Source organism: Triturus cristatus, chromosome 2_1, assembly GCF_964204655.1.
Source record: "Triturus cristatus chromosome 2_1, aTriCri1.1, whole genome shotgun sequence".
Taxonomy (NCBI): Eukaryota; Metazoa; Chordata; class Amphibia; order Caudata; family Salamandridae; genus Triturus; species Triturus cristatus.
Window position 1 is genome coordinate 903,830,703 of NC_140581.1, and position 72,089 is coordinate 903,902,791.

Sequence of the window (72,089 nt, forward strand, 5' to 3'; positions counted from 1 at the left end):
TCGTGGATGCCCCAGTCTGCTGCCCGCTGGCGGAGTTTCCAGCTCAAGGGCTCCATGGCCAACCCAAAAATGGGAGGGGATAACAGGCAGCCCTATCTGGTACTCCTACAAATTTCAAACCTATCAGAAATCACTTACCCAGTCTTTACTTGCGCCCTAGAGCCAGCATAGAGGGTGCTCACACCCAGCCCTAGAATTCCTGTTTGACCTCTATGTTGGTGAGGGCAGAGAAAAGGAAATCCCTACTCAGGGTGTCAAATGCTTTTTCTATATCTAATGACACTACGACCTGAGCCAGAGCATCGGCAGGTGTGATATGCAGTAGGTACAGAAGACGGCGAATGTTCAAAAATGTACTGCGTCCTGGGAAAAAGGCAAATTGATCAGTGGGAACCAGCAACTAAATAAAAGGAAGGAGGCATTTTGCTGGTATCCAGCCCAGGATTTTGTTGAAGGGAAAATATCTCTGTAAGAATAACACAGGAGCAGGTTGACAATACAATATGGTTTCATGCATTAATCAGCTGGGGAGATCAGCAAGGCTCAGCAGAGACGGGAGTCTGATGTCCAACGAACAGTTCAAAAGCAGTGGCTTATATATGCTAAAACCACAAGAGAAAAAAGTTACAAGCATAGGATTTACGTCACAAAAGAGTAGATTAAAATCAGCAGATTACAAGAATTTCCTGACAACAAAATACATATAGATATGGGCCACATGGCCCTCGCATCTCATATTGGCGGAAACCTCCTCAGTGGTTTTCCTGTTCCCATACGTTATTAGCAACTTTTTACACACATCTGTTTTCCTGTGAAGCAAGTTTTTATATTTTTGCCTAACGCTTTTTGGCCATGCTTATCTGACCTCTGTCCTGTGGTTTTTAACAGAAGGGCCTTATGAGCAGGGGCAAGACTTGCACCTGGGCCAGTCCATCCTGTGTGCATGCTTAATCTATGCGTGCATGCATTAGTAACACAATTGCAAAAGACATGATTGACACCTTCCAGCTCAGTCTCTCTAACAGATGGGCTTGTGGTTTGTGGTTTTTATAGTTCCAACATTTAAAACACTACTGGTTTCCTAAGTCTGGAAGAAGATATGATCTACGCTTCATACAGTAGCTTATCTTTGTGACTGCAGGCCATTTCCCGGCCTTTCAACAAACTGTGTGACCTAATAAGTTCAGCTAAACTCATTGTCCCTGTAACATGCATTTTCTGACCTATTTCTCATGCAGAGGCCTAGGCCTGTATTTCCAATGAGGCGTAAAGCTGCTTTTAACTTTGAACTTCTGCATAGAAGTTGCAGGCCTTAACTCTGTGTGTGTTTGCACAAAATATACCCTATTTTTCCATATATTATTCCCCCCTCTAGTTGATTCTTCAACTACTTCTTCTCCTAATCTCCCATCCTCAAAGGGAATCTCCTCATATATAACACTCTGTTCTAAGACATCTGTGGTGCTTTTCCTGACCAAGAATGCTCCTCCCACGCTAGCTGTCATCTTTTTGCAACAGGCTAGTATCACCTGAATACAAGGCACATCGAAAACAATTCAACAATTAGAGGCAACAAGGCCTTGAACAACCCCGACATCCAGGATGGGACCCAATCGAACCAGCCCTTGAACCACTCATCCAGAGCACCCCCCTCTTCGACCATCTTCTTGTGGAGATCATGCATGTCCGAATGACCCGGTCAGTGCCCCGTTGTCTGCATCATTGGCTGACACGTACGTGCAGCAGGTGGATCCAATCTTCTTGCACACCCCCCCCTCCATGGCCGTCATTAAATCTAGAATGTATCTTTGCTGCATCATCATTAATCTAGGGGCACGTAGTTCTTCCTTTCTGGCATTGAAGCCATCTTCCGTGGCCTTCATTAGCTCCCATCTTGTGATCTGGAGCCAGCGGGCGGTTGCTTTCGCCTGAAAAAATTGTATAATGCTGCCAAAGAATAGCTGGGCATCATTAAAAAGTCTGTATTCTTGCAGAACATCTTTTCAGGTTGTGGTACTCAGCATATCGTTTCTTCACATGGTGATGCAGCAGGGTCGTTGGACGGCTCATGGGATGGTCATTCAATGTCTTAATAACCACTCCTGGTATCACCAGCAGGGGGTGTGCAGTGTGACCAGGGCACAGAGACCACTCCAGTTCGGGGGTAGCTGTAGGTGGAGCCGGGCCCCACACTGCCAAAAGTGGTCCATCAGGCTGGCGGTGCCCCCCTGCATGTTGGTGTTGTCCATGGTGGTATTGCATTTGAGGTTTCTTCCCACCTTTACTGTCCTATTTCCTCTAAAACAAAGAGAAAACTGTGTTAATTGTATTGCTGCCCTAGGGTGTGTGTTAGTTCCTGTCCAGGTATATCTCTATATGTGTGCATCCCATATTTGCTGACATTGTCCTACTACCCTATCAAACTTTAAAGGGTTATTTGTTTTCGTGCCATTCCACAATGATATAGATCTACATATGAATGTGGCACCAGTGTGCCATTTATCATTGACAAATACTGATCCTGTAATATTGAGTACTGGCCTCGCTGCGCAGTCAGGGGGCAGAGGTTTGGCTGAATAGTTACTACATTCGGATGATGTATTAGACTTTCCTAAAAAGCCCCGCTGTAATATCCATTTTTCCCAAACTGCATAGTTTCTTCTCTGCCCTGCTTTCTTCATTTTTGATACTTCCTTCACTATGTCTTCATTTTCTGTCAGAATTTGTAGGACCCTAGGGGGGGTGTCAAATAAGGTTGTATTGACTCGAGACATTGCCGGACTAACATTGGTTGTAGCTGTGCTTTTATTCTACATAAAAAGAGGTGCAAAAGACAGTGCGTAACATTCGTGGGTACCTTCTTGGGGTGATGCAATCAATCTACCGCGGTGGCATGGGGAATAAGGGAGCATACATAACAACTGGTATTAGTTGTAGATTGGCCTATACTATGCATGTGCTGGTACCAACTATTTTCAAGCAGAGAATTGTGGAGAGGGTGATGATCAGTATCATTTTCAACACTTCTACGCATTCACATGATATCTAATGTAGAGAGAAAATCGAAATAGACTAGGGCTATCATCATCAATATTAACGCACCGAGGAGGAAAAATAAAAGAAAAGTAAATATCTTAAAATAAGTGTCTGTTGAAGCTGAAGCTTTGGAGGGAGGCTTTACTCCGGTTGCTTCTCCTGTTCTCCCCCCTCCTTATCCTGCTCGGTGTCCGTAATGATAAATTGCAAGGTCGGCGCCAGGCGAATGTCCCTCAGATGGTACCATGGCTTATGTCCTTGTACTTTCACAGCATTAGCTGTGCTGTGAGTTACTGGGAAGGGTCCGTTGAATTTGCTGTCCTTCCAGGTACGTATAAAGTTCTTTGTGTACACTAGAGTTCCAACTGGCAAAGGTGGTCTTTGGTCATCTGCTGGAAGTGCGTTGGTGTGCTTATCTGCAGCCTGGGTGACCTGTTTAGAGAAGAACTTTGCGGCTTTTGTTAGCTGTGCAATATAGTTAGACATTTCAGTTTGAACAACTTCAGGCGCGCTTTCAGTTTGCAACTTGTGTCTAGTTGGGGGCACAAATGTACTCATATGCCTCCCAGTCACTATTTGGTGTGGGGTCAAATGGTGATCTGACCCTGGGGTATTTCTGAGAGCAGAGAATGCTAATGGGAGACAGTTCAACCAGTTCTTTTTCAAGGTGACACACAGTTTACTCAATTTGTTCTTGAGGAGGCCATTAAGGCGCTCCACAATACCATTACTTTGAGGGTCATAAGCTGATGAGAGCCTGTGTGTTATTCCTAGCAAGGTGGTAAGATGGGAAAAGATGTTATTCAGAAAGTGTATGCCATTGTCGGATCTGATCCCTCCGGGAATTCCCCATCTCGGAATAACCTCACGGATCAGAAAAGTGGCAGCAGACTTGGCATCACAGTGCAAACAAGGGCCTGCTTCGATCCACCATGAAAATGGACAGACTACAACTATGAGATACCGGTAACGGTTGCATCTGTCAATCATATCAAAATAATCAATGTGCAACTCCTTGAAGGGTCCTTGGGGTCGGGTATTGTAGAAGTTATTACCTTGAAGGTGGGATTTGGGGAATACTGCTGACACACGGTGCATGTGTATAAGTACATTGTGATCATCTCATGTAAGTTGGGCACAAACCAATCCTGGCGTATCTGGAGGGACATGTTGTCTCTGGCAGTGTGTGATGGAAAATGTAGCTGGTTCAAGGCTATAAGTAGTACCGCTTGGGGCATGACAGGCTTCCCTGTGGATATCTGTCTGTATATTAAATCTGTACCTGTCTGTGTGCATCCCCTAGATTCCCACAACTGCTTTTCATGGTCTGGAGCATTTTCCTGTATCTCTCTTAGATGTAGGTGAGATGTTTCTGTATAATGCCTAGAAGGGTCCAGGGGATCACGAGATGCATCTGTGTCGCTAGCTGCTGTGTCAGTTGTTAATAGAATTGTGGCAGGTACATTGTTTAGGGGGAGTTTGGCTGCTTCCTTGGCTGCCCAATCAGCCAAGGCATTACCACGGGACACAAAGTCTTGAGAATTGGTGTGAGCTGCACATTTTACTACAGCGACTGCATGTGGTAGAGCTAGAGCTACAATCAGATCTTTTAAAAGAGGGCGATGCATGACAGGGCTTCCATCGGATTTCAGGAATCCCTGTTTGCTCCACCGCATAATACTGGAATGGACTGTTGTAGTGACGTAGGCGGAATCAGAATACACTGTAATTGTTTTGCCTTCACCCTGTTTAAGGGCTGACACCAGTGCTACTAGCTCAGCAGCTTGAGCAGAGTAATGGGATGGCAAAGTTATCTGTTCTGTTATCTGCAAAGTATCTGAAGAATCATGCTGCATGGCTCTGACCACTGCTGCCCCTGTATGTCGTATTCCTGTGTCCTGATCTATTGCGGAAGATCCATCTACAAAATATACGACGCTACTTGGAATGGGGTCTTCTCTTGCTTGGCTACATACATCTGGAGTATATGTTGCACAGTCATGGAGGTCACTATCTGCACCTTCAATAGGGGGTGCAAAGAAAGTAGCAGGGTTGACTGTATGATACTTGACTACCTTGAGAGATGGTAGTGATAAAATTATCTCATAGCCTGATACTCTCTGTGTTGTTAGTGTCGGCTTAACCTTCTGAATTATTGCAAACACTGCATGTTCTGCATACAGCGTCAGAGGTGAACCCATGACAATGGGGGCGCTTTTCTCAACTGCAAAGGCTGCTGTTGCCAAAGCTTGCTCACAGGGGTAATGGCCTTTCATAACAGGATCAAGTAGGCCACTAAAGTACGCAATTGGTTTGTGGCCTAAAGGATACTTTTGGGTGAGGACAGCCGTCATCACCTGGCCACTGCAGTGGCAAAAAAGGAAAAACTCTTTAGTGTAGTCTGGTGTTCCCAACACTGGTGCATTTGTTATCTTTGTCTTTAGTTTGTGAAATGTTTCTCACATTTCTCCAGTCTATGTTATTCTGTTTTTCTGTGTCTTTGCCTGTTTGATGGCTGCAAGCAAAGGGGCTATCAGGGTGCTATAGTCAAAAACCCATTGTCCGTTTTGCATAGGCCCAAAAACTTTTGCATTCCCGTCACTGTCTCAGGCTCAGTCATCTGTCTAATTGATGCTGCTCTTTCAGGTGTAACTCGGCGACCTGAGGCCGATAGAAATTGTCCCAAATAATAGACTTCTTCCTGGCAATATTGTAATTTGTCTCTGTCTACTTTGTAGCCTCGTTGGGCGAGGGTGAAAAGCAGAGACACAGTGTCGTTTCTGCACCGTTCTTCTGTGGCACTACAAATTAGTAAGTCATCGACATACTGCAGTATTGTGCTGTCACTTTGAAAATTAGCGAGGTTATTCTTGACTGCTCTGTTGAAGACAGGGGACTCACAGTACCCCTGAGGTAAATGAGAATGGAGGTACTGGGAGCCACAAAATGAGAATGCAGTCAAGTAATGCATTTTTCAAGTTTATGACTGAGAAGTATTTAGCATCTTTGGGTATGTTAGTCAGGATGACGGAAGGGTCAGGTACTACAGGGAATTCCGTTATCACTATGTCATTAAGGGGGCGCAGTTCTTGAATCATGTGCCATGAATTACCCTTGGCCTTCCTGACAGGGTAATTCGGGGTGTTGCAGGGGGATACACCTGGGTATATGACTCCCTGCTCTACCAATGCCTGTATAACTGGGGCGATGCCCTCCTCTGCTTCTTTGGATAGAGGGTATTGCCTTACCCTTGGTAGTATTGCTCCTTCCTTCAAGGTTATTCTGAATGGGTTCTGTGCGGACAAGGCCCACATCGTGGGGGCCTTTGGTCCACAAATCAGAGTGTACCTGCGCAAGGTCATTGTCCTTACTAGGACCAGAAACAGTCTTTGGTATTCCAGACCTTGTTTCCAGCGTATTGTAACATCTGTGTTAAGACTGAGAGTGCACAATTATCTCTCTAAGTAGTACGCAATGGAATACTGTCTTGCAAAACTAACACTGATCTTATGTGTTCATCAGTAAACAACTGGTCATCTGATATATCTTTTACTTTTATATTGGGGTCATGAAAGATGACACAGGCCCACATCGTACAGGTGTAATCACTGGCCATCACCATCCCCCAGGTGAAAGATATCTCCACAGCTTCCACCTCCAGTATGAGATCTTAACCTGACACTTCAAAATTCAGCTTTTCTGACCAGGGGCTCTGGTGGCGGAACAGAAGGTTCCTTGGCAATTCAACTAGCTTTCCTTTTAGTTCTGGTGTTTCTGCTATGATAGTATACACTGCTCTACTAAAGGCTGGGATGTCTATAGGCCTAGCTCTGGTTTGTTCACCATCTGGGTGGCGAGTGACCACTTTCATGATACGTGTGCGAGACATTCCTGGTGTTGCGCAAACCATTGTCGCATCCTCCTCAAAGTGGATGGACATTTTTAATTTTGCCATAAGATCACGTCCTAACAAGTTTGCTGGGGCCGTGGGGGAGAATAAGAGACTGCTGTTAACATACCTCCCCCCATCTCCATCTCCACAAGTTTGGTGATTAGAACCCTCATCACTTCCCCGGAGAACCCCTGTGTGTCCATTGATGAATTTGACAGTGGGAGTCCTCTCTCGTTGATACAGGACCTAGTGGCCCCAGTATCACTGAGAAAGCTGTATTCCCTGTCATTTATGGCTACCGTCACAGTGGGTTCCTCGTCAGGCCTGTGAGTTATCGATAGTACTGGACACATGAGACTACTCTGTGGGCACCTTCATTGAGCAAATCGTCCCACATAATTTTGCTGAAAGGGGTTTCCTTCTCTGACCATTACCCCACCTTGTAAGGTCTGGTGTTGTACAGTGGGCTCCACTGCCTGTTGCTGCCCATACTGCATGTGGGGCACATGTTGTTGCACCTGTTAGGGCTGGAACTGTTGTTGAGGCTGCATTTGGGGCTGTGGAAGATATATCACTTGGGGGCTCATGGCAGGCTGTGCCACAGTGCGACCAGGTGGTACCGTTTGTTGGCCATATATTACCCCTGCCTGTTTGTTGTTCTTTTTGGTCCTACATTCTCTAATGAAATGTCCAGGCATGTTACATTAGTGACATGTTTGCCCGCCCCTGAATGTGTTTTGCCTATTTTCCCCAAACCTTTCTCGCCCTCCTTGCCCATTCCTTCTATTAAATCTGGGGGCATATTATTGGGGTTGCAAAGTGGTGTTTTCAGGTGGCACACCCAAAGACACTGCGGCCGTGTGGGTAGCCGCAGTGGCAGTTCCTCCCTCTATCCTCTTTGCTAGTTTCTGTTGTACTAGTTTAGCTGCTACTTTCTCAATGTTATCTTTCTCACTCTTTTCCTTGTCCTGTCTCCTTTTACAATAATGTGTTATGTGAGCCTGTATCTCAGTCCATGGTTTGGCTTCTAAGGCTACTATGTTGTCTAGTTTGTCCTGCACTTCAGCAGGTAATCCCTTCTTCACTATGTTATAGAACAGTTTTGCATTTTGTCCAGTCACATCCCATCTCTCCCCTACCTCCTGTGTCCATTTCTCTTTCATTCAGCTTAGGAATTGTGCTGGGTCTTCATCTGGCTGCATTGTCTGTGCCATGAGCGATCCAATGTCTGGCCTATCTGAGTACATTCGTCTTAGTTGTGTCCAAACAACTCCCCTTACTTTATTGAAGTGTGCTGCATCACATTTTGAATTAGTCAATGTCACGTCCTTTACTCCTGCTTTTATGAACAGTGTATCTGTTTCATCTCCTACAAGGGAGCTTAATAAACTTTTAATGTTGCCTATTGCAAGGGGTATCCCTGCTGTGTGTTTTTCAAAAGCAGCTATCCATTTCCCGGCCCCTTCAGCAAGTGGTGGCAGATGTTTTTTAAGATTTTCTTTGTCCATCTGGGGCCATGGTATGTATTGGGGCGACCCTGAACCTTTAAATATTAAGGGCAGTTGTGACAGGACCGTGTCCCTATGTCCAGTAGGGTGACGTGATTCATACTGTCTGGCATATCTTTGCCATATTCTCAGGCTGTCCTTCATATAAGGATAATCCCACTCAGGATCCCCTATGCCGTGAAGGATGCACATCTCCGCATTTGCCATGTCTCGTGGCTCAAGAGAACCATCTCGTGGCCATGGTGTCATTTGTGGTGCTTGTCCCTCTGTCCAACCTGCTAGATTGTCAGTAAAAGGGACAAAATTGTACCAATTCTATTCTTGTTGGGCCACTATTTCATTGGGTGTCAGGTCACTGCCTGGGCGCACAGGGAGTAGGCGTGCTGTGTCTTTTCTCAATGTCATTCTTCCCGTCATGTTAAATGCCCCCTGCTTCTCATAAGGGCATGCATGAGTTCCATCAAATCTCAATCTGTTTAACTCTCGCTGTCTCCTCTGTAAGCCCTCAGCACCCTTGTTGGTGTCTCCACCCTCACAGGCAAATTGTGACTGTTCTCTATCATAGTCGTTAATGATGGACATTCTTTTAACATGCTCTGTAACATCATCTAATGCCCCATCTGATCCTATGTAGGATCTGTCTGACCTCATGTCTTTACCTAAGAGGTTATGTGCACGGAGGAAGTCCTCCGAGCTTTGGTGCTCCATCATTTGTGACCTGTCTAGTCTCTTCCGATGCCACAAGGGCACCTCCTCTTTTTCCCAGGTTGTTCTTGTGTCCATCTGTCCATCTTTCCTTATCTTGACCCACTTGTTATCGCCACCCTCCTCTATTAGCCTCCAGCGTTCTGCAGGAGGTATTTTTGGTGTAAAGGCTAACTTTCCTGTCCTCCTCTCACTCTCGGGGCTTGAATTCCTTGGAGCGCTGACTGCTTTCCTAGTAACATGTCCTCTCTGTGTGTCCTTTGAATCTAATTTTGGGTGCTGACCTTCACTTTTATCTTTCTCGGTAGGGGCAGTTTAATCTTCTAAATGAAGTGTAAAGGTAGCATCCACTGTTCCTACATATTTATTGTTGTCTCCCCCTGACATCTCCCGAGGTGTGCTAGCCATTCTTGGGCGTGGCGTTAGCCGGACATAATCACTGTGTTTGGAAGTTGATTCTGATGGTGGGCTACAGTCAGGATCTGAATATCCTACAGCAGGCAGATGTGAGGAGGCGGGAGGTGTGTTTGATGTATTAGCCTGCATTGTATACATGCCCTGTACCTTTGCAATGTTTAAACTTCCTTGTGCCTCTCGGTACGGGAGTGGAGGAGCTGAAGGAGAGGACTGGGGCCTAATCTCAGCCTCCTTCTCATGTGTTTCACAAAATACCTTCCACTGATCTAAGATGGTCTTCCTTTTTTATAATTTCTTCCCATTATATTTGCTTTGTAAAAGGGTGGCTATATGATCTAACGTTATGTTGTCAAATGAGCCCCTTTGAGGCATTGTATGTTCAAATTTTGATGTTGCCTTATGCCACTCCTTACAATATTTCTCTGTTTTGTTCTTGTCGCCAGGGAACACCTTAACCATGTGTTCTAAAGGGGTCCCCATTATTTATGTGGTGCACTTGGCCCCTGTTTAGGCTTATATTTGGGCCTAACTTGTCCCTGTTATAAGTGTTCACTCTTCCTAATGATATTGCCTATTTTCAGTTCTATTATACTTTCCACCTGATACCCTTATCTACCTCGTGGGGTATTATGGTAGATTTAATCCAAGCTATTTCTCCTTGCTACTCACATAGGTGATGAGTTAATTTCTTGGGGGGCCTTCTGGGGGGTGTCTCACAGTGGGGTGAACCACTGCAATAGGTTTTGTAGAATTCAAAACCACTTCCAATATCTTAAGTGTGGAAAGGTCCTGTTCAGAATCACCTGCAAGAAAATGAAGGACGTTCCTATCAAGTCTATCTGTTATTTCTTCTATGGTATGTGTACCTTGAAAATAGCTATTTAGGTCCTCATCTATACTATTTGATAGTTTTTCTAGGCTCCAATCTGGAGGCTCTAAGGTTTGACTATAGGGATAATAATTGATAGCATCAGTATTTGTTGTGGGGTTCATGAGGTTGCTGTACACTACTCTTAATCACTGTAATGTGGAGGACACTGTCTTTGTGTTTAATCCTTTGGACTGATCTTTTTAGTTATCTGACAGGCGTTTTACTGTCACATCAATGTATGTTGTTAGGAGACCCAGTGGTGATGTATAATCAATACCAAGGCGCTCACAAACCTCTGACATCAAACTGTTATCTGATGGTATTGGGATTGCTGTCCAACCAGGGTCAGTACCGTTAGAAAGGGCCACAGGGAGACCGTTATAAAAATTGATGATTAATTTGGGAACCGGTTGTGGTTGGGTACCTGTGCGTCCTTGAGACAATTTTCTAAAGAAAAAATCCTTTTCCTAAAACTCAACAGTATTTCACACAATTCAGAAATCCTAAGTATAAACAGCACAAACTACAAAATGACATTCATGTATGTCCTTACTTCTATTCACATCTGCATAGGCATATTAATGTACTCTAAAACTTCATACTAGGGCAAAACTACTACTATACTAGGGCAAAACCTATTACTACTGCTGCTTCTGTAGCTGGTCACTTCTCCCGAACTCAAAAGGAGGATATACTTCACTGCCTGTAACTACAAACTGTGACTTTCAGACTTAAAGTCTGAGATGACTCGAATTGTTCTGCTCTTACTCAGAATAAAGTTCCAATGAACACCAGATTTTCACCTATTTCTTTCCCACAACGTCAGAACGTACGCTGACTGTCCAGCTTCGAGTCCTACTCTTTCCTGACCACTTCTGGCCCTTTTAGCCAGGTCCCCTCGTACCTTCCGGACTTATCACCGGAGCGCTTGTCCTTGTTATTGTGTCAGTGAGCAATCATGCATGCATTTCCCCACATATTAACATTTATATTAAAAAAATAATAATACCATAAGACACATTATACTGTCAACATGTTACCTGTAAGGTATAAGGGACGACATTTGCACTGTTCTAACCTTTGAAGAAAGCCAACTCCCAAGCCTCACCTGTCCCTCACCTGAAATGGGAAGACCTTTCTAACCGGCGTCTTCTTACCTTCTTTTAGTTGCGCAAAACAATTTCCATAAGGACAGGCGGTGCCCAGGGTGTGGCAGGAGGAAAGAAGAAGTGGATGTCCTGGCTCAGCTCACCACGATGTTGAAGGGAAAAGATCTCTGTAAGAATTACACAGGGGCAGGTTGACAATACAATATGGTTTAATGCATTAATCAGCTGGGAAGATCAGCCAGGCTCAGCAGAGACTGGAGTCTGATGTCCAACGAACAGTTCAAAAACAGTGGCTTATATACGCTAAAACCACAAGAGAAAAAAGATACAAGCATAGGATTTACGTCACAAATGAGTAGATTAAAATCAGCAGTTTACAAGAATTTCCTGAAAACAAAACACATATAGATAGGGGTCACATGGCCCTCGCATCTCATATTGGTGGAAACCTCCTCGGTGGTTTTCCTGTTCTCATACGTTATTAGCAACTTTTTACACACATCTGTTTTCCTGTGAAGCAAGTGGTTATATTTTTGCCTAACGCTTTTTGGCCATGCTTATCTGACCCCTCACCTGTGGTTTTTAACAGAAACGACTTATGAGCAGGGGCAAGACTTGCACCTGGGCCAGTCCATCCTGTGTGCATGCTTAATCTATGTGTGCATGCATTAGTAACACGATTGCAAAAGACATGATTGACACCTTCCAGCTCAGTCTCTAACAGATGGGCTTGTGGTTTGTGGTTTTTGTAGTTCCAACATTTAAAACACTACTGGTTTCCTGAGTCTGGAAGAAGATATGATCTACGCTTCATACAGTATCTTACCTTTGTGACTGCAGGCCATTTCCCGACCTTTCAACAAACTGTGTGACCTGATAAGTTCAGCTAAACTTATTGTCCCTGTAACATGCATTTTCTGACCTATTTCTCATGCAGAGGCCTGGGCCTGTATTTCTTCTGAGGCCTAAAGCTGCTTTTAACTTGGAACTTCTGCATAGAAGTTGCAGGCATTAACTCTGTGTGTGTTTGCACAAAATGTATCCTATTTTTCCCGATATCATTTTCACAAACCAGATTAAGCAGGGAGAGGGTGCAGTATGCATGAACATCGAACTAGTCTCTACTGGGTTTGGCCAGAACCACAATCTGGGCCTCACAAAGTGATTCTGGTAGATGACTCCACTCCCTGCCTTGTTAAACACATCACAAAGGTGTTGAGTGGTTTGCGTGAGGAAGGTGGTGTTACATTCAACCAGTAAGGCATCAGTGCCCGTGGTCTTGTTACGAGCCATCTGAGATATGGCCGTGCATACCTCCTTGAGTTGCAATGGTTCATCCAGCTCGACCTGCTGTAAGACATTCAGATGCACCAGCTGGAGGGTGCCAAAAACTTCACACATGTGGTTTTAGGCTGTTAGGACTGGGGCAGCATAAAGATCCCGATAATAATCATGGAAGGCCCTGTTGATGTCCAGCTGCGAGGTAAGCAGCCCGTTGTCATCACAGCAGATTGCACCTATGGGGACACGCTGTTGGTCCTCATGTGCAAGCCAAGCCAGTAATCTCATCGAGCAGTCCTCCTCAGCATGCTGCAGGGCTGTGTGCCACCTGTAGTCGTGTTTGCTCAAGATCATCTTGGCATTATTGCGCTGCTTGCTCAGCCAGTGAAGCTGCTCGACCAAAGCCGTGTGATTGGCGGCTCATATTTCTAAGGAACAAAGGTCGCTCTTGATGGTCGAAAAGTCCCTCAGCAAACATTTACCTATCCCCCAGGAAGCCGATAAACAGTGGCCACAAACCACCACCTTATGGGCATCCCACTCAATGGCCTAAGATGCCGCAGTGCCGAAGTGAGTGCGAAGTATTGGTCTATGCATTGTACTAGATCTGGGCGAAAAGGTGGATCAGTCATAGCCTCCACCTGTAGTTACCAAGTGGGTATAACTGGATGTTGAAGTTCCCCATCACAGGGCAAGCAGCAGCTCATTTCTGGTGTGCACGTCGTGTACCTGTGAGTAGAAGGAGTACTCATGGTCCAGTGGGTGCAGGAACCGCCATACATACTGAAGACACATTTGCGTTAGGTGAGCAGCACGTCTAGTAGCAGCCGTCCGGAGGGGGGGGGGCATAGAACGGTCTAGGTCTACATCCAGGATGCAGTTAAAATTCCTGCCCCGACTCCAGGGGAAGATGGATCCTCAAAGAGCGCCGGTGTAAGAATGTCTAAAAACTCCCCTTGATACGTGCTGGGAGCATAGATCGCAGCCAATGCAAGGAGTGCACCATCCAGGTGGCCTTCCAGAATCACATATCGGCACACTGCATCCACCGTGTGTGTAGTCATGACATACAGTACTCCTGTTGCGATTCATATTAGAACACCACGACCAAAGGAGGACACTGAAATACCATGTACCTGCCCTTTCCATTTAGTGCGAAGCTTATGTAATTCAGTGGCATTAAGGTGTGTTTCATGGAGCATAGCTATTTGTATGTGACCCTGCTTGAGACAAGCATAGATACAATAGCATTTTGGTAGAGTGGCCATGCCACGCACATTTCAGGTAATTATGTGATATTGGGGGATACAGGCACCAATCAGTGTGTCCACTGCAGCACTCATTCTGTAAAACAAAAGGGGAGAGTGTGAGGTTCCTTTCCTCATCTCACAACTGGTCCGTGGAGAGCAGGGAAATCCTATAATCAAATGTGGCATGCAGGAAGGCAGCAGACACAGTTTTGAACACTTTCAGAGCATCTCGATAAACCACAGTAACAAGTGCTACCCCCGGTTCAGATGCCCTGGTAGGTGGCAAAAATGTTCCTTCTCTGTGCAGAACCTTTGTGCCCAACTTAGGGATGTGGCCCAAAAAAATTGCTCACTCTAATCAGTAATAGGCGAAACTCCTCTACCACTGGGATAGGTGCCTGCATGACTGGAGGAACAAAGGAAGGGCCTACTCAGGTGCTAGCTAACTGTTTCCTGTGACAGGGTAGGCCTCTTTGAAAGTAATCAGGTTTATGAAAAAGGCAAAATTGTCCTGCCAGAAGGACAGAAGCAAAAACACCTCCCCACACCCTAGGACTTTGTCCAGCTCTGGGAGCAATTTTCACCCCTCATCAAGGGGGCTATTCAGCTGCCAGGTAACAGTTGAAGCGCATGCAAATGGGTGCTCAGAGGCTTTAGGCAGGGCAAATGTAACTTCCTACAAGTAAATCTTTGATAATATCTATTAAAAATCCAACTTTACCAGTAAAGTTGCCCATTTAATAAATATTACAAAAAGTCCAAAAATAAAATGTGTAGGTGTTTCGCAGCCAGAGAGATTATTAGATTTAATATTGCATCCCAATTGTTGGACTTGGCCCTCTCTGCAGGGTCACCCCCAAACTTTTTTTTCTGCACCCATGTTTGTTGGTTTTTAGTACTCTCTACACTTTACCACTGCTACCAGTCCTGAAGTGCTTGTGCTCTTCCTCAATTGACTCAGTTCATTGATTTACACCCAATTGACTCATTTAATTGACTTGTAAGTCCCTAGTAAAGTGTTGCTACATGTACCCAGTGCCAGTAAATTAAATGCTACTAGTGGCCTGCAGCACCTATTGTACCACTCATTTAAGTATGCTTTTTAAACATGCTCTGGGCCTGCCATTGCTGCCTGTGTGTGCAATTTTAAACTGCCATTTCGACCTGGCAAAATAAATCTTTTGCCAGGCCTAAACCTCCCTTTTCAATATATATAAACAGCCCATGGGGCAGAGGTGCAGTGTATTAAAATAATTGGACATGTATGTTTTGAGTTTTACAAAACTCTCAAATTCATTTTTCACTACTGTGAGACCTACCTCTCCCATATGATAATATTGGGTTGCCTAATTACATTTAATAAGTGGTAATTTTTGAATGGGCAAAAACCAAAGCAAATGATGGACGGAGTCATGAACATTGCAAGCACTCACCCCCAGTCAACTGATCTGGGTTTAATCCATCACCGTTCTTTAGCCCACTCTGCCACCCCAGTTCAGACATGGCCATATGCAAATCAGTCTGACCCTGTGCCTCATGGGAACAGTCCAGCCTGAACTGCCAAGCCATGTCTTCCCTGGACCGGAAACAAGCTTCCTAGGACGGGTTTCTGGCATTTCAGCCGTCTTCAGCCAGGCTTGCTTGAATCCAGTGGCAAAGTGAGCAAGGGACTCACGTCTGAGCATACCCTGCCAACTTATGGCGAACAAAGCAAAAACCAAAGGAAATGATGGACGGAGTGTTGAACATTGCAAGCACTCACCCCCAGTCAACTGATCTGGGTTTAATCCATCACCGTTCTTTAGCCCACTCTGCCACCCCAGGTCAGACATGGCCATTTGCAAATCAGTCTGACCCTGTGCCTCATGGGAACAGTCCAGCCCGAACTGCCAAGCCATGTCTTCCCTGGACCGGAAACAAGCTTCCTAGGACCGGTTTCTGGCATTTCAGCCGTCTTCAGACAGACTTGCTTGAATCCAGTGGCAAAGTGAGCAGGGGACTCACGTCTGAGCATACCCTGCCGACTTATGGCGAACAAAGCAAAAACCAAAGGAAATGATGGATGGAGTGTTGAACATTGCAAGCACTCACCCCCAGTCAACTGATCTGGGTTTAATCCATCACCGTTCTTTAGCCCACTCTGTCACCCCAGTTCAGACATGGCCATATGCAAATCAGTCTGACCCTGTGCCTCATGGGAACAGTCCAGCCCGAACTGCCAAGCCATGTCTTCCCTGGACCGGAAACAATCTTCCTAGGACCGGTTTCTGGCATTTCAGCCGTCTTCAGCCAGGCTTACTTGAATCCAGTGGCAAAGTGAGCAAGGGACTCACGTCTGAGCATACCCTGCCAACTTATGGCGAACAAAGCAAAACTAATGAAATGATGGACGGAGTGTTGAACATTACAAGCACTCACCCCCAGTCAACTGATCTGGGTTTAATCCATCACCGTTCTTTAGCCCACTCTGCCACCCCAGTTCAGACATGGCCATATGTAAATCAGTCTGACCCTGTGCCTCATGGGAACAGTCCAGCCCGAACTGCCAAGCCATGTCTTTCCTGGACTGGAAACAAGCTTCCTAGGACCAGTTTCTGGCATTTCAGCCATCTTCAGCCAGGCTTGCTTGAATCCAGTGGCAAAGTGAGCAAGGGACTCACGTCTGAGCATACCCTGCCAACTTATGGCGAACAAAGCAAAAACCAAAGGAAATGATAGACGGAGTGTTGAACATTGCAAGCACTCACTCCCAGTCAACTGATCTGGGTTTAATCCATCACCGTTCTTTAGCCCACTCTGCCAACCCAGTTCAGACATGGCTATTTGCAAATCAGTCTGACCCTGAAATGTTGGGTGTCTGGGGAATTATAATTTAACATCATATTGAATGGTATAGTTGGATTTTAAGTCGCAATTATGAAAGTGCAACTTTTAGAAAGTTGCCATGTTTTTTGTCCTAACGATTTATATATATATATATATATATATATATATATATCCAAAACAACGAGCAAAAATGTATCGTGCACTCTCAGTAAGAAACAGGCAGGCAGCCAGGTAACAAATTCCAAGAGTTTTAATTCACACTACGCGTTTCGGCAGAAGCCTTGTTCACGTGTGAAAGTGCATGTAAAGGCAGCCATTAAATAAAGCATTCACGGTTGATGTTGAAGGTGATCACAATCAACAAAGGACTCACAGCAAGGGTTACATGGCTGTAAGTATAGCGGCCATCTTGGAACGGTTAGTAACCAAAGGTAATGTCAACCACAATGGAAAAAGAACGTGTATATACATCTGTGTAACATGTGGGTAAACATGTCAAAAGAAATCAAGATAAGTGAATTAACGATATGACTGGCATATGGTACAAACAGATATCAAATACAATGGTGTTGTAGCGGCCATCGAAGAATGTTATGCAACCAGGTGTGATATCAACAGAATGGAAACATACTGTATGTCAGCATATCAAAAGGAGAAATCAAGATAAAACAACAAATGGTACCACTGACATAATAATCAATACATTCAAGGCTGAAATACATAGTGTAACAGTATCCAGAGGGTCCATGTACTAATAGTGATAGGCAAGTGCACTAATAGTGAAATGCAGGCGGATAGATGCCTCAAGTAACATGTTGACTGCAAGGAAATCCTGGCTAGGTTCATGTAACCATCAAGTAATGCACGAAGCAGGTAACCAAATGCAGTGTACACACAAGACAATGTGACCTGACTGAAACAGATCTCAGTCTAGTATCTAAGTATACGGGCAAGTGCCCAAACTGCCTGCTCACTAGCTGCTGTCACAGACACAGGTTGCAATAGTTGCAGTCAAAGTTTATCTAAAATAGATCTATATCCTGACCGAAAGTATTGAATAGAACCAAAGAAACAAAAAATTGGCAACAGGCCAATCGAACTTATCTTTAACCTCGTGTGAGACCAGAGACCGTGCTTGTATACTTTGAAATGGAACTGCTGGTGAAAGATGATGAAGTGATGAGCTAGTGAAGAATAACACTTGCTCTTGCTCACCCCTGAGGCGGAAGCCGGGGGCTCTTTTCTTGCTATCTCTCTGCCCACGGGCACCCACTCGCTATTTGCAGAATCAATTTTAAAAACAGTGTAATATATTTTAAACAGTGCTTTTTTACCTGCTAACGCTACTGTTCCCTCGGTGCAAGTTTCTCGCTGCTCCGAGGCCCCACGTTGTCATTTCCTGACCGGTGCAGCTGAGTTAGGTGCTGGCGCCGGCAGGCTAGGAGGGAAGCCATCTTGGCGGTAGGAATACGAGAGCGCTCCAGTAGTTGGACGCTTCCGTCACGCATTTTACTGGATATAAGGATGTTACATCCCCGTCCGCGCAGCGGGCGGGCGCAGCGGGCGCGCCGACGGCCCGCCAAAGGCGCGCCTAAGGCAAGCCCGTCTGCGCCCGTCCGCGGCCGACCGGGGCTCGGGGCCAGTACCCCTGCCTCTTTTCCCTCCAATGACAGAAATGACAAATTATACATTAGGTACACTATTGGTGACCTACTTGCCCTTCGCTCTAATGTGCAAGACAGCTGCCGCCATATTTTATCAGTGGTCTCTCCTATGTTACAATGTGTGACTTGCGGGTTTTCCATTGGTGGGGGGAGAAAGGAGGAGTTGAGGCCGTTAAACATGAAGTTGACATTATTAAACTGTAGATCCCTCAAAAAGCACAAATTAGAAATACATGATTTGGTGCTTGAGGGTAATCTTGATGTCCTCTTTTTAACAGAGACATGGTTGGATGAAGCCTCAACCCCCGAAACCCTGGAAGCTGTCCCCGTAGGATACAGCCTGCTTAGAATTGATAGAGAAAGGCAGAAAGGTGGGGGATTGGCAATGATTTATAAAAACGACCTACACTGCACCTTAGAGAAGGTTACATTACCCAATAGTGAGGGTGGTTTCTTTACGATTAAAACCCCAAAAATACTATTAATGGACTCTTTTTATACCGGCCCCAGGCAAGACTTCACAGTTCTGCAATAATCTGATAGAGCTGATAACTCAGCATGCACTTCGCTACAAGAAATTTCTTATTTTAGGAGACCTCAATTTTCACTTTGAGGACCCTAATTGTAAGGAGGCACAGGTTGTGATAGATGCCTTGAAATCACAGTCGCTCAAACTGCAATCTATATCCCCGTCACATCATTTGGGCCACCTTCTAGACCCCATTTTTGCTAACTGGGAAGGTGTGAAAGTTGCCACACCATTACAAATTACATGGTCAGACCATTTCGCTATTCGTTTTGAGGTTGAAATTGGCCCCCATGATTATAGTTTGATTAAACCTAGGCTTCAGAAACGTAGAGACTGGAAGAAGTTTACGCAGGAAAACTTTAAATCCGCTCTACTTAAAGAATCCCCGCTTCCCAGTGATACTTTGCTTAAAGCTTGGGCTGATTATGAAAAATGGATGCCTAGGGCTTTGGACATAGTAGCACCATGGACACTTAAGTCCCCTGCCAGGAAAACTAAGACCGCTCCCTGGTTTTCTAAAGAACTTAAAGAAGCTAAAGCTAAATGTAAAAATACTGAACGTAGTTGGAGGAAAAACTACAATTCTGAGGATAAGCTGAATTACAAAAGAGAACTTAAATCATATTACAAACTCATAAGAGCAGCCAAAGGTGCTCATTTCAAAGAAGGTATTGAATCGGGGAAAAATCCCACTAAGGAACTTTTCTCAATCTATAAAGAGCTTACGGTTCCTACTAGACTAGAGGCCCAAGATATTTACTCTAATGAATTATGTGATGATATCGCAGATTTCTTTGTAAATAAAGTGGATTTAATACACGCCACCTTTACAGGTAGCATGCCGACTAAATATTCGGTAGTGAGAAATGATGCTGCTACCATGCCTCATCTGACATGCTTTAAAGTTCCTGAGAGGCTAGATTTGCTTACCATCGTTAATGGCATTCAGACCGGCTCTCCCCTTGACGTGATCTCTCCTAATCGCTGTAAGGGAATATGTGACTGCATGATTGAGCAGATTGAACACATGATTTTCTTATCTTTTCAGGAATGCCATGTGCCTAATGCATGGAAAACGGCACAGGTTATACCCCTGAAAAAGAAATCCAATATTCACATTTCCCAGTTACAAAATCTTCGCCCTATTTCTCTCCTCCCCTTTTGTGGGAAAGTTGTGGAGAAGGTAGTAAACAGTCAACTCATGAAGTTCATTGAGGAGAACTCTCTTCTCCACTCCACGCAGTCAGGGTTTAGAACAGGTCACTCTACAGAGTTGGTGGTTCTCTTCTCCACTGAATGTTTGAGACAACTTGCTGTTGAGGGGCAGACGGCAGCGTTGGTTCTATTAGATCTTAGTGCAGCTTTTGACACCATGCTGCACTCGACGCTGCTGTCTCGCCTCTCAGACTTGGGAGTTGAAGGACCAGCCCTGAAATAGGTAGAATCTTTTTTAGAAAACAGGAGTTTTCAGGTACACTGCCCTCCGTACAAATCGACTCTTCGTAAGTTGAGGCATGGGGTGCCACAGGGATCAAGTCTGAGCCCCACGCTGTTTAACCTTTACATGGAGCCCCTAGCACATATTGTGGATGCTTTTGGTGTGGATATCGTCACATATGCTGACGATACCCAACTAATAATTAAACTTACCAACAATCAGGCAGAGGATGCCATAAAATTCTCCAACTGCATGCGGTCCGTGGCAGAGTGGATGAACAACAACTGCCTACGCCTTAATGGCGATAAAACAGAACTGTTGGTGGTTGGAAAATCCCCCTCTGCCTGGACACAGGCTTGGTGGCCATCAGAATTAGGTGCGATCCCCGTCCCGGCAGACTCCGTTAGAAATCTAGGAATTTGGCTGGATGCGGAGCTTTCTTTCAAACAACAGATTAGTAAAATTAAGGGAAAATGTTTTGGAATATTAAAAACACTTCGGAAAGTTCTCACTCTGCTCCCTATTAGTGCCAGGAAAACATTGATTCATGCCCTAGTCACTCCACACTTGGACTACGGCAATGCTCTTCTCCTAGGCCTAAGCAGAAAAGGCATACACCAATTGCAGTGCGTCCAAAATGCTGCCGCCCGCCTGGTACTCAATCTTCCTCGCAGGGCTTCTGGAAAAACAGCATTACGGAAACTTCACTGGCTCCCTATTGAAGAGCGCATCAAGTTTAAAGCACTTTGCCTTGCCCATCGCATTGCCCAGGGAAAAGGTCCAGGTTACCTGCGAAATCTTATTATTATCCATCGCCCTACTCGTAACCTGAGATCTGCTGGAGCGATGCTGTTCCAGCTTCCTCGCGTACGCAGGACCAGGATGGGAGGTAGCTCCTTTCGCCTTCTAGTGAGTAGGCACTGGAACAACCTCCCTCTTGACTTGCGCATGGAACCCTCCGAAACTAGATTTAGACTTAAGCTTAAAACTTACCTTTTCCCATGTTAATAATTTTCTCTTTCTAGCCTAGGTTTTATTTTAGTCCCGGTCCTCAGCCTTTCGGGGAGGCATTAGCATTTCTTAGCGCGGGGACACACCGTTTTGAGTGTAACCAGACGCTCTATAAGTGGCTTTATTATTATTATTATTAGGAAAAGGGTAGGATGCCTGTGCCGGTGAGTGTAAGTGAAGGGCTCCTTCCTTCTCTCCTGTAAAAAATACATTAAAAATATCTATCATTATACACCGGAAACATCATAGCTCAAAATAAATACATAAGAATAATAAAGATGCAATGAAGTCACATAGAGCAAAAAGCAGAAATATAAAAATCAGATATACAAATCGATAAGATCAACAGATTAATAATTACAAGAATGCAGCAGGTAGTGTATTCAACACATCATCAAATGAATTAAGCCAAGGATCCCTCTTTCAGATGGATTGACATTTCTTCATCCATATTCAAGCCACCCGGGCTTCTGGTTTGAAAATCTATGATGTACCTAGACTCTCGTTGTCTGAGGGTGAGAGTCCTGTCCCCACCTCTGGGATTTCTAGGGATGTGTTCAAGAATGAGATAACTCATGTCAGAAATGTTAGAAAAATGTCTTTCATGAAAATGACGTGCGACAGGATATTTTTGGTCATTATTGGTTATGGCTCTCAGATGTTCCAAAACCCTCTTTTTAGCTGGACAGGTAGTGCTCCCAATATACCAAAGTTTATATGTGCACTCTACAGCGTAGATAACAAAACAGGTACTGCACGTTAGAAATTGGGCGATTTTCTTAGATACCCCTCTATACTCCAGATTGTCCTTAAACTTGCTGTTTTTGCATGCTTTGCAATGACCACATGGGAAAAATCCCACGAGGCCATGACCGGTGTTGATGGTGTAGTCAGTGATGTCATTTCTTACCACTATGTCACGGATGTTCCTATCCCTCCTATATGTTATAGTGGGCCTATCTGTAATAAGGGTGCCTACCACCCCATCGGTTTTCAAAATGTCCCAGTGTTTGGCAAAGATGCGTTTGATCTTATGTGCATCTGAGTTGTATGTGAGAATCATGCGGACACCCGTATTCTTGGCTTCATCCTCATTGTCAACTTTGTCTTTGAGGGTATCAGCCCTACTAATCCCATCTGCACGTTCCTTCGCTTTCTTAAGGACCCAGTTAGGATAGCCTCTGGTTTGGAATCTACTCATGATGTTATCCCTCTCAGCTGAGTAGGCATCTGGGCTGTTGCAATTCCTCTTAGCCCTCAGCAACTCCCCGTAAGGTATGCTCCATTTGAGCATATCAGGGTGGCTACTGAGGGCATGTAGAATGCTGTTCCCTGCTGTGGCTTTCCGAAAGAGAGTGGTATACACCTTGTTCTGTTTGACTTCTAGTCCTACATCTAGAAAGTCGATTTTAGTGGCGTTAATGCTACCAGTTAGAACAATATTGTAGCTGTTAGCATTCAGTTTTTTGATGAACTCCTCGGCATCACCCCTGGAACCATTCCAGACGATGAACAAATCATCTATGTAGCGAAGCCACATGATGACTTTACGGAGATCAACTTGCAGAGTACTGCTGGCTGAAATTTCTTGCTCCCAGTAGCCCATGAACAGATTGGCGAAACTGGGAGCAACGCAAGAACCCATCGCAGTACCATTCACCTGCCTATAGAGGGCGCCATTGAAGGAAAAGATGTTATTTTTAAGACAGAAATCAATCATCTCAATTACCATGCGACTATGTTCCCGATATCTGATAGGTCTTTGCCTAAGAAAATATTCACAAGCTTCCAAACCATGCTGGTGATTAATTATTGTGTACAGGGACTGGACATCCAACACAATAAACAGGTAGTCAGGCTCCCAAATCAGATTCTCAATTTTACCAAGAAAGTCTTTTGTGTCCCTCAGGAAATGGTCAACATATTTTGAGATGTGTTCACTTACACTCCCTAGAGAAGAAACAATAGGGCGACCAGGAGGTCTGATGTTGTTTTTATGTAGTTTGGGCAACAAATATAGTATGGGAAGTTTCGGATAATCCCTCTTTTTTAATACGTAGTTTATTGTAAAATAAATATGTAAAAAAAAATACATAAATAAATTAGCATTTAAAAAACCGTACAAATTCACTGAAAAAACCATAGGTTTCACACACGTTATAGTTAGGAATTAGCATTTAAAAAACCTTGCAAATTCACTTAAAAAACCATAGGTTTCACACATGTTATAGTTAGGTGGATATTTCACTCGTAAAAAACCAATGAAATTCCGCCGTTATAGTTAGTTCAGATAACTATAACTCGCGCGACCGCCACTCTATCACAAGGATGATGTCATCAGTGATGTCATGAGTGATGCCACTGACCATGTCATGAGTGATGTAATATGTGACGTCATGAGCAGTGGATTGCGGGCGCGCGAGTTATAGTTATCTGAACTAACTATAACGGGGGAATTTCATTGGTTTTTTACGAGTGAAATATCCACCTAACTATAACATGTGTGAGATGTGGCGAGAGAGAGGCTACGTTCTACCACCTTGCATGGATGTGTGGACCGATATATGGCTTTTGGGAAACAGTCTTCACTACCATAGGGAAGATAGTGGGAATGTCTATTGACCCGGATCCGCTTGTGGCCCTCCTGGGATTTGTGATGAATGTACCTAGTGCATCGCGTAAGTTAGTGGCCCTTCTCTTATTGCTCGCTAAGCGACAAATAGCGATACACTGGAAGAAACAAGCTCCGCCGAAAGTATCCGGCTGGGTGGGATCAGCGGTGTATTGTAAGGAGCAATTGACTGCCTACTGGGACCAGATGCCGCAGCGTTCAAGGCCTGCGGACATATGGCAGCCGCTGGTGGACTGGCTGACAGAGGCAGAGGTGAATGCAAGTGAATGAGGGGGTCTGTCGGATGAATGGCATTGAAGCACGGCTGGAGTGGGGCTGTGACGTGGGGCTGGCGTGTGGGGAGGGCATTACTGCCCCCCGCGCAAAGCTGCCTGGGCAGAAAGGCGGGGTGGGGGGGAAATGACGTGGGTGTCTTGTCGGTTGGAATGTTTTTAGTGTGTACGGGAGATCTCGTGACCGCGCAGACATGGTACCATATGCTCGCTGGGTGATAACTGCAAGAGTCCGTGTCTAGGACGTTGGTCGCGCTTCTCTGACTCTCGCTTCCAGTTGTTATTGTTGACTGTTCAGTTTTTAAAACATGCTGTTAGAACTTTGCTAAAGTGTATGCAATTGATCCGCAATAGCGGCGGGACGCTGCGAAAACAAGCTGCCTGCCTCTGGGTTGTTGGCTGAATAGCGGTGTACACTTTGACGGTACAATAAAGGTTTTGGAAAAAAAAAAAATAATAATATAACATGTGTGAAACCTATGGTTTTTTAAGTGAATTTGCAAGGTTTTTTAAATGCTAATTCCTAACTATAACATGTGTGAAACCTATGGTTTTTTCAGTGAATATATATATATATATATATATATATATATATATATATATATATATATATATATCTTCAAGAGTTTTATATAGCGCGAACTAGACCCGAAGATATCGGGTATCAGAGCGCTTACATAGCACCAGTTTTGTTACATGAGGACACATTCATTTTTTGGTATGCATGGGGAGATAAAGTGATTTGCCCAGAATCACAGGATGTTGATCATCGTTGCTGAGACTCCATTGGTGCCTGCATCCTGTTCCTGGGTCATATGACTGGGTGTAGTTGGCCGTTGGGCTTTGGTGTGTTCCTTCCAGGCAGTATCACAAAGGAGGGTCTGGGTGTTGAGTGTTGGAAGGATGGGCCATCTCTGACTTGATAAGGGCACAGCTGTCACATACCACACTTGCACTTCAAAGGCATTGGCTCAGCTCACAGACAAAGGACTTCACACTAGCCTATTATGCCCCCAGACAGACTGGAGCCAGGGCAGGGAAGCAGGAAATTCCAGACATCTCTTTAGGGGGGGAAACACTGCAGCTTGCGGTCTGCCTTGCTTGCTGAAAAGAAAGACTGGAACTGCATCCCAGGCTGAAGTGACTCCAAGGGTCAACTGACTGACCTCTGTTCTGAGCTGCAGAGACATAACAAACTCCAGAGGCTTGCTGCACTGGACCTGCAACTGGACCTGCCTGAGCCCTCTACTGGAGTGAGTTCCTGATCCCCAAGTGAGCATCAGAGAGAGCTTCCATGGCCTAACTGAAGGTTAAACCAAATCTGGCACAAATGGACACAAAGCCCCGCAAAGCATCGCCGCACAGTTGCAAGCTTCATCGGAACCGACACCAAGTGGCGTGAAGCCCCGCAAAGCCTCACCGCACAGCTGCCAGTCTCATCAAAATGAACAAAGCCCCTCAAAGTCTCACTGCATAGCTCATCGGAACCGATGCAGAGTGACACAAAGCTCCCCAAAGCCTCGCTGCATAGCTTCATCGGAACCAGCGCCAGATGACGCAAAGCAACACTATCCAGAGTTTGCACCAAGGACATAAAGTGCAAACCTCAGTGGGCCAAACTTGGTCCTGTGCCAAGCCTGTGCTCCATTGTGGTTGGCCTTAACTTGTGACTTTGTCCCAGTCCAGCGTGACTAGATACCCTCAGTAAGTGTTTAGCGCCTTTTGGTGCTACTTTTATCTACATCTTTAAAATTCCATATCTCCAGTTCTCCTGATTGGATTTTTGTTGTTTTGATCTCAAATAATTTATTAAAATGTACTCTCTTTTTCCAAATGGGTAGCGGATGTTTCTTCTTTTGTATTTTCACTCTGTTGCTGTTTGAGTGCTACATAAATACTTTACCCATTGCCTCTAAAGTAAACCTGACTGCTTTTGTGTCAGGCTGCCAGAGGATTAAACACAGGTTAGTTTAGAGATTTTTTGTGGTTCACCTGGACAAGAATTGTGGCTGCTGCTGGATTTCCCTGCCCCCCCACGCTTTAAACCAATTTCTCCCACCATTTCTTTACTATGGAACAGCCAGCCTTGCTATGGTGAAAATATCTTATGGGGCCTTTTTTACTATAAGGACATGTATAACATTACATTTACACATGTCCTACATTTAAATATCATGCACGCTGCCCTATGGGCAGTAAGGTCTACATAGCAGTGTCTTGTTAGTATATAAAATAATGACAGAGGCTTGTGAGAAGGGGTTATTTTGGCTGGTTGAATTTGCAGTTTAAAGCTGCAACAGCCAGGCTTCAAATGGTAGGACTCCAGTCATGTTTGCATTGTCACTGTAGTGGATTGTGCAATGGGTGCAGCAGTCCACTATTGGCATTTAACTTACAGGTCCTGGTTACACTTTGCAACATACACTAAGAATGTATAGTTAAGTTAAATATGCCAATTGGAGGTATAACAATTTTATTATGTTTTAGGGGAATGCACAGTCAAGGGGAAAATCTCAGGATGCATCATGTAAACGATAATAATTTCTTGCAACCTTAAAGATGTGAACGGGTCCCCTGAAATGAACCCGTCTACTTTCACTCAAACCTTATTGCCCAATTCACATGTCGGCACAAGACGTGCACATTAGTTATAAGGGATACAACTCAGCAATAAACAACTTACTACTAAAATAGCAGCTATTACATGTTACATGGGTGTAATGATAGGTACATTGTAATAGTGTCTTCTTTATTTTCCCACACTTAATGGACATGCATGTGTTCGAGAATTGTTATGCTTTAATTATACTCACAATGCCTGTCATAAACATGTTATTATTTGAGATGTGGCCCGTGACTGCTCACTCGCCTTGTGGTTTCCGAATGCCACTGTTGGTGTGTGGAAGGCGTAAAGCACAGGACGAGGTCCTGCAATAAACTTCAAATACGAATTTCACTTCCCTCGGATTACTTTTATTGCCTTTCCCCACCTGGCGACGAGGATGGGATGAGTTTCACAAAGTGGTCTTAACTACTGATGCAGATGGTACAAACAAGTTTGAGTGTTCTCTGAGGGCAGGACTTGTTATACAGAGTATGATGACGTCATAGGACTTCTATAAGTCATGGTCTATGAATCACTACTATTACCTTGGTTATTTTATTGTATGTTTGCAACGTCCGTGTTTTTTCTCTCATAAAAACTTGTTATGCTACAGTTAATTTTTCTTTGCTGCTAAAGTGTTCATTAAAGAAATATCAGTCATAATTAGGCCTTCAGTCTTGTGACACAATTTCAGAAAGCAGCTTGTTGTCAACGTCAGTTTGCCACAAATGTTTGGCCTAAAGGTTGTTGGTTAGCACCACTGTGTCCTTCAGACTGAGTACCAACATGGTTTCCTCCGAAGCAGGTGAATGACCATCAGTGCTAGTCCCTTACTCAGAATAATCTAAGCAAAAATCTAGCCTGCCCGAGGCAAATTTTCACCGTGGCTACCTTGCTGAATTTCCTAGTTATCAGGGCACCATTTACATCTTCTTTTTATAAAGAGGCCATTTATATGCGCTTTAAAGATGGGTTCTGATATGTAAAGTCGCCTTTCTTGGAGATAAACAATACTTATCCACACAGTATAATTTCATAAAGTACTGGCCATTACTTATACGCTTTGAAGAGCTCAAAAACCTAATTGCTAATCGTTTTTGTTTGCTTTGTTTATATTTTAGTAAAAATGCGAGCGCAAGGAGCAAACATAAATTAAAACCTTGCCATGACTCATTCATTCACGATCCAGATGGATAGATATGGAGCATTTTGTAATTGGAATGCCGGGGGCTGTTATTGGGCGCCGAGTGCCTTAATTGTCATTTTAAGGAAAGAATTCAGAATTTGGGCGCTAATTGCTTTGCTTCCAAAGAGGGAAAGAGTGCATGTGCAACAAATTAAATGTTTCAGCCCATAATAATAAAAGTATTTGCTCATCGTAGCTTACAGCATATAATCAAAAAAGATGTACTTCGTACCAATTTACCTGGTACTTCAAAAGGCCATGTTACCATGGCAACCCTGTACCAAACAAGAAGGAATTGCAATCAGATGAAATGAAATGCTTTCTTTTGGCTGGATAGTGGCTTAGACTTTCCCATTGCAGCAAGCATTTTAATTATATATTTTGTGTACGAGAAGGAGAGTGGAGAGCGGCCGACAAGTATTTTCTCTGGATTACAGCTCTCTGCGATTTCCACTCATCCTTCAGCCCCAATGTCACTATGAATGAAAGCAGTTGATTAATCTCTGTAGACATTTTTCATAGCACAAGCCTCAACCATACTCATGGCCAGTTAATGGGTACATTATGTAATACTTGGCCTAAAAAGTTGAGCTCTCAAGCTTTCTTTATTAACTTCCCTAAAAAATCACATGAAGTTGCATTTCATTTCCTCATCATGAAATCGTGAAATGTAATAATGTGCCTTCAACAGTGTATCAATATATTTTCACTATTGCACAGCTACATAGCCAGTTGTTAGTCATTCAACCAATCAATCAATCAGGATTTATAAAGCGCGGCTAATCACCCGATAGGGTATCAGGCGCTTGCAGGTCCTGGAGGGTTATTCGAACAGCCAGGTCTTGAGGGCCATTCAGAATTCCGGAAGTGAGGTGATGGTCCGGAGGTCACTGAAGGGTTGTCAAGCATCACTAGACAGAAGCCCGCAAAACGAATGCATTAAGTTGACAAAGAATTTTCATTAGCTTCAATTAAATTGAGTTGTGGTATTTTATTCTACATAGCATCTAGTCTTACTCCTTTGTGTCTGTGCTTCCGCTATTGTCTTAGGAACCCACTCCCGAAGCTCTTTCTCCTTCTACCTTTTAGTTAAAAAGTGACAATGTTTGGGAGAAGATAATGTTTTTACTCCCTCAATGTATTGCTCATTACGTCACACGACATCACAAACCATCATTATCAGTATCAATTCACTAATGACATGAGATATGACATCACTAATGGCTTCTTCAACCACTAGACCACTGCCTTTTTTCTAAATGAGTCTTTATGTAGCAGGCACAAGGAATGGCCAAAAGCCTATGCACCGTTAGTGCTGAATGAAGGAGTGCCTTATTCCACTATATGCTTCACACTCCCTGTGACAGCACCTGTGTAGTTACAGTTAGGGCAGAGTTTCTATAGGAAAAGCAATTCTTTGTTTTCTTATTACTTTGGGGCCATTTGATGAATCTGCACACAACTTCCCAAAAACAAATTAACCTACTTGTGCTCCTTCACGGAAAGTTTTGCAGCCATCTGTCAAGCAGAGCCCAAGAAATTGCGATCCCAGTAGTGCAATTTCCCATTTTAATTCCCATAAGAAAGTTTGTTCTCCAATGCAGAAAAAAATCACTGAATGTAATTGCACCAAATTTGGCACAAAATTAGAACTTTACTCACAAAGCATGCCTTTTTTATGTTGGGTAAATCCATTGAGTCATTTTTGGGAAATTAGCATTTAAAAAGGTGCTTGTGTTGGCCAGAACGTGTTAAAAGTTAGAGTTATCTAGTGCTGCAATGTCTCATCGGATTCAGGGTTAAAAAATATTTGATCTGATTGGTTGCAGGAGCTTTTTTTTTCAATGTCTACTTTGGTACCGCTGTACTGGAATCAGTGGCGGCTCCTCCGCTAAATCAGAGGAGCGTCACCCCATGGCATTCCGGAGTGGAAATAAAGGAAAAATTAAATCATAATAACTGGTTGTTATCATCATTTTATTTGTTCCTGCTGTGGCTTAGTGGGCGGGTCTGCTCTGCTCTCGGAGCAGGGAAGGAGTAGTGGCACCCTCCTAAGTGCATAATGACTGTTTGGCCGGCCCTCTTGGGCCGGCCAAACAGTCATGCGCACTTTGCATGTTCTCAATGCAGGCTGGAGAACATGCCCAGGCTCCCATTCCCTGGCTGAGCGCTGAACCATGGCACCCAGACCAATCACAACTCTGCATTGCAGCGTTGTGATTGGTCAGGGGAGCCAGGGTGTGCTTCCTAGTTCCTGCGGAGGCGAGGGACGAGGAGCAGCGAGGAGGTAAAGTAAGTTTTTTTTTCTTTATTTGACCCCTTTCCCCCTCCTTGCCTCCCACCCTCCCTCCTGTCACCCCCGATCCATGCCAGCCGCCACTGACATCATCAGGAGAAAATGTTGCGGTCCCCGAGTGCTGAAATAAAAAAGTTAAAAGGGCACATAACGGGGCAAGATGAGCACACTCTGAACACGACGCTCATGTGGAGTGTTCCCAAAGGGACCTTGACTGTTTTTAAAACACTTAAAAAAAGAACAATATTGTTGCTGGATTGGCAGTACCGGCACTAGTGCCGCAGGATACAGCAAGGCCCCTTGGTGTTGTACTAGGGTACAACCGTGAGTCTCACACAGCAATCCTCTCCACCATCGTGTTGTGGTTCTGTTCAAGCTTCTCTTGTGGGTACCAGGTCCACGCACCAGCACCAACAAATGAAGCTTGTTAGGGAAAGTGTCAATTTTGTATGTCCTAATCCACATGCTGTGACTTTTTCTCTCCCATGACTCAGCATAAGGGAGTTGATTATGCACAGACGTAAGGGAGACACAGGCTTGAGAAGACTCTGCACATCATGTCTTCAGGTATCCCTCTTCCAGGTAATGTGAATGGTGCTGAAGGTGCAGGTAAAGTGAACAGAAAATTAACTCAGCTCCTGTCTGCCTCACCTCTGATGAACAAATTAAATAGATTTGGCAGAGCCAGGTGAAAATCAAGGTAGGACTTGTCAATTTTCACAGTTTCAGCTGTCTGTGCACACACCAAGAGAAGTAAAGCATACACATACAGTCAGAACTGTGAAAAGAATGTAAGCCTTAGAGGCACAAGAAAGTGTATATCACTTTCATCTCTCTGGGTACTGCTTTTAATCAATTAAGACATTCTGCCCTTAAAAAGAGTAATACAAAAATAGCATTATAATCTGTTATAGCAAGCAACAAGTGTTAAAAACCTGGTTACATGCTGTCAATTCTTGTCTTTTGCTTGGATCTCCAACACTAGAAAGGCCCTTTAAGAGCAGATTTACTAGCATTTTGTACCAGATTTGCATCACATAAGTGACACAAATGAGCACAAAATATTAATTTGGGATTGACTTTCCAGCTCAAAGTTTGTTTTGCTCTGGAAAATTGCATCAAAGTAACGAAAAGAAGCACTTTGCACAGATTTCCTTTACTTTTTGTCAAGGGAATGTGCCGTTGGTGATACATGAACATTCCCATGCAACCACCGATGGTTTTGCCAGAAAGTCCTATTTACTAACTATGGTTGACAGGGCTGAGACCACAAAAAAAACATGTCTTTGAGGCAGTCGTTAAGAAAAAACAATGGTTTTATTTTTCAAAACTCTTCCAACTTTGCTTGTGTGCTGCACTACAGCACACATCTAAAGTAGGTAAAACGTTAAAGTTTGTCTAAATATAGGGCTTAATTACGAGTCTGATGGTCTGAGGTGGCGCGGCGGTGGTGGTCCAGCCACCACTGCACCAGTGGTTTGACTGCCCCCAATATGACTTTGGTGGTTGGACCACCATGAGACAGTTTGCTGGTGGTGGCGCGGTGATCCTGAGGCCGCAATATGCTTGGCGGGACCGCCGTTGTCCTGTCAAGCATATAATACGATTTTCCTCTCTGCCACGGTTTTCAAGGTGGTTCCACTGCTATGAAAACCGTGGCGGAGAACAAACAAAGGGGCCCGGTCAAGGTGGTCCTACAGGGCCCCATGGTGCCTTACGCCAAGTGGAAGCACACAGTGGGGCACAACATGTGCCCCCCTGTGTGCACAAACACCAGTTCCTGCACAGCATGGACTTAACAGTCCATGGAAGGCAGGAACTGTTATTATCGTTCTCATTGCGGTGCCCATTTTTAGAGGCACCGCCAAAAAAATGCCAGCCAGACGGGAGGAAACTCATAATCTGGCAGGGGGCCCGACCACAGCTTTGGTACGGTGAGAGCGTGGCGATGGTGTGCTGCGCCAAAAGTCGTAATCAGGCCCATACTATTTTCTCCTGGAATTGTATACTTCCAGTAGAAAACCTATGCTAGACATCACACACACCTTTGTTCTATGCTGCCAAGGTGTGCACTTGGCAGCCTGATTATGTGTCAGTGATAGTAAAGAGAGCAGAAGCGCAAACAATTAGTAGATATTGAACATGCCTGACCGGTCAATCAATGCAACGCAGCATACAAACTATGGTTGCTGTGCTGCATTGCATGGCAGTTAATACATCTTCCTTAGGCTGTTACAACAGGGTAGCACATTTATAATGTGTTAGAAATAGAAACACTTATTGACAGTTAGTGATAGAAATGACAAACAACATAAACATTTTGTGTATTTTTGAACCTTAAAGGCCGGGGTCCCTCCAAAATTCTTATTTTTTTTGCAAGTATTGTTTTGGGAGGAGGGGGTGGATTAACAACAAATGTCAGAAAAGCTGAGTCTCTCTCCTGCCTGATTCTTGCAAGCCCTAGCACTTTGCTCTCCTATTGAGAACATTTTGCCCCAGGTGAGGCAGTGGAGTTTTGTTGTGGAATAACATGGGTCACTGTCCTACTGCTGGGTCTCCAAGACCTCCTAAGAGAGTATAGCATCAGTTGGTACACCGAGCTGTAGCACAGTAGCAAAGGCAGATGCCCCCTCTTCCTCTTGTCTGCATCACTTGCCTGTGTTAAATTGCCAAGTATTAATATTTTTTACACGTGCCACGACCGAGCTGTTTTTCGCACTGCTTGCCGGTCACAATTTCAACAAAGATCTTGTTTTCTCCAGGTGGAATGTATAAAATCTCCCACGTAATAGACTCAGGCGTAGTCTTGGTGCCCTCCTGCACATCCTGAGGGTGCTAAGCTTCTGGCAGGTCTCTATCAGATGCCAGGCTCAAATTGCATTTTAGAACAATCCCCCCAAAAGTTCAAACTCTCAAAAGAATTAGCACACACTGCGTCTGCAGAGTGAGATGCAGATCCCTAATGAAAGTAATGAGACGGGAACGACTCCAAAATGTAATAGTGCATTGAAAGGAACCAAAGAACACATGAGACACATTGGTGCTGCAGTACTTTCTTTTGTAGCACGAAAACGTAGGCATAACGTTTAATATCTTTCACAAAAGCCAATAGTTTTTTGTTGCTGTCAGTAAACCCCTATGCACAAACTGTAAATAAAGGATCCTTTAAGAGTAAAATGAGGTTTAGGAAAAATGTCTGTTACTGCAGTAGAAAAGCAAGTAAAATGTCTTGACAGCCTGACATTTTCTTTATGGGTGTCACGTAAATACAGTGATACAGCGGTACCAAGAAGACACAAAGAAAAAGAAAAAAGAAAGCAGTCATCTAACTGGCCACACAGTGTAAACTAATCAATCAAATATTGGCAAGACCAATAGGTCTCGCCTTTGGGACCTGTTGGCTTATGCAATGGTTTCAGCCATGTTGTATAGCATTCCTGATGCTGTGCAGCATGGCTAAAAAAGAGAAAAGAAAGACCATTACGTGACTGGCCGTCCCATTTTGTAGGCGGGTGCTCCAAGCATGTGCCTGACTACAAACGGATGCTATACATTTTTTCTCTTTGTTGACTGATCTGAATAGAATCTGTAAACAAAAAAGTAGCTCCGGTGGGTTGCGGAAAGTAACACCGTTGAGGAGAAGCAACGAGGGTGGAATCATAGATGGCGGAGGTGGAGAAGCAACCGTAGGGAGGGGTTAAGAAACACAAGGGTGGTCAGAAGCATGATGGGGAGAAGCAAAACAGGGGGCGAGGCAAAGGAAGCAAACAGAGAAAGAGGGACATGGAGTGGGGGAAGCCAACAGATCAGAGAGTTCAATGTTGAGTTTGGAGTGGAGAAGCACACAGACAAGAAAACAAAGTGGGGATAAGCACACAAGGGTGACTGCATCACGGGTTGGGGAGAAGCACATGGGTCAGCAACAAGGAAGACAGCTGGAAAACACTTACACTCTTGTGAAGTGCTAAAACAAACAGAAAGAAGAAGTGCCTGAATTTAAGCAATTAGCCTCACACCTTTGTGTGCCCCCTGCGGACCCTGCAGGCCATTTAAAAGCACGAGTCTGCAGTATTTTTGTGGCAGGCACATATTTTGTTCACTGCACAAATACCGCAAATTTTGAGGTTTTGGGCCGCAACATTTGCCACCCAAAGCCACAAAATACTGGGGGGTCTGTATAATGTAATTTTGCCCTTTGTGTTTTTTCAGTGAATGTCAGTTTTTTTCTAACGTATGTTAAAATCTTATTAGTAAGCCTAATTATAACGTTACATTAATCATTAGTTTCATCAGAAAATTTCTCTGTTTTTGTAATCATATTTTATTCCCTTTCTGACACTGATCCTCTATGTAAATCATATGCATTGCTTAACCATGTGATTTACCTTGTACCTTTAAACAATGGTACTTAAGTACGGTGTCCAAACCTGAGAGTACTCTGTTGTACTATGTGCACTGTGATTGCCTATAAAATGTAAACCATAACAAAAATGTACACTGCACTTTTTACATGTATGAAATCTATGCTGCACATACCCTTTAGTTACACACAATGCAAATAGTCTACAGTCCATGGCCATAGGCCACACTCTGTAGCCTAATCAAATGTAGTTTTTCTTAAAGGTTCTTCTTGTTTAGCCTTGTTTTCTTTGAAACTTTTTTTTATTTTCAATTGTTTTTCAATTGAAAATAGGTCATTTTTTTTTAGAAATAGACAGTTGTGTGTAAACCATCTAATGCTCAAGTACAATCATATTTGCAGACATAGCTTCAAATGTCCAGACGTAAAATCTGACTTCTGAGGGGAATCGCAAAATGAACAGCAACACAATAGCAAGATGTTAAAAATTCAATTCTCACTCCTATTTAATGTCTATCCACTTTTAATAACTTACATTTGCTTACCCTCTAGACTAAGGTGTTAGTATCTCTCCTTTTGTTTAAGAAAATGGATACACTTTGTATTGGTTGATACTTTTCTTTGTATACTGTTTGTCATTTTTCTTTTGCTCTCTTTCTTTTACGACATTTTAATTTTGTACTTCACAATTCACTCTTTCTTTCAAGATTAGATATACTAATTTTAAATTACATTTCCTTTCTTATCAGTTTGAATACTTGCGTGTGCCTGGGCTGGAATAAAGACTTCTTACAGCTACTGGAATTTGGCGATTCAGGTAAGACTTCTATTTTCTTTAAGAAGTCACTTCTTCACACGAACAAGTGTTTCAGAAGTCGTCAACCCTTTTTTAAAGATGATAGACCAGAATGTTCCCTAACTAACTGAACCCGCGTACACGAAAGACACTACCCTGCTCTAATTCTCTATGCGCGAATTCAGAAAGACTACACTAACAACTATCTAACTAAATAGGCGCAAGCGCCTTGCCAACGACACTATCGCAGAGGAAACTTAGGTGAAGTGAGCGGCTTGGAAGGCTATGCACGCACTTCACAGTTTTTCCTGTTCTTGTGGTTTCTTGTGACCGTGAAAACTAGGCCTGCAACCACTGTTGCACATCTTGGTTGCTTCTGGGTTCTTCTGTGAATCTAGAGGCACCAGGCAGACCTTTTAAAATTCCTGCCCATGCGTGAACGTCTTGAGCCGGATCAAGGTAACACTGCATTTACATGCAGAGAGTTTGTTGTGCTAGCTTGGGGAATCCTGACAGACTGTGCCCCCAGTTGCATTGTTTAATTAAATGAACTGTTCCTGTTTTGTTAAATGACTCTTGTCTCTTGTTTTTTTCATGTTCAAGCAACATTTTGTCAAAGCACCATCAGAAAAAATTGGTACCTCGAACCAGACTGCAGCCTAAGGAAAGGGAGCCCACCCAGATGGATTCACATTTGCGCCACAAGGAAGGTGAGCAGACACCACAATTGATTGGAAGTTCTGCTGAATCCGCGGGGCTGTCGTCTGTCCTGAAGCAACCATTACAGAGGGTAAAAGACTACATCAAAACCTCAGTAAAGCATGTGGAGTATGGCAAACTATGGAGAAGCGTAAAAAGATAACCTGTGAGCCCTGCCACCGACAGAAATCTGGCATATTACCAATTTTATATGTCCTAGCTGAGTAGTCGCAAAGTGGCCTAGGAGGCGATCCCGCGGAAGTCACCTTTTTCAGTAGTCAGTACACTAGGAAAGGTGAATATTTTTTTTATTTACATAGTCCTTTATGGTGCCCAGGCCACTATTTGTGTGTTAGGCTATCCTGATTGGGTGGAGTAGGCCCCTCAATCGTATTGCCACTGTTTCGTAACACTGTTGGTATCTGAAATGAGTGAGAGGTGTTGGTCGCTTGGACCTCTGGGTGTGACACAGATGGTACGCTTGGCACCTGGGTGTTTTACAGGGTGCAATTCGGACATTTAGGGAAAAAGATTTGGACCTGGGAGATTAGGTGTAACTTGTGTTTGGCCAAGAGAGACCTGTGGTTCTCCAGTTAGTCAGTCACTTTTTTCCATGAACTATTGTTATTATCTTTGCCCCAGAGATAGTGACAGACTATCAGGCTCACTTAGTCCTGTGTACCTCGCAGAGCTTTCCCTGGTCACAGGTTATCATGCGCTAGGAGCAGGCTAAGGGATTTTTTACAAAGTCATCATTTTTTCTCTGTCAGTTTTTGTTGAGATTGATGTAAGGTGTATTTGTGATGTTGTGGTGCTGTATAAGCAGTAACCCCCTGTGTATATTTCCCCATGGTCGAGATCAAAACCAAAGAGTCCCTAAAACAAAGAAGCTAAGGTATCTTGTCCTCTAAAACTAGCAAACTTATCACGGAGATACCATTAAAACACATGCATACTAGGTTCCCCACACAGACTAAAAAACGTGATACAATTTTATTTTTACAAACCCCAGGGTGGGCCAGGGCCTGGGGGGCGGTGCATTATATTTGTTCCTGGAGCGATTGTTTGATAACAGGAAGAGGCGTGCTGTCTACTCCATGGGCCATTGCCAGGTCCCGGGGAAGACATCCCCTGAGACTAATTCGTTTAAAAAGGGGAGGAGGCAAGTGCCCCCCCCCCTTCTTGAGCCACTTATAGGCCCCCAGGCCCATGTTTAAAGTTATGGGGAGGGGGGCATTCGCTCTCGTAGGCAGAGGAACATAGAATTAGCAGAGGGAAGAGCTTCTCCAGCTGGGTGGGCGCAATACTGGCTCCCGCCACACCCCGGCTGGTGGGGCTGTGGCAGCCTTGGGGCTCCTCCCACAGCCTGCACCATCAAAAATGCTGTGGTGTGGGAAAAGAGCACCCCAATGTGTTAAAAAAATAAATATAGTGTTGCCAGCTCCTGCCCTGCAGAGAGCTGGTGGGCCCACATTGGTTCTGGGGCTCTTAAGACAGGTCCAAGAGTCGACAAGCATTGGCATAACCAATAGGTCTCACCTTTGGGGCCTTATAAGTGTTTAGCCAGAGCTATTGACTTTGCCAATGTCTTTAAGGTGTGCTGCAGGGAAGTGTGGCTGCTGTGCAGCTTGCTGAAACGTTTTAATAAAAAAGTTTCAGAAGCATTTTTGTTACCTTATATATGACCAAGAAGGCATTATGTACAACTGAATGACCATATTAAAAAATTATTTTCAATAAAAAATGTCCTCCGTTTTCTTTTGTTCTTGCAATGCTGGCAACGTGTTTCTGCCTATTCCAATGATTGTTTGTTAAAGCTTTTTTTTGAGGGGGCATAAACAATCGGATGGTGAAGGTTGAGAACTAGTACCTGTGTTATAACACTAGCAGCGGCCAGACGCTAGGAGAGAATCAACAGATGCCAGATTCCGAGAGCAGGCTGAGGTGGTGCTGAGAGATGCTGAGGTGGTAGTGGTGGTGGTGACTGGTACGGAGACAATGCTGAGGTGATGCTGAATGATACTCAGGTCTTGCTGAGTGATGATGATGTGGTGGTGTACTAGTGCAAAGGCGATGCTGAGTGATACTGATGTGGTGCTGAGTGATGCTGTGGTGGTGCTGAGTGATGCTGTGGTGGCGCTGAGTGATGCTGTGGTGGTGCTGAGTGATGCTGTGGTGGTGCTGAGTGATGCTGTGGTGGTGCTGAGTGATGCTGTGGTGGCCCTGAGTGATGCTGTTGTGGTGCTGAGTGATGCTGTGGTGATGTTGAGTTTGGCTGTGGTGGTGCTGAGTGATGCTGTGGCGGCATTGAGTTTGTTACACTGTGCTTAAAAACTGTTCTGTAAGGGGAGCTGATTACCGTGTGAAGCGCTATAATGCCCTTGGTTCAAGTTTGCGGTATAATTATGCGGGACAGGCAAGCGGGTGTGATCTAATGTAATGTAATCGGACAATATCAGGTGAAAGCACTACGTATTCACAGCTCAGGGAGTGCTTCTTCTTATGACAAATCTCCTACTGTCACACCCGTTGCGGCTAGGACTGCGGATGTTAGAAGTGGGTAACTAGGTTAGAATCTCAGCTCAGGCGCAGCACCTTGTGATTTCGTGCAAATCACTTTGTTACACTGTGCTTAAAAACTGTTATGTAAGGGGAGCTGATTTCCGTGTGAAGCGCTATAATGCCCTTGGTTCAAGTTTGCGCTATAATTATGCGGGAAAGGCAAGCGGGTGTGGCCTAATGTAATGTAATCGGACAATATCAGGTGAAAGCACTACGTATTCACAGCTAAGAGAGTGCTTCTTCTTATGACATCTACTAATATCACACTGGTTGCGGCTAGGGCTGCGGATGTTAGAACTGGGTAACTAGGTTAGAATCTCGGCTCAGGCGCAGCATCTTGTGATTCCGTGCAAATCGCTTCGTTACACTGTGCTTAAAAACTGTTGTGTAAGGAGAGCTGATTTCCGTGTGAAGCGCTATAATGCCCTTGGTTCAAGTTTGCGCTATAATTATGCGGGACAGGCAAGCGGGTGTGGCCTAATGTAATGTTATCGGACAATATCAGGTGAAAGCACTAAGCCCGGGAGTTGTGTGCGCTCGCTAAAAGGAAATTAAAAAAAAACACGCGAGTGGTGCGTGCGCGGCAAAAGTGAAAGCATCTGCAGCGTCCCGCGAGTGTAAGAGTGCCTGAGAGCGAGAGAGGAAAGCCAGATGGCGCTGCCAGATGGCGGCTGTGCGCGTACGCGCGCGCGTAACCGCAAGCTTTAGGCCACAACCAAAAGCTTGTGGTTGGATTTCTGAAGCCCACTCACTAAATGTCTCGCCAGAGCAGCGAGGCGAGACCTAAAAATGTTGTGGGGTGCCCCAGGTGGGCACCAGGGGATCCCTGAGTTAAAAAATAATTTCAAAAATGCTGTGGCCGACTCCTGCACGGTTCTATTGAATTCAGTGCTCCTGGCAAGGAGATCCCTATGATGCCTTAGGGCTTTTTTTAAATTCCACACACAAATTATAGTTACTTCAGATAATTTTAGTAGTTTGTTCATTTAAAGTGGTATGTTTTAATTGACATTTTCACCTAACTATAACATCCATATAACCTTTGTTTTTTAAGTTACTAAATGTATATATATATATATATGTGTATATATATATATATATATATATTACCTACTGGCAGTCGCCAGTAGGTAGTTATAGTTAGGGCCTAGTTTCCATAGGAAAATCGTTTTTTGTTTTCCCAATAACTTTTGCGCCGGTTGACGAATCTTCGTGACATTTTCAAAACTAGTGGCCCACTCCGGTCAGCTCCTGTCTTGAAAGTTTTGGGGTGATTCACCAAGCGGGGGCTGAGAAAAAAGGGGGACCCAAAACATGTTTTCCCCATGTTAATTTCCATAAGAAACTTTAGACGGAACGGAATAACACCACATTTGGCAAAAAGGTAGCCCTTGGTTCAGAAAGAGACCTTTTTTAAAAATGGTGTAAATCCGTTCAGTAGTTCCTGAGAAATTAAAGAAATAAAATCTTTATATATCTGGGCCGGACCTAACCACACAAGCACGAGCTTGGCTCTGATTGGCTGCCACCACTTCAAACAGGAAGTGTTGGCAGCCATCTTGTGTTTGGACGGAGGGAGAAAGAAAAGGTGAGGAAAAAGATAACAAGCATTGGCAATGCATTGGTCTCACCTTTGGGACCTTATATGTTAGTGGACTTTTTTTCTATTTCCTTTTTATGAGTGTTTTCTTCATTAGAAAGAGAAACTATGACTAGATGCCGAAGTGCCAGAGGCTGGCTGGCATCTTCCATGCAAAACGCGTGCGCTGCTGCTGTGGACTCTTTGCGCGTTTATGCATGTATGAGACGGAGTTCCTTGATAATGTCTGTAGGGGACTCTGTGTAGCGCGGGACTGTCCCGGGAACCCGCTGGTTCTGTGCAGTGCAGTGCTTGTTCTGTGCATCAAGCCGCAGGATATCTCCGCTGCCCGTTACTTATCACCCCACCTCAGAGACCTCCAGCGGAATCCTGCAGCAGGGACAGGAGCGCGCACACGCCAGTGATAGGTGCGACCCGGACAGTGCACTCCACGACCATTCAGGGAAACAAAAAACAGATTAGAGCCTCAATAATCACTGATGCAGAAAACCAGGGGTTACAGTGTCACTGTGGGGAGATTTCTTTCACCGCCGGGCAAAAATAGATGGAAGCGCTGGTTTAGAGCGAGATAAGACAGTCCGAGCGCTCTGAGTCCTCCATACGTGCTGGCGACATAAAGCATTATTCCCTGCCCATCCCCACCCCATCACACCCTGACCCGAGATGCGCCGCTATCTCTGGAGCACACACAAAGCTAGCAGTATACACTCTACCTCATTTTTAATACCTCTTCTCTTTACTGTTTTACTATTTTTTTGCACATTTGTATAGCGCGAACTTGACCCAATGGCATTAGAGCACTTTACAAGAGCAGCAGGGTACCTTACACATGTAACTTAATGCGCACTGAAAAAGTTTCTTTTGTAAATGCACCTTAGAAACGGAACAGGTGTGGGATGAAGTGCTACAAATATAAACGCGTCATCAGATATACTGTGGGTTTGCGTGAAAGCAGTGATAACAAAATATAATTTGTATGTTCCACGGAAAACCCCAAAAGCCCCGTGACACTCTGCACGCATCCATCTCCTGACAGACACAGTGCGCGTGAACTGCTCAGCAAAGGTGCTTTTCACTCCAATTTGCGGACTGCTAATGATGGTAGAGGTAGGGGCTAGGTGGCAAGAGGTGCTACACTCCGCATAATTTCTTGTTGCCATCAAAACTTAAAGGGTCTGATTCCGTAACTGGGGTGAAGCTATAGGGACCGCAGGGATCTGAGGTTAGATCGAAAGTGACTTTAATAGAAATCACTCGCTGCCCGGGTGTCTCATTCCATCAGGACTGTATCTGCTGATGGCCGTGAGGGGGAGGGGTCAGTCTTTGCTGGGGGTGGCCTTGACAAGCCGGGCTGTCTCACTGCTGCCTCAGCCCCCAGTGGCTTGCGATGATCCGTGTCCTCCCCCCTCGGAGTCTCTGCTGAGGCAGGAGGGGGTCTGTGAGGGTCATGGCGGAGGGGTGGTATGGAAGATGACTGGCTTTGGATATGTGTTATGTTATTAAGCTACATACTATGCAATATTAGACATGTTTAGGTCGCTTTACTCTTCTGCCGCTAGTATGGCCTCACAGCACTTCATAGTACAGCTACTTCTTGATTTCGAGGATTCTCACACAGAGTAGTTCAGGTTAGGGCTACGATCAGCATGGAGCGACTATTCTGTGAAATGTGAAATCCGCCCATTAATAAAACAATTTCACTCAGGTAAAAATATCTTGAAATTTTCGCTCCAGAACCTTTCCTATGATTTAGTGAAACATTACGAAAGGACACGAAACACCGCAAATAGATGAAAACGTGTGGATTTTCTACGACGTTGAAATAACAACAAGAATTTGCAATGCAATAGGTCTCGCAGTTACCCGAGTTTAAGCTAATGGCATTGTAAATGACAATGCCTTTTATTTAGGTTTTTAAAATGAAAACAAAAATAAAAGGCATTGTTATTTGCAATGTCAATAGCTCAAACTCTCATGAGACCTATTGCATTGCAAATGCTTGTTACTTCAGGTGTTGGGAGATTAAGTGATTTGCCCAGAATCACAGGATGGTTTCCCACTTTCAAGTAAGCAGGTTTGGCTGTAACGCCACCTCCTTTTTAGTTTAATAAAAGCTTAATAAAGGTTGCTTCACAGCGAGGCCTATGCAAATGCACACACCCTCCAGGAAGGCTTCTCTTACTTCACGACCTCCTGATCCCTCCACAGCCTCAGGGCGAGGGCCTTGCATGGGAGGGGTCAAGAAAAAGGACACAGCTGCTTCTGCTCCATGGGGGGCTGAGATGTAGATGGCCCATAGTCAGAGAATCCCGGACCCCCAGCAGGGCCCTTTCATATTCCCATGCTCCCTGGCCCACCATTGCCTGAATGTGATGGCCTGGCAGGGGAGGGGTCAGGGGCAAGACGTTGCTTCTGGGTTTAGCCGTCCCCATGGGGGCCGCGGTAAGAATGGCCCAACAAATGGAGCAAAACCTGGCCCCCAGTAAGGCTGATGATGACACTTACCAGTTACCACCCTCGCCCGCCCACCATAGCCTGAAGTGCTATGGCCTGGCAGGGCAGGAAAGAAGCAGGGGCCCTGAAAAAATACAACCCACGTTTCACCCTTAGGCACTAGCGCTTTGGCCAATGCCCGATTGCCCGCCTTCCCAATCCAACCCTGGTGGTGACAAAGAGCTGCTTTTATTGGTTCCCAGGCTGGCGGGGATATGTCCTTGTCACTTAGGCGCTCCCACGTCCATAGCCTTCCGCTTCTGCAGCACATGGCAGTTTGATAAATCACAAGAGGCTGGGTGATTAGAGGACTGTATTAGTGCCTAGGCCATTGCATGAAGAGTGCACAGGGAGTGACAGGGGGATTGCTGGACTGCATGGGTAGTGCTCTTGGGATTGTAGCACTGCATTAGTTAGTGCCTGGGCCATTGCATGAGTACATGGGAAGTAACTAGATTATTAGAGTGCTGCAAGGAGAGTGCATGGTGAATTTGTAAGTACACGTACTCATGCAATGTCCCAGGCTACAATCACCAGAGCAGTACCTATGCACTCCAGCATTTCCCCTGTCACTCGGTGAGCACTCTTCCAATCACATTGTCAGCAACGTGTACTTATCCAATCACTGCTCCAATACCCTAGCACTTATAAATTCACCATGTAGTATCTTTGCAGCACTCTAATCATCCAGTCACTAACCATGTGTTTATGCAATGACCCAGGCACTAACATATGTAGTGCTACAATCCCCTGAGAACTACCTATGCAGTCCAGTAATCTCGCTTGTCACTAACCGGGGCACTCCTCCAATCACCTAGCCAGCACAATGTACTTATCCAATCAGTCCGCCAAAACCCAAGCACTTATAAATTCACCATGTACTCTCCATACAGTACTGTAATCATCCAGTCACTACCCATGTACTGATGCAATGGCCCAGGCACTAACACATGCACTGCTACAATCCCCAGAGCACTACCCATGCTGTCCAGCAATCCCTCTGTCACTACCTGCACACTCTTCCAATCACTCTGCCAGCACCATATACTTATCTAATCGCTCTGCCAAAACCCCAGCACTTATAAATTCACCATGCAGTCTCCTTGCAGCACTCTAATCACCCAGTCACTACTTATGTACTCATGCAATGGCCCAGGCATCAACTCATGGCAAATACAGAGGAGGTCATGCTAATCACAGGGGTACCCCAACGCATAGTGTTCCCTAGTGTATGTAGGTGTTTTCACTGTATTCTAAGTGTCTCTTAGCATAGCACTGGCTCTAGGCCTGGTTAGTCAGAGTCAGTTACCAACAGTACCCGTAAGCAAAAAGTTGGGGGCACAGGAGGACTTTCTGCTCCTCTGTTGGTTCTTTCTGTACATCTCTTGCTTCTTCCTGCACTTTTCTTCGTCTTCCTTGACTTCTGTTGCCTCTTTCTGCATTTGTCTTGCTTCTTTCTGTGATTGTCTTCCTCTTTCTTCACATGTCCTACCTTTGTAGGCATAGTTAGAAATTAGCATTTAAAAAACCTTTGAAATTCACTGAAAAAACCATAGGTTTCAGGGACGTTATAGTTAGAAATTAGCATTTAAAAAACCTTAGAAATTCACTGAAAAAACCACAGGTTTCAGGGACGTTATAGTTAGTTGGACATTTTACTCGTACAAAACCAGAGATATTCGGCCGTTATAGTTAGTTCAGCTAACTATAAATCACGCCCCTGCAATGCACTGCTGATGACATCACATATTACATCATTCATGACATGGTCATATTAACCAACCAAGCCTGAGCGTGATTTATTGGCGGCGGTCGTGCCGTCGAAGAGCACCACCCCGAGAACCTGGGGGCCCCATCGGGGACCAGCATCAAGGAATTGAGGATAACGTCGAAGTGCCGGGGCTCATCTGGGAGCTCTGTTCAGCAGGACATTATTAAAGCCGGCACTACATTGCCCATAATGCTTCGCTTTATGCACACGTGACAGACGATCATCTGGCGTGCCGCGTTGTGCATTTAAGTGGGGAGTGACCGGAGGTGCATTTTTCCGCTACCAGCCCTGAAGAGAGGATTGCCTCGAAACGCGTCGGCGTACGTGGTGGGAACTGTGAAAGCAGCAGGCAGACGTTACCCTTCCCGTGTTAATAAAGGTGTTATGCTTGGAGCACCGTGATGCTTGTCGAGTGCTTTTCAATTTGAACGACCAACCAAGCCTGAGCGTGATTTATTGGCGGCGGTCGTGCCGTCGAAGAGCACCACCCCGAGAACCTGGGGGCCCCATCGGGGACCAGCATCAAGGAATTGAGGATAACGTCGAAATGCCGGGGCTCATCTGGGAGCTCTGTTCAGCAGGACATTGCATGCTTATTAAAGCCGGCACTACATTGCCCATAATGCTTCGCTTTATGCACACGTGACAGCCGATCATCTGGCGTGCCGCGTTGTGCATTTAAGTGGGGAGTGACCGGAGGTGCATTTTTCCGCTACCAGCCCTGAAGAGAGGATTGCCTCGAAACGCGTCGGCGTACGTGGTGGGAACTGTGAAAGCAGCAGGCAGACGTTACCCTTCCCGTGTTAATAAAGGTGTTATGCTTGGAGCACCGTGATGCTTGTCGAGTGCTTTTCAATTTGAACGACCAACCAAGCCTGAGCGTGATATATATATATATATATATATATATATATATATATATATATATACACATATATAAAAAAAAAAATTTATTCACCAAACTGCCCAAGCTTTGAAAGGGCACTCAACAGCACCCCTTGCCCTCCGGCATTTTCCAACCTCGCTGCGGCCTGCCTCTCCTGTGCCATATGGTGTCCTCATGCCGACGCGTTTCGAAGCTTAAACGCCTCTTCTTCATGGGCTTTCAAAAATCAGGCATTCAAACAACACTTCCTTTGAAATGCACTTTTAACCCTTTCAGCGCTCATGACGGAACCACTCCGTCATGAGCCACGGGTGCCGTGTGCTCATGACGGAGTGGTTCCGTCATGCTGCGGCCGTTGGCCGCCGCTCCTCCCACGCTGCGCTGATTCCCCGCCTGTGAGGGCGATTAGCGCAGTGGGCGGAGTCATGACGGAACCACTCCGTCATGAGCACAGCTCAACCGTGGCTCATGACGGAGTGGCTCTGTCATGAGCACAGCGCCACCGTGCTGCCCCCAAACCCCCCCCAGCGCTGCGGCAGAATTCCCGCCGCAGCCAAGGGGTTAATCGCCTCCAGTGGGCTTGGTTTAGTGCAACTTTATTTCCAAAGCATTATGGGATTTGTTGTCCCTGAAAGTGCATATAATTATCACCTTGGTAGGTTGAATGTCCCGTTTTAGAAATTAAAAGCATTTTTATGTCCTGTAGTAGGTGGGCAGAGTCAAAACAGGTAACTATTTGCAGAAGGGGCGCTGTGCTATATATTACCTACTGGCGGTCGCCAGTAGGTAGTTATAGTTAGGACCACGTTTCCATAGGAAATCCGCAACATTCTATTTTGAATAACTTTGGCGCCGGTCGACGAATCCTCGCGAATTTTTCAAAATAGGTGGGGCGCTACGCTCCGCTCCTACCCTGAAAGTCTCGGGGGGATTCGTCAAGCGGGGGCTGAGATAAAAGGGGGATCCCAAAACACGTTTTTCCCATGCATTTTTCCATAGGACCTTTAGACAGGGCTACAGCCCGAACGGCTGAACAGAATTACTAGAAATTTGGCAGAGAGGTAGTCCTCAGGTCAAGGAAGTGCCTTTTGTAGGTTTGGTGTAAATCTGTTCAGTAGATTCTGAGAAAATAGCCTTTAAATCAATATATATATCTGAGCCAGCTTACGGTGCGCTTACGGTACGCTTACCGTACGCGTACGGTGGCGTGCGCGAGCGCGATTCTGATTGGCTCTTAGATCTTAGTAAACATTCGAATCGGCCGAAACCAGGAAGCGGCGGCCGCCATTTTCTCTCTCGCACTGAGAGTTAGGTTTTAAAATAAAGCACAAAAACATGTAAAGGGGCTGTTTAGACAGCTCCCACACACATAGCCATGTTGAGGGAGTCCCCAAAGATCCCCCAAGGCCAAAAACGGAATTTTTATATTTTCGCTAATTTCGCCGATTACGCTTACCGTACGCGTACGGTAAAAAATTATAAAAAAAAAAAAACTATCCACACTCTCCCCACCCCGTGTGCAATTGGTGGCCGAAGGCCACTAATTATGCATGGCTTATAAAAGGTGAGATAAACTATAATTTTTTAAAAAAAAATAATAAAAGAAAAAATTATCCACACTCTCTCCACCCCGTGTGCAAATCGTGCCCGAAGGGCACCATTTGTGCATGGCTTATAAAAATTACGAAAAATTAAAATCTTACCTTTCAAAACGAAGTGCATCATATGTCCTCCATGTGCGCACGGTGCACGAAGCGCATCGTGCGTACATGGCCCATCTAGCGTAACGTGGGCACGCGGTGCGCGTAGCGCACCGCGTGCCCACCGTGCGTGCACGGCACTAACTGCGTAAAGTGGGCGCGCGGTGCGCGAAGCGCACCGCGTGCTTACTGTGCGCGCGCACCGTGCGCGCACGGAACGAACTGCGTTAAGTGGGCGCGCACGCCACGAATGGCGTAAAGTAACTTAGCATTTAAAAAACCGTACAAATTCACTGAAAAAACCATAGGTTTCACACACGTTATAGTTAGGAATTAGCATTTAAAAAACCTTGCAAATTCACTGAAAAAACCATAGGTTTCACACATGTTATAGTTAGCGGAAATTTTACTGATAAAAAACCAGTGAAATTCCCCCGTTATAGTTAGTGCAGGCAACTATAACTCACGCGACCGCAATCTTCTGCTGATGACATATGTGTCTTTAATTTGGAATGGTTCAAAAGAAGATGCCAGTAGTTTTGTTGACGATATTAATGTGAATGATCTGAACCTCAGGTTTACTGCTTCCATTGATATTTCTTCTGTCGAGTTTCTTGATGTTCTGGTCTATATAGACAACAATATACTCTGTACCAAATTACATAGGAAGACAACTGCAGGAAACTCGATTTTACATGCTGAAAGTGCACATCCACGTCACCTTATCAACAGTATACCGTATGGCGAATTCATCCGCATACGACGTATCTGTAGTCATGATACTGTCTCAATTGAATGTCAGATGGCAGCTTTTAATAGGTTCCTGGACAGGGGCTATAAAGAACCTCTCCTCACACATGCCCTTAATAAAGCTAATTCGGTGCCCAGGGTTACTCTTTTACAACCCAGCAGTAATAAGATCACTGAATTAGATCTTCAGTCTATTCGTCTTATTACCACGTTTAGCTCTCAAGAAAAAGCCATTCGTAAAATTATTTATTCTGAATGGCCTATTGTCTTAACAGACAATATTTTGGGTCCTATCCTCCCGAGTTTACCTTCTATTACTTTTAGGAAGGCGCCCTCTATGAGAGATGCTCTAGTGAGAACCATGCCTCCGGTTAATACCAGAGGCACTTGGCTTAATAAAAGTGGTTTTTTTAAGTGTAATTCCTGTCGGGCCTGCACATTTGCCACCAATAGTACACACTACAGAACAGCCTTTAATTGTACAGAAATAGCCATTCAGGGACATCTGACGTGCCGCACTGATTATGCAATTTACAAACTTAAATGCACCTGCAATCTTGAATATATAGGAAGTACAAAACGTCCTGTGCATAAACGAATCCTGCAACATATTAGGGCGATAGTAAACTCAGACCACAACTATCCCGTGGCAAGACATTTTAAGTCCATCCATGATAATAAATTAAAAGATCTGGAATACACTGTCATAGGAGCAGTTGCCAACCCCGGACGAGGTGGCAACCGTGATAAATTACTTAGACAGCGTGAATCACATTTTATTCTAGCCTTAGATACAAGAGCTCCTAATGGTTTGAATATTAATGAGGATCTTCACAATTTTTTATGAGTGGTTTTGTGAATTACTGTCGCTACTTGCCTTGTCAATTTAACTCTATTGCTGAAATGGTTTTTACTCTTTTTTATGTCTTTTAGGCATTTTATGAATAAGTTTTTAATTTTCAGACTGCCTGATTCTTTAGAGATTTTCTATTTTCCCTGGGCTCTTGATCTGTTTAATAAGATGAATTTTTTATATGGCTTTTTTAGTATATTTATGAAATTTTGTTTCTCTTTTTTGACTAGTTTTATTCATATATGCTGCTAATTTTGACTTATGTCCTGTGCTGTTCACATTGAGTTTTGTAACATACCTCTTGGGCTCACAGTCACTGGACACTTGTCCTTGAACGTAAATGTGACAGTTCGTTTTTTTGTACAAAGGGCTTATTAAGGTTGCCTTTTTAGGTGGATTATATGCACTATGCACTTATTTTAAAACCACCTTTTATGGCACCTCTTTTTTGTATTTTATATATTTTTATATATTTTATATATTTTTTATATATATTTATATATTTATACAATTTTGTCAATGACTGTCTATTTTGTTAAATTGCTGTTTACTGAGCCCCGTTGTTACAGTTTGCGTATTTTGCACAAGACATTGAATGCATTGCTGATCATGCCTAAAGGGAGCAGATTGTGTGTCAGGATCTATTTGGCAGTCTGTCTTCTATTTTCTTCTTTGTGGTGTTCAGTGTCGCTCTATTTATGAGCTCATTTCACGGAGACGCATCATGTGATCAAGCTCCCTGCGTGGAGCGAAACGCGTCATGGAGGACACTGGTCCGTTTATTTCTTCATTTTAATTGGGTATTAAATTATTTGCTTCACCCGCCCTGGCTTGTGGGACTGTTTGATTTTTGATTTGGAGGCGAGAGGTCCGTGCCTGTATTTCCGCCGAGTGGAAAGGAGAGCGGAAAGGACTATTTCTATTATATATATATATATATATATATATATATATATATATATATATATATATATATATATATATATATATATATATATTTGGCGCCGGTTGACGAATCCTCGCGAAATTTTCAAAACTAATGGGGCGCTCCGCTCAGCTCCTACCCTGAAAGTCTCGGGGTGATTCGTCAAGTGGGGGCCGAAAAAAAAGGGGGGTCCCAAAACGCGTTTTCCCCATGCATTTTTCCATAGGACCTTTAGACACAGCTACAGCCCGAACGGCTGAACAGAATTACTTGAAATTTGGCAGAGAGGTAGCCATAAGGTCAAGGAAGTGCCTTTTGCAGGTCTGGTGTAAATCTGTTCAGTATTTCCTGAGAAAATAGCATTTAAAAGCATATCAATATCTATACGCGCGCACCGTGCGCGCACAGTGCGCGCATCCTGCCGTGCGCGAGCGCAATTCTGATTGGTTGTTAGATGTCGGTAAACATTCGAATCGGTCGAAACCAGGAAGTGTCAGCCGCCATTTTGTCTCTCGCAGTCTGAGGGGGTGAAAAACAAAGGTGGAGAACGTGAAAAGGGGGCAGAGTGGACAGTTCCTAACCCCCTAGCCTTGGTCAGGGGGACACGGAAGGACCCCCAAGGGAGAAAAACATATATATTTTTTTTTTTAAATCGCGAGGTGCGCGCACCCTGCGCGCACTGCGAACCGTGGGCGCTCGGTGCGCGAAGCGCACCGAGTGCCCACAGAGCGCGCACGGTGCGCGCACGGTGCGCGCACGGTGTAAAACCTGAAAAAAATAAATAAATAAATACATAACTTAGCATTTAAAAAACCGTACAAATTCACTGAAAAAAACCATAGGTTTCACACACGTTATAGTTACGAATTAGCATTTAAAAAACCTTGCAAATTCACTTAAAAAACCATAGGTTTCACACATGTTATAGTTAGCTGGACATTTCACTCGTAAAAAACCAATGAAATTCCCCCGTTATAGTTACTGCAGGCAACTATAACTCACGCGACCGCAATCCTCTGCTGATGACGTCAGATATTACATCACTGATGACATATGTGTCTTTCTGAAAAATAAATATTTGTAACATATGTATAGCTAAAGATTAATGGAAGACGACATGGGTAAATAAGTGTCTAAATACAGTGATGTAATATCTGACGTCATCAGCAGAGGATTGCAGTCGCGTGAGTTATAGTTGCCTGCAGTAACTATAACGGGGGAATTTCATTGGTTTTTTACGAGTGAAATGTCCAGCTAACTATAACATGTGTGAAACCTATGGTTTTTTAAGTGAATTTATATATATATACATATATATATATATGAACAAGCCCGTTCGCGGGTGAAACGCGTCGCAGCAGATTTATGACGTGAATAAACCTACCTGTGTCAAAGTGACCGTCCGTTTCCCTGGTGATTATTTTTGGCTCCGAGAGCGCGTTTGGGACTCCATTCTGGTTGATATATATATATATATATATATATATATATATATATATATATATATATATATCCAAGCTCAATTTCCTCCTCCTTACTGAAGAAATACCGCACTCAGGGGGGACATTAAAAGTTGTTGTTTATTCAACGGTAACGGCAAATGGCGAACAAACGCGTTTCGGCGTAGGCCTTCTTCGGTGTTCATGACACATCTAGGGAGGCATGTTTAAGAAGCTGTCATAGTGCTTCAAAATAAAGAAAGGACCAACATTTCAAAACATAATAACAGTGCCATTTTGGAGTGGTGGTTTATCGTATTGATTTCATTATTAAGCCGTGTATCGGCATAGTCCTCTATTGCCACCATCAATTGATAAAGCTTACAGTCAAATGATAATGTTATCTTATAAAGCCGTGAATCGGCACACTCTGTTATACATTATAACAAGTTTTTTTTAACAAGTTTTTTTACGTCAGGCACATGGCGTTATAAGCCTGGAGGCAAGTTTCAGCTCGGGTTTTAAATAAACGTTAATAACTTTTAAGCAATTCGAGTGTTTCACCATGTCAGAGGAAATTCTTCGTGGGAGAGAAGCGGCGGCGGTTGCACTCTACTCTAGTTTACCTAAAATCACGAGTAATTCCAGCAATAAGAACACTGCTGAACAAAGTGGGGGTGATAATTCTGATGAAAATCAAATCAAAGCGGCGCTAAAAAGATTGGAAAAATGCATGTATCAGGAAATGTCAAAGTGGTGGGAACATAAGTCTTTAACCATGTATTTGGAAGAAAACCGTGTGCCTCGTGGGCTTCGAATACTGTTGGCGCCAAGTTATGAGAGACCTAATCCAAATATGCTTAAAGAATGGGGCCATGCTAATTTGGAATCCTCGACTAAATTGCTGCAAATATTGGTCAAGTACGCTATTATCGACAGAGAGGCATTGATGGTGGAGATTCAAGAGATCAATGACCTACTGGCAAAGTTTGAGCCTAATGTTTTAATTACTGAAACACGCAAATCAATTAATGAGAGGCTCGCAAAACAGGAAGACAAGATTAAGGCGCGTAAGGTGTATAAATTCGCCCGTGACAAGGATGATTATGCCCAGGGTCGCATTTACACCTTCGCTAAGAAATTCGATAATGCGAAAAGATCCAAATTTGCGCAACAGGCACAACAACTTAAATCTGCTAGGCCCACAGATCGTGCAACAACGTCTAGCTCTGCTGTGCTCAATGAAGCAACAAATATAAATCAGGAGCCAAGTGATGTTGAATCTTTAACAAGCGGACCTTCGTCGGATGAGGAAGGCTGCAGCACATGGGACCCTAATGCCATTGTTTTAGACTTAGGGGAAGAGGTGGATTTTTTAGTGTCGGACAGGCTCCAAACACTTCGACCACGAACCAAACCACCACCGAGGACTCAACAGCAAAAAGAACAAGATGTAATAAAAGGAGGAGTGAACGTCGGAAAAAACATAAAGTCGCCCAAAAAACAAAAAAAGCAATATTGGCGAAAAAAGCATTAACAAACAATGAAATTATTAATTTATCCACAGTCACCCTTTCTGAAGCCGAGAAACAACTACTAAGTCTTGGATTAACATACTGTCCGGTTTCAGATTTCAACTATACAAGAACAAGAGTTGATATCTATCTTTACATCAGAAAACTTAAATTAAAAAAGTTCTTTTGTGTCAAGGAGGGTCAAAATGAAAATGAAAATAATCCAACCATTGACACTGCTGTTGCAAAGAACCCCTTGAATTTACACGCGAGAGACACCAAAACCTTTTTGGCAATGCATCAACTGGCGACAAATGATACGATTAATCTTGAAATGTCTTCCACTCAGGAGGAGCTTAGAATGGCCTCGGTTGAACAATTAGGAGCCAACCTGAGTCCGTTTAAACCCAAATCAAAATTTATCCCGGTAATGCCTAGGGATTCTATTGATGTTTTTCAAGATAATATTGTAGATGATCTTAAAAAGCTGCACCATAGGATCAAGCACAAAAAAAGATATAAAAGCCAGCATGAAAAGGACTATACATTGTTAACCAAAAAATTGAGTGATGATTATAGGATTATTGTGGCCACTGCTGACAAAGGAGGTAACGTGGTTATCTGGCCGCAGGAAGCCTACATCAGGGAAGCAATGAATCAGCTCAACAATCCATCATGCTACTCTAGAAGTACCATCAAGGACTTCAATGAAGCTAGAGAAGTCCTAAAAAAACTTTTGATGAAATGGAAAAGAGAAGGCATGATTTCCAAACAGGAATTTGAGTTTCTTCATGTTGAGCATCCATTATTACCAAAATTATATCTTTTACCCAAGGTCCACAAACAAGTTGTTCCAGTGCCTGGGAGACCTATTATCTCTGCCATTGCGGGAGTAGCGGAACATGTGACTGAATATATCGACTACTTCCTGCAGGACTTGGTAAAGGGTCTTCCCACTTATATCAGAGACACTGGGGATTTCATTGGTAAGATCAAAGATGCTGGTTGGAGCGACGATATGCTATTTATCACCTTAGACATCGAATCGCTTTACACAAGCATTGACCATGCATCTGGGCTTCAGGCCCTGGAATTTTTCCTGGGCAAAAGGCCGATTAATTGTTACAATCACAACAAATTACTGATGGAACTTACCAGTTGGTGTCTTAATAACAACTTCTTTCTGTTTGGTAATGACATTTACATTCAGAAGCGTGGTGTGGCGATGGGGGCATGCTTCTCTCCCAGCTATGCATGTTTACATGTTGGCTGGTGGGAGGAGCATGTCCTCAGACTAACACACCACGATATTTACAAAAAACATGTGGCACTTTGGGTGCGATTTATTGATGATGTTTTTATCTTATGGTGTGGTGATGTTGCCAGTGCGACAAATTTTGTCACTGCACTTAATACCAATCAGCAAAATCTTAGATTCACCTCTTCTATCAGCAAGTGTGAAGCTGTTTTTTTGGATGTTAAAGTATTTGTACATCAGAATCATTTGGCCACTAAACTTTATCGAAAAAGCACTGCTGGAAATAATACTCTCCATGCCAGCAGTGCGCATCCTAAACATGTTATCGATAATATTCCGTTTGGAGAATTGTTGAGGCTCAAACGGATTTGTAGTGAAGCGGATGATCTCAAAATATGTACAACTGAAGCTCTGGAAAGATTCAGGCAAAGAGGCTATAGGGAGTCCATTTTGAGGGATGCAGTTCTCAAAATGGAAGCTAGAACCCGTGAGTCATTATTTTTAACAATATCTAACTCTTCTGTTGACAGTGACTCTACTAACAGTAGCCAGACCCCCAGACTCATCATAGCCTATAGCAAACAGGCGAGACAAATCAGGTCCATTGTTCAAGAACGATGGCCGATATTAAAAACTGATTTGGTCTTAAAACCCAGGTTATCTGATGGGCCCACAATTACATATAGGAGGGGACCCTCTTTAAGGACCCAAGTTTGCCATGAGTTTCCCGAGCTCAGAAAACAAGAAGAGTGGTTGAAATCCCGGCCGGGATTTAAGCGCTGCTCTACATGTAGAGCGTGCAAATTTGGTAAAAACACCAACCAATATTGCACACCTTTCAGCTCAGATCCATTTAATATACGTGGATCTTTTACATGCAAAACTGAATTTGCTGTCTATGTACTAACGTGTACCTGTGATCTTAGATATGTCGGGAGCACCCGGCAACCAGTACACGTTAGGATTCTTCAGCATTTACGTGCCATTGTAAACAATGATGCAGCGTATCCGGTGGCGAGGCATTTTAAGGCTTGTCATAATAACAATCTACAATGCCTTAATTACTTTGTTATTGCCTCAGTTCCCAAAATCAAGAGAGGGGGTGACCGTGATAAAATGCTTAGAAGATTAGAATCTGAATACATTTTAAAACTAGACAGCAGATTCCCTAACGGGCTTAATGCAACTGAGGATCTACATGTATTTCTTTAACTTTGCATCTTGTATTGTATTAGGTTAAATTTCTATGGAGTGTATTGCCCTGCCTGCTTCCACGTATATAGATTATGAATTTCCAGTTTTTGATCCCATTTTCTTTTTACACTTACAATTCTATTTTTCCTAATGTGTTTAACTACATGATTTAGGAATAGATAAATGTATTTTTTCACTTCATTAATTAGACATAGACTCTTAGATATGTCTGTTTGGACCATACAATTAATAATAGTGAATTCACTTGCAATGCTTTACAACATTTTATCATATCTCAACTCTCAGGTGCTCAACAATACAATATGATCATCATTTTGATTATGCTAATTGCATTATATGTGTTTAGATATTTTTTGTATTTTTATCTCCATGTTTTGGTACTTGTATCCAAAAAACAAATTTAATCATTGACAATTTTTGCATTATTTGCACAATTTTTTGTGTTTACATTATTGCGTAATTTGCACATTATTTGTATATATATTGAATTTTAATCGAAAATATTTGCACTTTATTGCGTAATTTGCACAGTCAATCAAGTTTGGATATCATTGAATCAATGAATATGGAGTTTTATGTATTTCACACTAAATAATGATCCTGAGTTTGTTTGGATTTTAACCTGTTACTCAATTGCACAGCATATTCAATGTGGTCCAGAATGTATTGTTTGGAAAACAGACTTTCGAGGTTGGAGTAGTGTGTCTTCACTTTCTAAATGTCACATGGTGCAAAAAAACGGTGAAAAAAATGCAGCCAATTGAAAGTCTTGTTGTATAAAATGGGCTCATTTTATTGAACTGATTGTCTGTGAGCAAGGGCGGATGCCCGAAACGCGTCAGATATTTGTGAAGACTCGGCTTTAAAATAAATTAACAACTATTGTGCCTGACTTTGGATCTGCGTGGTTTCTGTTTTCCGTGGACACGGATTTTTTGGAGACTGCAAACATGGGATATACATATATATATATATATGAACAAGCCCGTTCGCGGGTGAAACGCGTCGCAGCAGATTTATGACGTGAATAAACCTACCTGTGTCAAAGTGACCGTCCGTTTCCCTGGTGATTATTTTTGGCTCCGAGAGCGCGTTTGGGACTCCATTCTGGTTGATATATATATATATATATATATATATATATATATATATATATATATCCAAGCTCAATTTCCTCCTCCTTACTGAAGAAATACCGCACTCAGGGGGGACATTAAAAGTTGTTGTTTATTCAACGGTAACGGCAAATGGCGAACAAACGCGTTTCGGCGTAGGCCTTCTTCGGTGTTCATGACACATCTAGGGAGGCATGTTTAAGAAGCTGTCATAGTGCTTCAAAATAAAGAAAGGACCAACATTTCAAAACATAATAACAGTGCCATTTTGGAGTGGTGGTTTATCGTATTGATTTCATTATTAAGCCGTGTATCGGCATAGTCCTCTATTGCCACCATCAATTGATAAAGCTTACAGTCAAATGATAATGTTATCTTATAAAGCCGTGAATCGGCACACTCTGTTATACATTATAACAAGTTTTTTTTAACAAGTTTTTTTACTAGCGGTGTCCACTACCGCAAACTGCACCCGTCCGAGAGTGCTTCGTACGAGATTAAAGTGGAGGTGGAGCGAGAAATATATATATATATATATATATATATATATATATATAATCTACTGGCAGTCGCCAGTAGATAGTTATAGTTCGGACCTATTTTCCATAGGATATCCGCAACATTCTATTCCCAATAAGTCTGGCGCCGGTTGATGAATCTTCGTGAATTTAAATTTATACACAAAGGTTGCCCTTGAGGATTCACCACACACATAGAGGTTACCGCTCACGTTGCCGCAGGCAGGAAGAAAACAGCATGTCTCAAGCCTTAAGTCGAGCCATACGCGTTTCGAGCAATACACGCTCTTGTTCACTGGCAATGATCGAGGAAGCAGGTAAGTTTGGAACACCAGATTTATTCAATTGTAAGTCCCGCCTCCATGGGCGCACAGGCATTCTGGATACAGTAGTTTCCCTGGTATGCCTGAAGACTCCATTGTTCCTTATAGCAAGTGCACTGCTGCCTCGGTCACAAAAGTGTTTCATCCCGGTTGGGAAAAAGGTCCTGAAAACACCACTGGTTGCTCCCCAATGTGACCCTGTGGCACAGGCCCCCTATGTTCCTGCGAGTGTCCAAAATCCGAACTCTCCGGATCCGCTGAGATGGCGGCGGGGCTCATCCGCGACCTGGCCGGACCTTTTTCCCAACCGGGATGAAACACTTTTGTGACCGAGGCAGCAGTGCACTTGCTATAAGGAACAATGGAGTCTTCAGGCATACCAGGGAAACTACTGTATCCAGAATGCCTGTGCGCCCATGGAGGCGGGACTTACAATTGAATAAATCTGGTGTTCCAAACTTACCTGCTTCCTCGATCATTGCCAGTGAACAAGAGCGTGTATTGCTCGAAACGCGTATGGCTCGACTTAAGGCTTGAGACATGCTGTTTTCTTCCTGCCTGCGGCAACGTGAGCGGTAACCTCTATGTGTGTGGTGAATCCTCAAGGGCAACCTTTGTGTATAAATTAATTGCGGCCGGCCAGGTCGCGGATGAGCCCCGCCGCCATCTCAGCGGATCCGGAGAGTTCGGATTTTGGACACTCGCAGGAACATAGGGGGCCTGTGCCACAGGGTCACATTGGGGAGCAACCAGTGGTGTTTTCAGGACCTTTTTCCCAACCGGGATGAAACACTTTTGTGACCGAGGCAGCAGTGCACTTGCTATAAGGAACAATGGAGTCTTCAGGCATACCAGGGAAACTACTGTATCCAGAATGCCTGTGCGCCCATGGAGGCGGGACTTACAATTGAATAAATCTGGTGTTCCAAACTTACCTGCTTCCTCGATCATTGCCAGTGAACAAGAGCGTGTATTGCTCGAAACGCGTATGGCTCGACTTAAGGCTTGAGACATGCTGTTTTCTTCCTGCCTGCGGCAACGTGAGCGGTAACCTCTATGTGTGTGGTGAATCCTCAAGGGCAACCTTTGTGTATAAATTAATTGCGGCCGGCCAGGTCGCGGATGAGCCCCGCCGCCATCTCAGCGGATCCGGAGAGTTCGGATTTTGGACACTCGCAGGAACATAGGGGGCCTGTGCCACAGGGTCACATTGGGGAGCAACCAGTGGTGTTTTCAGGACCTTTTTCCCAACCGGGATGAAACACTTTTGTGACCGAGGCAGCAGTGCACTTGCTATAAGGAACAATGGAGTCTTCAGGCATACCAGGGAAACTACTGTATCCAGAATGCCTGTGCGCCCATGGAGGCGGGACTTACAATTGAATAAATCTGGTGTTCCAAACTTACCTGCTTCCTCGATCATTGCCAGTGAACAAGAGCGTGTATTGCTCGAAACGCGTATGGCTCGACTTAAGGCTTGAGACATGCTGTTTTCTTCCTGCCTGCGGCAACGTGAGCGGTAACCTCTATGTGTGTGGTGAATCCTCAAGGGCAACCTTTGTGTATATATATATATATATATATATATATATATATATATATATATATATATAATCTACTGGCAGTCGCCAGTAGATAGTTATAGTTCGGACCTATTTTCCATAGGATATCCGCAACATTCTATTCCCAATAAGTCTGGCGCCGGTTGATGAATCTTCGTGAAATTTTCCAAACTTTCGGCCAGCTCCGCTCCGCTCCTATCCTGAAAGTTTCGTGGTGATTCGTCAAGCGGGGGTCGAGAAAAAAGGGGGGTCCCAAAACGCGTTTTCCCCATACAATTTCCCATAGGATCTGTTGTCGCAGCTACAGCCCGAACCGCTGAACGGAATGACACCAAATTGGGCAAAGAGGTAGTCCTCAGTTCAGACTCGTGCCTTTTGCATAAATGGTGTGAATCCGTTCAGTAGTTCCTGAGAAAATTAGAGTTAAAAGTACATAAATATCTATGGCCGGGGAGGATCCGCGGACCCTACCCGCACTGTATGCGCACCCTCCCCGAACCGAGCGCGCACCCTCCCGATCGCGCGCTGAATGCTAATTGGCTGTTGAGTGCCTGTCTACATTCAAAAACAGGAACTGTTGGCGGCCATTTTCTGCCTCGGTAGAAGCGAGGCAGAAGAAGCAAGGGGAAAAAGTGTGTAAAACATATAAAGGGGGCAGAGTGGAAATACTCTGACCCTCTAGAGGTGCTTAGGGGGTTCCAGAAGGACCCCCTGGGGCCCCCCTTTTTTACAACAACAAAAACGGCGAAATGCGCGCACGGTGCGCGCATTCTATCGCGTTGGATGCACGGATTCTCTCGCAGTGGGTTCGCGGATCCAAGGGAAAAAAAAATGAAATTGTTGGGAGATAAAGATTAAGCTAAATGTGTTTTGTTCTTGAGTGGCTCTAAAAAGAGCCGTTGTGTTCATTGAGAGTTTTTGGTACTTATAAGTAAGTACCTATACAGAGTCTAAAGTTGTTGAGGAAGACTCTGTTTCCTTCATCAGTAAAGTGTGCTCCATCTCTCCTATACATCTCTTGCATATGAAAGTGCAGATTGTTATTGTAAATGGACCCCATTCTGTAGTCTCGGAGAAGAGCAGAAACAGATTTATTCACATGTTTCCTAGCTTTCTCAATCTGTGGACAAAAATAATCGGACCAGTTCCATTTCTGCCTTTGGCATATGTTAGAATACACAAAGGCAGTTTTAGGGAAAAGTGAAATCAGTTCTGCAAAGGTGTCCTTCATAAGCATTTCCAGACCTACCCCAGTCAAAGTGCCTAGGTCATTGCCACCACAGTGCACTATTATGAGGTCAGGGTGTTGGATTTGCATGAAGGATTTCACCAATGGCATCAATTGGTGCCACTTTAACCCTCTCTGTCCAATCCATTTAATGTCTACATTTGGCAAACCTAGGTCTTTGTGAATGCCTTTGTTTTCTGCATACCTTTGGCTCCAGAAAATGTAGCTGTGTCCCACAATCCACACTCTAAGCATCTTGTAAGGAGGTCTGGATGCACTCAGATGGTCTCTGTAAATGAAATGGCAGTTTGGAAAGTAAGATGTTTCTAAAATGGTGGCTAAGATGCAATTTTGAAAAAAGACAAGAAATCATTGGTTGTTTGACAACCTTCTACACTGAAAGGTAGGGTGCATATTTCTGTTTTTAAACGCATGATTCTTATTGGTTAACAAAAACTGATTGTAAGGAACATTATATATGATAAGCTGATATGTTGAGAAGTCAAGCACACTTGCTGTCTTGATTAGCAACATTGTGTGTGCTGAACTTGTGACCTGTGTGCTCAGTACAGTGTTCCATGACCTGTTTCTATGGTAACGGGTAGAAGGCAGATTGGGGGAAGGTTTGAAGTTTATGTCATTTGGAAAGGGTTGAAATGTTTAACCAATAGAAATGTGTGTTTGCTTTTGAATTTATGTGGGAAGGAATGTGATTTGATGTTTACATGTATATGTGTGGAAAATGAGAGGGAAACTTTGCCATTCTTTGGTTCTGCTGACAGGTGCACAGTGCAGAGATTCTGTTTAAGAAAATCTGGTGTGTGACTGATATCTGGTGTGTGACTGATATACTTCTTAATCTACAAAACATCTTGAGAGGTGAGTTATTTAATTGTGAGGGGATGTATGTAGACTATTTTATATTGTAATCAGACTAATGTATTTCTTCTGCTAAAGTGTAGGGAGTACTTTTTTTCACCTACAATCTTATTGACAGTGTGTGTGCATGTAGAAACCATTTTGTGATAATGATTTGTTTTTTTCATGTGTTGGTAGACAGATAACTATGCAGTTTTTATATTTTGGTAGAATTAGAAACCAGTCATTGTTTATGAATTTGTGAAATGAGTTATGTTTCTGCACTAAAATGTAGTACTCCTTGTAGATGAAGAAATGTGTTTTGGTATAGTGCAAGGAATAGTGTTGTTTGTCTAGAATCACACAGAGAGCATGTGTGCATTTGGGAACCACTGTGAGAGAAGCATTTGGTAACATTGAGTATTTGCTGACAGATAACTCTTTTAAAACTTGTCATGTTGTCAAGTTTTAGTAGCATTAGAAGCCAGTCTTTGCTTATGCGTTGATTAAATGAGTCAGTCTTTGACACAAAAGTGCACTCTTGAAATATGCACATTGTGTGCAGTTCCCTTACCACTTCCATAGTAGTAAATACGTTTTGGTAAACTCCTAGGGATAGTGGTTGTTGTCTAGAATCACACTGTGAGTCTGTGTGCATTTGGGAACCACTGTGAGAGAAGCATTTGGTAACATTGTGTATTTGGTGACAGATAACTGTTTTAAAACCTGTCATGTTGTGAAGTTTTAGTAGCATTAGAATCCAGTCTTTACTTATGCATTGATTAAATGAGTGAGGCTTTGACACAAAAGTGCAGTCCTGAAATATGTAGATTGTGTGCAGTTCCCTTACCACTTCTACTGTAGTGAATGAGTTTTGGTAAACTCCTAGGGATAGTGGTGCTTGTCTATAATCACACTGTGAGTCTGTGTGCATTTTGAAACCACTGTGAGAGAAGCATTTGGTAACATTGTGTATTTTCTGACAGATAACTTTTTTAAAAAGTGTCATGTTGTCAAGTTTCAGTAGTATTAGAAACTAGTCTTTGCTTATGCGTTGATTAAATGAGTCAGGCTTTGACACAAAAGTGCAGTCTTGAAATATGTACATTGTGTGCAGTTCCCTTACCACTTCCATAGTAGTGAATGAGTTTTGGTAAACTCCTAGGGATAGTGTTGTTTGTCTAGAATCACACTGTGAGTCTGTGTGCATTTGGGAACCACTGTGAGAGAAGTGTTTGGTAACATCGTGTATTTGCTGACAGATAACTATTTTAAAACCTGTCATGTTGTCAAGTTTTAGTAGCATTAGAAGCCAGTCTTTGCTTATGCTTTGATTAAATGAGTCAGGCTTTGTCACAAAAGTGCAGTCCTGAAATATGTAGATTGTGTGCAGTTCTCTTACCACTTCCACTGTAGTGCATGAGTTTTGGTAAACTTCTAGGGATAGTGGTGCTTGTCTAGAGTCACACTGTGAGTCTGTGTGCATTTGGGAACCACTGTGAGAGAAGCATTTGGTAACAACATGTATTTGCTGACAGATAACTGTTTTAAAACCTGTCATGTTGTCAAGTTTTAGTAGCATTAGAAGTCAGTCTTTGCTTATGCGTTGATTAAATGAGTCAGGCATTGACACTAAAGTGCAGTCGTGAAATATGTAGATTGTGTGCAGTTCCCTTACCACTTCCACTGTAGTGAATGAGTTTTGTTAAACTCCTAGGGATAGTGGTGCTTGTCTAGAATCACACTGTGAGTCAGTCAGTCAGTCAATAGTCTTTATTCGGTTTAGTGCAAACCATAAAAGCATACTACAATAAATACATATTAAAAACAGAGATTTCATTAAAAACACAATGCCAACATTAAAAAGGGTACAGTTCATTTCTTCAGAGTACGAATTACCACAGTTAAAAAACTTGCAATATTAAACGTTTCCCAAACATTATTTAAAAGCTGTAAATACAAAAAAGCAGGTCTCACTTGGACAAAGCCTTTATCTTTTAAAATTGGTATTAAGAAACGTTTCCTGATGTCAATAAAGTGCTCACAAAAGAAAAAAAGGTGTATAATGTCCTGGGGGGAAAAATTATCACAGGAGCAGGGGCTAGGGTCTAACACCCTATTCCAATCTGTCTTAGCTCCAATCAAAGAATATAGTTGATTCAGCCTAAATCTGGTTAAAAGAAAACGATGATTTGTGTTTGTGACATATCCCAAATAGGGTTCCATGAGAGGTGTAGTTTTGCAGAGCTGGTGGCTCCTAACGGAACCCTTAACCAGCTCCTTCTCTTCCCTTGCCAAAGAGGATATGCAACTATAACTTTCTTTGCACCAGTTGATGTCGCCTTTTACCAAAGACTCGGGGGAAGAGTACAGCTCTGGTCTCCCGAGATTTTTGGCCGAGGTCTGAATGTATTTCAGCCAAGGTATTTGGGTACCATAATCGAGCGAGAGACAATCTTTCAAAATGGTGTGGTTCAGGTGTAAGTCCGGGTTGAGCCAGATGCTAATCCATTTTAGGATTGGGGCCAGGGCAATGCTGTCTTCAAGATAACCAATTCCTAATTCCTGATGGACGATGTAATTAGCCGTGCTAATTGGTACTGAGAGAAGATTTTTTAAAAATCTATCCTCGACAGTCTGAATGCTTTTGGCATTTTTAATGCCCCAGACCTCGGCTCCGTACAAGGCTATGGATAGACACTTAGCCTTGTAAACTTGGATAAGAGCCTTCAGTGGTCTGGCTCCCAATTTCCTTGCAAAACCCAGGACTCCTACTGTAGCTCTTGAAAACACAATCTTTTTTGCCTGTATCTGGGTTACCCCAGAATCTCGATCATCAAAGAGGACGCCCAGATAAGGGAAAGAAGAGACTCTCGATAGTTGATGGCCGCCACAAAAGAAAGTTTTAGATTTAGCAGATTTAGGGCCAATGACCATGACATGAGATTTTACAAAATTTACAGATAAGTCCAAATCCTTCATAAAATCAGCAAAGGAATTTAACAGAAGCTGAAGGCCCACTCCCGTTCTGGCGATTAGGGCAGCATCGTCAGCATATAAGAGGGCAGGGACTGAGTATTTCCCTGCATGGGGGATATCTGTACATGAGGCGACAAGGGTAGTGTCCAGATCATTTATATACAAGGTAAAAAGGAGGGGTGCCAAAATGCACCCCTGCCTAACCCCGTAAGATATGGGTATATCTTTGGTACAGTTTCCCTTTTGATCATATCGAACTGTGGCTATTAACTCTCTATGTAGGTCCGCTAAAAAATAAACAATCTCTTTATCAACACCAAGATTTAGGAGCATGGGCCATAGTTTTGATCTATTAACACGGTCAAAGGCCGAAGACAAGTCCATAAAGGCAACCAATAAGGTTCCTTTTTTGGCCACCGTGTATTTACCAATTAAAAGTTGTAAGTTTAGACATTGGTCTATGGTACCCATCCCTTTCCTAAATCCGTACTGGACCATAGAGAGTTTTCCAGTGTCCTCTAGCCAACCATTTAGTTGGGCAAGAACAACTCTCCCCAGAACTTTCACTGAGGAGTCTATAAGAGAGATTGGTCGATAGCAGCTCGGGTCGCCTCTGTCCCCCTTTTTAAAAATAGGGACGATCACCGATTTTGCCCATGTTGATGGGAGGCCCTTTTGACATGCATTTATAAAAACATTAAAAAGAATTTTGGACCAGAGTTTAATGTCGGATTTAAAAAGGTCAGCCGGGACTCCATCAGGTCCCGGAGCCTTATTACTTGTCATTTGTAAAATGGCATTTGTCACCTCTATTTCTGTGAAGGTCAGCATATATTTATCAGAATTAAATAAGGGCCCGGCCCTTAAACCATCCCCATCATAAACCTGTTTAAAATGAGCATACCAGGCATCCTCCTGTATGCCACATTCAAGCTCGGTGTTGCTTTTACCATTAAAAAAAGGTTTATTTATGATAGACCAAAATTTCGCACTATTGTTAATGACATCAGTGGACATTAAATCATTCCATGCATTTTCCCTGATTTCAGTTTTACGTTTCTTTTGTGCCAGTTTGTAAGCCTTCCTACAGATGGCAATTTCCGCTCTGTCCGGTGGAACCGCTTTAAGAGCTGACATAAGCTTCCGTTGGGAGAGTGAGCAGCTGTGATCAAACCATTTTTCCCCAACTTTGGGAGTATCCTTACATACTTTTTTAAGATCACTATTCACCTGACAGCAGATTTTTTGATAAGCTGTCAACACTGCATCACTACAGATCCCATCTTGTGAACACAGAAGTAATTCGTCCCCAACCATCTCCCACAGATTTTTAGTGAAATCTTCTGGCACCAACTTGCACCATTTCAGGCGTCGCATTTGGTCTGTCGGTCTTATGTCCAGTAGACTGACAGTCGGTTTATCCACTATTCCTTTTTTTAAATCATCAATAAGAGTTAACTGGATAGGATTATGATCACTAAAAGTAGACCAAGTAACCTTATAATGACTAACATTTCTAACTAAATTTGATGTAACAAAAATGTAGTCAATGGTGGAACCTTTTCCATTACCTTTAAAAGTCGGGGTGTCATTTATGTCTTTTACAGGATAAACAAGGTGATTCCCAACTAGAAGCTCGTCTAAAAGAATCCCCTGTGGTGAATGTTCGAAGTGGGAATTACCTTGATCTTGAGGACCTAAACTGTCCCATATAAAACAATCTTTAAAACATAGATGCACATTAAAATCGCCAAGCACAATAACCGAATACGGATTTTTACAAGATTCGCTATACAATTGTAAAAAATCAGATAGACTGCGTAAATGTTCATTAGGCAGATTCTGAATAAAAGAATTATAAAAATTTACTATAAGCCAGGTCCCATTTAATTTGGAATTAATTTCGACTGCTAAACAATAGGGTGAACCCGTTTCTACTTTGCTATATTTGCCATCAATAGTTAATGCAATAAGGGTCAAAAGACCGCCTTTAGCCCTTCCCCTATTTGAGGCAACTGCTGGTGACCAAAAGGCACAAAAACCATCAAGTAAGAAAGTGTTATCGGTGTCCCAGGTCTCTTGCAGACCAATAATGTCATGCCCTAATAGAATGTCCCTCCAAATAGGGTCATGCGCTTTGTTGTTTAATCCAGCTATATTCCAGCTAAGGACGCTTGAGCCAAGGGGCAATTGTGGGATACTGACAATTGCATCCACTCTTTCATCATTAACAATCCCCAGTGCAGGCATAACATTTTGCGTATCCACTCCACATGTGGTTGATACAGAAACACCAGGTACCATAGACTCATCCTCCACAATGGGCAAGTTCTCCATGCTAAGTCTTGTGGTGCCCTCATAATGCAGTCAATCATTGGAGTCTAAGTTACTCAGGGCCTGAAAGCGATTTGAAATGGCAAGTCCCTGAGGAAACTGTCAAGTTTTAGTAGCATTAGAAGCCAGTCTTTGCTTATGCGTTGATTAAATGAGTCAGTCTTTGACACAAAAGTGCACTCTTGAAATATGCACATTGTGTGCAGTTCCCTTACCACTTCCATAGTAGTAAATACGTTTTGGTAAACTCCTAGGGATAGTGGTTGTTGTCTAGAATCACACTGTGAGTCTGTGTGCATTTGGGAACCACTGTGAGAGAAGCATTTGGTAACATTGTGTATTTGGTGACAGATAACTGTTTTAAAACCTGTCATGTTGTGAAGTTTTAGTAGCATTAGAATCCAGTCTTTACTTATGCATTGATTAAATGAGTGAGGCTTTGACACAAAAGTGCAGTCCTGAAATATGTAGATTGTGTGCAGTTCCCTTACCACTTCTACTGTAGTGAATGAGTTTTGGTAAACTCCTAGGGATAGTGGTGCTTGTCTATAATCACACTGTGAGTCTGTGTGCATTTTGAAACCACTGTGAGAGAAGCATTTGGTAACATTGTGTATTTTCTGACAGATAACTTTTTTAAAAAGTGTCATGTTGTCAAGTTTCAGTAGTATTAGAAACTAGTCTTTGCTTATGCGTTGATTAAATGAGTCAGGCTTTGACACAAAAGTGCAGTCTTGAAATATGTACATTGTGTGCAGTTCCCTTACCACTTCCATAGTAGTGAATGAGTTTTGGTAAACTCCTAGGGATAGTGTTGTTTGTCTAGAATCACACTGTGAGTCTGTGTGCATTTGGGAACCACTGTGAGAGAAGTGTTTGGTAACATCGTGTATTTGCTGACAGATAACTATTTTAAAACCTGTCATGTTGTCAAGTTTTAGTAGCATTAGAAGCCAGTCTTTGCTTATGCTTTGATTAAATGAGTCAGGCATTGACACTAAAGTGCAGTCGTGAAATATGTAGATTGTGTGCAGTTCCCTTACCACTTCCACTGTAGTGAATGAGTTTTGTTAAACTCCTAGGGATAGTGGTGCTTGTCTAGAATCACACTGTGAGTCTGTGTGCATTTGGGAACCACTGTGAGAGAAGTGTTTGGTAACATTGTGTATTTGCTGACAGATAACTGTTTTAAAACATGTCATGTTGTCAAGTTTTAGTAGCATTAGAAGACAGTTATGGCTTATGCTTTCATTAAATGAGTCAGGCATTGACACTAAAGTGTAGTCGTGAAATATGTAGAGTGTGTGCAGTTCCCTTACCACTTCCACTGTAGTGAATGAGTTTTGGTAAACTCCTAGGGATAGTGTTGTTTGTCTAGAATCACACTGTGAGTCTGTGTGCATTTGGGAACCACTGTGAGAGAAGTGTTTGGTAACATCGTGTATTTGCAGACAGATAACTATTTTGAAACCTGTCATGTTGTCAAGTTTTAGTAGCATTAGAAGCTAGTCATTGCTTATGTGTTGATTAAATGAGTCAGACATTGACACTAAAGTGCAGTCGTGAAATATGTAGATTGTGTGCAGTTCCCTTACCACTTCCACTGTAGTGAATGAGTTTTGGTAAACTCCTAGGGATAGTGGTGCTTGTCTAGAATCACACTGTGAGTCTGTGTGCATTTGGCAACCACTGTGAGAGAAGTGTTTGGTAACATCGTGTATTTGCTGACAGTTAACTGTTTTAAAACATGTCATGTTATCAAGTTTTAGTAGCATTAGAAGACAGTTATGGCTTATGCTTTCATTAAGTGAGTCAGGCATTGACACTAAAGTGTAGTCGTGAAATATGTAGATTGTGTGCAGTTCCCTTACCACTTCCACTGTAGTGAATGAGTTTTGGTAAACTCCTAGGGATAGTGGTGCTTGTGTAGAATCACACTGTGAGTGTGTGTGCATTTGGGAATCACTGTGAGAGAAGGATTGGGTAACATCGTGTATTTTCTGACAGATAAGTCTTTTAAAACCGGTCATGTTGTCAAGTTTTAGTAGCATTAGAAGCCAGTCTTTGCTTATGCGTTGATTAAATGAGTCAGGCTTTGACACAAAAGTGCAGTCTTGAAATATGTACATTGTGTGCAGTTCCCTTACCACTTCCATAGTAGTGAATGAGTTTTGGTAAACTCCTAGGGATAGTGTTGTTTGTCTAGAATCACACTGTGAGTCTGTGTGCATTTGGAAACCACTGTGAGAGAAGTGTTTGGTAACATCGTGTATTTGCGGACAGATAACTATTTTAAAACCTGTCATGTTGTCAAGTTTTAGTAGCATTAGAAGCCAGTCTTTGCTTATGCTTTGATTAAATGAGTCAGGATTTGTCACAAAAGTGCAGTCCTGAAATATGGAGATTGTGTGCAGTTCTCTTACCACTTCCACTGTAGTGCATGAGTTTTGGTAAACTCCTAGGGATAGTGGTTGTTGTCTAGAATCACACTGTGAGTCTGTGTGCATTTGGGAACCACTGTGAGAGAAGCATTTGGTAACATTGTTTATTTGGTGGCAGATAAGTGTTTTAAAACCTGTCATGTGTCAAGTTTTAGTAGCATTAGAAGCCAGTGTTTACTTATGCAGTGATAAAATGAGTCATGCTTTGACACTAAAGTGCAGTACCATGTAGTATTGTCTTCACTGCACCAGAACTGAACATTTAAAAGTTTTACCCAGGCACTGTCCTAGAAGTAGTCTGATGATTTAGTCAGTTTCTAAGTACTTATGTTGTGAACCATTCATTACCAAATAGACTGCTTCAAATGTCTATGCAGTATGCATGTAGTGTTGTAACATACTTTACACTTGTCATTTACACCTTCAATTCCCTAGTCAGTATCCACACACTTCCAGGAAACACCCTGTCACTCCCTTTGCAGTCCTCTAGTGACCCATTCAGCACCATGTACTAATCCATTTGTGGGCCAAAACCCAAACACTTATAAATTCGCCAAGACACTCTCTTTCCAGTACTCTAATGATTCAGTCACTGCCTAAGTATTAATGCACTGAGCCAGGCCTTAGCACATGGACTGATTCAAACCCCTATGCACTATGCATGCAGTCTTCTAACCACCTAGACACTTGTCTTTCAGACTTTCAATTCCCTAGTCAGTATCCATACAGTCCAGCAAACATCCTGTCACTCCCTTTGCACTCTTTTAGTGACCCATTCTGTACCAAGTACTAATCCATTCCCTGCGCCAAAAGCCTACCACTTATAAATTCACCCAGACAGTCTTTATGCTGTCCTCTAATCATTCAGTCAGTACTCAAGTACTCATGCAGTGAGCCAGGCCTTATCACATAGATTGCTTCAAACGCCTATTCACTATGCATGTAGTCCTCTAACCACGTACACAGTTGTTTTTCACACCTTCAATTCCCTAGTCAGTATCCATACACTTCCAGGAAACGCCCTGTCACTCCCTTTGCATTCCTCTAGTGACCCATTCAGTACCATGTACTAATCCATTCACTGTGCCAAAACCCAAACATGTATAAATTCACCAAGACACTCTCTTTGCAGTACTTTAATCATTCAGTCAGTGCCTAAGTATTGATGCACTGAGCCAGGCCTTAGCACATGGACTGTTTCAAACCCCTATCCACTATGCATGCACTCTTCTAACCACCTAGACACTTGTCTTTCAGACTTTCAATTCCCTAGTCAGTATCCATACAGTCCAGCAAACATCCTGTCACTGCCTTTGCACTCCTCTAGTGACCCATTCAGTACCAAGTACTAATCCATTTCTTGCGCCAAAAGCCTACCACTTATAAATTCACCCAGGCACTCTCCTTGCTGTAGTCTAATCATTCAGTCAGTACCCAAGTACTCATGCAGTGAGCCAGGCCTTAGCACATGGACTGCTTTAAATGCCTATTCAGTATGCATTCAGTCCTCTAATCAGCTACACAGTTGTCTTTCACACCTTCAATTCCCCAGTTAGTATTCATACACTTCTAGCAAACACCCTGTTACTCACCCAGTGTGTCTCCTTTTAGTACTGTAATCATTCAGTCAGTTAGCATGTAGTCTTTTAGTGAGGTAGGCTTTAGGGCATGAACTGCTTCAAAGTAGTATGCACTATGTATGTAGTGTTTTAACCATCGTCACACTTGTGGTACAGGGCTATAGTTTCTTAGTCAGTTTTTATATAAAATGTGTTTGTACAGTAATGGAATACTGTAAATTTGAAAGTTATTAATACACATTTATTTGTGATTCTTTTTTACAGATACTGTTTTTCAACGTTAAAATAGAGAAATTATGCCAAAAAAAAAAAGAAAAAGAAAAGAACAGAGACAGGAGGATTATTTGAAGAAACATCAACCACAAGTATTGAATGAACAAGATAATGTGGCTAAAAGGAAAAAATCTTCTGGTAAGATCACAAAGCAATTTATTAAAAATGTTTGTAGGAGCAAACAGAATGTAGATAATGCTGCAACTTCTGAGAATTTTTCAAGTAAGAAAAAAATTCTAAATTAGAGGAAAAGTAAAAAAGCAAATGTTCAGTCAAAGGAGATAAAGTATGGTAAAAGAAGACAAAATCAGTATAAGGAATTACGCAAAAAAATATTTTACAAGAGAGTAGTGCATAATTTGCTGAAAGATGTAAAGAAATATAAAAAGAGAGCTTTATTTTATAAAAAGAAAAAGCATATTGAAAGCATTGTGGAAAAGGCTTTTGAAGTAAAAAGGAAACTGTTTATTTTAGTGTTAAACAGAATTCGATCACTAGATAAACCAATATATGTAATGAAGGCCAAAATTAGGAGGAAAAGAGTTATTAATAAAAAAAAAATTGTGATGTTTTTTGGGAGAATGGAAACACAGTTCTAGTTCAGAGCCTTTTTTTAATGAAGAGAGTTATTTACTGAGTGAAAATTATTGTATGCAGTTGACACCAGTGGTAGAGGTTATGAGGTTAGTGATGGTTGTCCAATGGAGAAAGAGAAAATGATTGAAAGAAATGCAGAAGAAGTGATAGCTGATGAAGTTTTAGGGAGACGTGCTAAAAACCCTGTGTACACTTGGGATTGCAGTAGTGTTTGCAGTGTACGACAGGAATCTATTGAAAAATTATGTAGTTTTTTACGAGCCTATACTAAAAAAAGTGTAAAACAAAAGATTAAGCTGTTGTGAGAAAACATACTGGTTTGCAAGGTCATTCTGTGGCTTGTCTTTCTAGGAAAGTTTGTGAAAGTGTTTTTCACCATTTCAGAGTGCTGGCAGTACATCATACTCAAATGCGGAAGTTAGTGAGAAGGTTGTATTATGCAAAAAGTCCAGCACTAAAGTTAAGTGAGTTGAACAGTGCTCTTTTACGTGGGTCAGTTTCAGATGTGAAGCAGGTCTGTGAGGATATTGAGTTTTGTTACTTTGGGCCTCAGCAAGAGAGTGCAGAAACTGACACATTAGTCGAACAAAATGTTGAAGACAATGTAGAACCCGTAATTACAGAAAAATTTGAGGATGAAATCACAAAGTTTAAGGTAATTTCAGGTGAAAGACCAAATATTTATTTTATTTGTTGTCGACGAAGTCACTATAAAATCAGACTAGGGGTGTCAATCTGTATTTAAAAAGTGAAATAGAAGATAATGATAAATGGATGGAATTTGCAACTTATTTGTTGGTAGAGGATTGTTTTGATTTGGGATGTGAGCAGCGTATTTGCAAATATTGTTATAACAAAATAGATGAGAATAAAATGCCTGCTAGAGCTGTTCATAATAATCTAGAGTTGGTTACTATTCCTCCAGAGCTGAT

The 72,089-nt window shown here is 43.2% G+C and overlaps 2 pseudogenes; both read right to left on the reverse strand.

Moving 5' to 3' along the window:
* Positions 1-4,477: 4,477 nt before the first annotated feature.
* LOC146866074 (uncharacterized) lies at positions 4,478-5,390 on the reverse strand (annotated as a pseudogene).
* A 1,912-nt stretch (positions 5,391-7,302) lies between these two features.
* On the reverse strand, positions 7,303-23,143 carry LOC146866075 (uncharacterized; annotated as a pseudogene).
* Positions 23,144-72,089: the final 48,946 nt, after the last annotated feature.